This window comes from Cibotium barometz, chromosome 60 (genome assembly GCF_041138505.1).
Source record: "Cibotium barometz isolate CiBa-2024 chromosome 60, ASM4113850v1, whole genome shotgun sequence".
Lineage (NCBI taxonomy): Eukaryota > Viridiplantae > Streptophyta > Polypodiopsida > Cyatheales > Cibotiaceae > Cibotium > Cibotium barometz.
The window spans coordinates 20,851,001-20,923,089 of NC_141105.1; the positions used below are offsets into that span (position 1 = coordinate 20,851,001).

Sequence of the window (72,089 nt, forward strand, 5' to 3'; positions counted from 1 at the left end):
ATAGGTGGCCGTAGAGTCACTATCTTTATAGACGATGGGGCCAGCCATAACTTTTTGAACTATTCATTGGTCAAGGAGTTGAAATTAAAAGAGACCGCAAGTGATCATGAGTATACCGTTGGTTTGGCCAATGGTTATGATAAAAAGGTATGGTACCGTGGTCTTGGGAGTCCCTTTGATCATGCAGGACTATGAGGCCGTGCTTGACTTCGAGGTCATGCATTTGGCTAGAGCAGATGATTACTTAGCCAGGGAGTGGCTGTATAGCCTCGGTCCTAGCCTAGTTCAGAGTTATTTACACAACACATTACAGTTTGAGTCTGAAAATAATATTATCACCCTACAAGGAGACCGTAGTGTCCTCTTTTCACCACTTATATCATCGCTCGAGTTATGCCACGCGATCCGCAGTGGCCAGGTAGTAGCACAAGTATACGCTTGTTACCCTCTTGTAAATTCTGTTTCCATGCTAGCTGAAACTAAAAGTAATGTTTGCGTAGACAAACATGGAAAACAAAGCCTTGGAAGAGACCCATTGTTTTCTGAAAACCCTGTTTGGCATGCATGTGATGATGAAACAACAAAGTCCAAGGCAAAAGAGACTCTAAAAACAAAGTACGTAGATGCTTTGAAAAGTTTATTGCAGGAATTTCAAGATGTCTTTCCTACAGAGCTTCCAAATGGTTTACCACCATCAAGGAAAGTAGACCATGGCATCGAAGTTATGCCTCCATCCAAACCAATAAGCAAGCCTGCTTATAGGTTGAGCCACTCCGAGGCACAGGAGGTGGAAAAGCAGTTGACCGAATACTTAGAGAAAGGGTTTATTCGCCCTAGTTCGAGTCCTTGGGCATCACCGATTCTTCTGGTAAAGAAGAAAGACGATTCTATGTGCATGTGCATAGATTATCAGGCTCTTAATCAAGTCATGATTAAGAATAAGTACCCTATGCCATGTATGGACGAGTTGTTTGATCAACTCTATGGGTCGAAATATTTCTCTAAGATAGACCTGAGATCTGGGTATCATCAGGTTAGAATTAAGGTCGAGGATGTTGCGAAGACAGCATTCAGGACACGATTCGATCACTTTGAGTTTTTGGTTATGCCGTTTGGGCTAACCAATGCTCCAGTGACTTTTATGACGCTGATGGACAGTGTTTTACGTCCATACTTAGGAAAATTCGTAGTAGTTTTCCTAGATGATATTCTTGTGTACAGCAAAACGCGTAAAGAACACTTGGCACATTGCGATTAGTGTTCCAGATATTGCGACAACACAAGCTATTTGCGAAGGAGAGCAAATGTGAATTTTTTGAAAGAGAAATTCACTATTTGGGCCACATTATATCCGCCCATGGTACACGGATGGAACCTGAGAAAGTGGAGGCTATTCTCAAGTGGCTAGCCTCGAAAAATCTCGAAGAACTGCAGATTTTTCTTGGCATGTCGGGGTTTTACCAACAGTATGTAAAGGACTACGCGAAGATGGCAGTCCCGCTGACGGATCAATTGCGCACAAAAACAAAGAATATATGTTGGGAGAGAAACCAACAAAAGAAGCTTCGAAAAACTTAAGGTAGCCATAGCAGCTGCACCTGTTTTGACTATAGTTGACCCTATTGAGCCGTTTGTCTTGGAGACAGATGTTAGTGGTGAGGCCATTGGAGCCGTGCTTTTGCAAAGGGGATGCCTTGTTGCATTTGAGAGCAAGTAATTAGATAGGGCTCAGCGTAACTACTCGGCTTACGAGCGGGAGTTACTGGCCATCGTACATGCACTTAAAAAGTGGAGACACTATTTATATGCTGCCACTTTTGAAGTACGTACGGATCACGAAAGCCTGACATGGCTTTCGAGTCAAAACGAGTTGAAAGGTTGGAAAGCTCGGTGGGCAGAGCTCCTACAGGAGTTTGACCTTGAGATTCGCTACAAAAGGGGTAAATATAATGTTGTGGCGGATGCGCTTAGCCGCATGCCACAAATTAATGAGTTAAGCTTTACGGTTTTCAAGAATGAGTTCTTGGAATCACTCCGTGGCTTGTGTGAGCATGATCCTATCTTTACAGAGGTCTGGCGCGCTGTACGCGTACGCACTTTGTCACAGCCACGCCCACCTTCCTCGTCGGCACGTAATGCTAGTCTGGAGAGACTGGCCGTAGGTGCGGCGGGTAGCGAGGCGAGAGTTAGTCCGGAGAGGCTAGCCGAGTCTTCGGGGTATAGTTTTGAGCCAGAGAGCTCAGACGTAGGCCCTTCATCACCTTTATTTTCCGACACGGTTTCAAAGGATGATGCTAAACTTCGTCGGGGGGAGAAGTATGCTAACTACTCCATTGATGACGGGTACTTACTCTACAAGGGTAGGGTGTGTGTACCAACTATTGGTGACTTTTGAGCATGCATTCTTAGAGAAAGTCATGATAGTCCAAGTGCTGGTCATCCCGGGATACAAAAGACCTATGCACTAGTCAAACGACAATTTTATTGGCCTAGTTTGTTCAAGGACGTCTAGACTTATGTGCTGCAATGCAATAAGTGTTAGGTCAATAAGCATGAAAAGCTAAAGGTTGGGGGCTTGCTCCATCCTTTAAGCATTCCTCAAGAAAAATGGGAAAGCATTTCCATGGATTTCATCACCAGTTTACCCGCGACAAGTCGAGGAAATGACTTGGTCTAGGTGGTGGTGGATAGGTTAACCAAGATGGCAAAATTTATTGCCACCAAGAAAACGGAAACGCCAGAGTTGGCAAAACTCTTTATTGAACATCTCTACAAGCTATATGGTGTGCCCGCAGATATAGTGTCGGATGGAGATAGAAAGTTCAACAGTCATTTTTGGAGGGAAGTCTTCAAAAAGTTGGATACTACTCTGAGTATGAGTACGGCAGATCATCCGGAGTCTGATGGTCAAACTGAAAGAGTTAACCAAATTCTAGAGGATATGTTGCGTTCTTATGTTAGTAAGAAACAATCTAATTGGGAAAAGTACTTGCCCTTATTGGAGTTTGCCTATAACAGCTCCAAACACTCAGCGACGACTGGATTTACACCATTCATGTTAATGTATGGATTCCAACCGAGATCTCCCCGATGGCTGTAGGTCTAGAAAAGGAGAAGATTCAATCTGTCAAGGATTTCCTTGAAGATATGAATGATATGCTCAGAGCCGCACGTGAGAGCATTCGTAGCGCTCAGGATCGCGCTAAAACTTATGCGGATAAAGGACGAAGAAAGGTGACCTTTGCAGAAGGTGACTTTGTATTCCTCAAGGTTCCTGCGCAGTTAGAAACCATGAAAACGGGAAAGTGTGATAAACTTTCTCCGAGATATTGTGGTCCTTTTAAAATCCTTAAGAAGATTGGGGACGTAGCATATAACTTGAGTTACCGGATAGTTCTCAAGTCTATCCTGTCTTCCATGTTAGTAAACTGAAGAAATCAGTTCACGGGTTAGAGAACGTAGTTTCTCTAGATATTTTGGTGGAATTGATCACTCCACCAAAGATACCACATGAACCGGAAAGGATTCTTGGGTCTCGAGACAGACAAACCCGACATAAAGTGTACCAGGAGGTACTTGTTAAATGGACAGATAGGGATGAGGAGGTAGCTACCTGGGAACGCCATAGTGCAATTTCCAAAAGGTTTCCCCAGTTTGTTTTCGAGAACGAAAACTCTTCTTAAGGGGGGGTAATGTCACGTAGGCTGTAATGCCTGTGACCGACGGGCAGACCGGATGGCCATGTCCGGGGTTCAGTGGGAGAGGATGCCCTGGGCGGCCAGGCTAGTGTAGACGTTAGGCCACACACTATATAGCCTGGGGGATGAGGGGCAATCCTCATTCTTCCTCTATGGCTGGGTGGTGAGCCAGAGGTCGTCCCCTCTCGTGGTAACGCCCGTAGTGGCGTTACGGATATCTAACAATTGGTGTGAACTTCGGGTACACAAGATCTTAAAGAGCATTGCTAACTCATCAACGATTTGAAGTGTGGATGAGTCACCTTCATACCTTCGAAGTACACCCTCTCCACCTGCTAGCCTAGCTATCTATGACTCATTGTTACCATAAATGTTGGATCATCTAGAATTAACTGCAGTAAACCCATCTTTACTTGTTTCCTACTTTTGCACGATAAACTCAAGTGCTGTGCCCCCCATCTGTGTGCCTATTCTTGAGTCACCCATAAGAGCATGTAGAAGGTCCAAGGCTAACCTATTGATCCGTGCATCCAAGAGCGTATACTTAACATACTGCCAAAGTCTCTCAACTAGGTTTGTTGTGTCCACATTGCCAAAAAGACGACCAAATTTCGGCCACATTTCGGCCAAATGCTCGTCTTACTGATGTAACACATGATGTGGTTATGCGCTGAATACTCTTGGATGAGTTGCTCATACATACACTCAAACTCTACCTCAGTGTGGCAGTGTGCATAAGGTTTGACATTGATGTGTACATGTACATTATCATGCATATCCTTTGGAACCTACGAATAGAACAACATCTTAGTTTGCATACATATTCATTTGTCCTAATTTAAATTAATGTAAACCCAGTCTAAATGTACCAGTGGAAGCAAATGCTCCACTCATGCCTTTCTAGTGTGAAATTAGCAAACAAGGACCCTACACACAATCTGAAAATGAACGCCATTCCCATCTACAGCCCAATCATGAGGATTATTCTCAACAACATGCATGATTGCTAAAAACTCTGTGTGACACTTGTCAATGACCAGCATTGTAGGGCGAACTTCATTCAATCTCTCAAACACCACCGTTGGTGTGGTCTATAAGGCAATGCTTTCTTAGCTTATACCTGCATCATGGGTCCAAAGCATTAACCATATAGGCATGCCAATCCCATGCTGATTTGGTAGAACTTGTGGCATATAAAGGCATCCTAAACACATTTATCTTGAATGTACCAGTGGAAGCAAATGCTCCACTTATGCCTTTCTAGTGTGAAATCAGCAAACAAGGACCCTACACACAATCTGAAAATGAACGCCATTCCCATCTACAGCCCAACAATGAGGATTATTCTCAACAACATGCATGATTGCTAGTAGCTCCATGTGACACTTGACAATGACCAGCACTGTAGGGTGAACTTCATTCAATCTCTCAAACACCACCGTCAGTGTGGTCTGTAAGGCAATGCTTTCTTAGCTTATACCTGCATCATGGGTGCAAAGCATGAACCATATAGGCATGCCAATCCCATGCTGATTTGGTAGAACTTGTGGCATATAAAGGCATCCCAAACACATTTATCTTGAATGTGGAATCTATGGCCCAATAACTGTTCCTTGAGAAGTGCAGGGACATGTCCAACATCCAATCATCTTGGATAACAAGGATGAATGGTCTATCCCTCTCATCCAAAGCCTACGGGTTGTATGGTTGGCAGTATAACACCTTGTTTTATGCCCTCAATTGTAGAGCCTCCATTTACGTGGAGGTCCAATCGTCACCTGCGAGCTGGCCTACAAGAAGTGGTTGATGTTCCAAATTATCTATGCAATATGCCTCTCGATCTATCGGGGATGACCTCTTAATGTGAAATGCCTCCTTTGGTACACTCATCTTTGCGACATGATGACATGTCCCCACATCAAACAAGTTTTCCATGCAACTCGCAGGTCCACTGACAAGTTGTATAAGTCATTGTTGTGTGATCTTCACACATGTCCCTCTTGCCCCCCCCAGACTATGATGGCCACATCCTCCATGTCAAGTGGCAGATAGTGGACCACAACCTTAAAAGGACATCCACACTTCTTTGATGTGCACAATCTTAGATGGTCACCTCCCTTTCTCCCACTCCACCTCTACGATGGCATATATATTCCACAACCATCTTTGACCCGGATGTCGAGGAACGCTTGCTTAATCTTTGTGTAACAAGCCTGACCTTGTGCCGGATAGTTATATTCTCCAGCTCCCCATCAACATCAAACGTGTTCAGGAAATGTTGCTTAATAGCATTTACACGCTTGTCGCTCTTGACTTCACCGAGATGTAAAAGGGCAATGGTCTTGTTGCATGGCAGGGTAACAACTCTGATGTAAACCCGAGCAATGATTCTTCTGTAAATCAGGGCAAGCTACACACCCACATGCAGGGATGTCGTGTTTCTTTACATTAGTGCACCATGTTGACTTGATCTTAGCAATTGTTTCTTTAAGTCCAAGGTGTGCACGTGAGTGACATGCCATGATAATGCCCTTTCAGTCTTCTACGCATGCAATTCTCAAACTGTCCCTCAATGCAAGAAATCTTAGATCACCTTTCACTAACCACAATGCATAGATAATCTTTCGTTCTCACCCACCTCTTTAAATCCAAGAGGCCCCGTGTGTCATGGTTTTTGAGCATGTCTAAAGTCACTGAGAACCCATCCTCAATGCATGCTATCATTAAGGTGTAGGTTGCAACCCATGTCAAATGAAAAGAACCTTGGAGATGTAAAGGCGAATGGGTCAATTTCCTGAATGCAATTCTGACAAAAAGCCATTGCCATCAAAAAGATCCTCCATCTCCATGTTCTCACTAGAGACATCTTTGTCCTCACAGACTCACTGAAGGAGTCGTGCAAAGAGAAAAAGCTGTTATCAACTGTTGGGCGTTGATCAAGGAGGCAAAAATCAACATTTATTGAATCCCCAATACTTCCCAATAACAAATTATCTTCTATGGCTTCTTTGCGTGGAGTCTCATTCAAATCCCAGTCATAGTAGCCTGCTACATTTTCTGCCTTATCCTGATCGCTCATCATGAGCAAGCTTATCTGCCCGCTTGATTGATCAGTATGCTTACACATAGGTGAGCGTGTGCCCTTCTTTCAATCACTCCCCCTTCATACGAACCTGCCAACAGGATGCGCAAATCCTTGCACAGTCGCTAGCCCTTGACCGAGGTGGAGATATCCGATGTACTTGGATTTACGTTTGGGGCACGCATATGCAAGCAAAAATTACGTTTTTGGTTTGGGGTTGGCAACACCTGCAGCCTCTAGGAGAGACATTAATTTGTCCACCCTCGTGTGGGCTTTCAAAATAGCACCCATGAATATAGATTCCATTTCAAATTTTGCACACGCATCGCAACCCACCGCCATTAGCACGGTGGGCCCAACCCCACTTTTTGATGATGTTCGACTTTTTTTGACAAGCTCCCCATGCCCGGGCTTATAGAAAACGTAAAATTAGGCCAAAGTCACGTGTACGCACACGATTCTGTTTTTTTTCGTGCCCCACTTCCGCATAGTCAATCCTCTCATCTCGCAAGCATCAGAGAAGGAGTGGAGATAGTCCCGAGGGCTGCTTTGCACGCCTTTTGAGGCTTCCAAAATCAAATTCTACCCAAACCTCCTCCTCCCGTTCCCGAATCTCTAAATTCTTGCCACTTGACAGCTTTGTGAAACTCTTCCTTAAGATAATATAGAGATAGAGATATAGAGATGAGAGAAAGCATGAACCTGCCCAAGGTTAAGGTGAACCGGTTAGACACGATGCAGGGTAAATGTAAGGTAAACAATTAAGCCCAAAGAATTCCCTTAGATGGGCTCTGTCTGGACTCTCATAATGAAAAGGTTCCAGAGGGCCGGCACACACGCTGTGTGCCGGCCCCCCGGTGCACAGTGACCTGACGCTTTTCCGTGCTGTAAAAAAAACCACAAGCTTTTGAAAGGTGGACAGTGGGGCACGGGAGTGTCTAAGAAGCTATGCCGAGTCGACGCCTTTCTAAAACAAAGTGCATAGGGCCAGCATTGTGTTTTCGTGTGTGTGTGTGTGAGAGAGAGAGAGACTGTGGGAGTGTGTGTGTGTGTGTGAGAGAGAGAGAGAGAGAGAAGTGCGTAGGCCCAGCATTGTGTTTGTGTCTGTGAGAGAGTGAGAGAGTGAGACACGAGAACGTGGGTGTGTTTGTGAGAGATAATGTGTGTGTGTGTGAGAGAGAGAGAGACAGGGTCGGAGAGGGAGACGCGTTCGGATTGATTGTGAATTGAGAGGGAAGCGTTCGGATTGATTGTGAATTGAGAGGGAAGAAAAGGAGGCACATCATGATTGACAGTACCTTGCTTTTCGTGTCGCAACTAGGAATCGATGAGGGTTTGGGGCAGAATGTAGGCGATATAATTAACAGAGCTGAAGAAGTGTTGTAGGCTTCAAGGTAAAATGATTTTTAATTACGTTAGAGCGGGGCAGGCAAGGCTCTGTGCGAGGTGAAGGAAATGATGGAGGGGAAAGAAAAAGTACACACAGAAGACACAGAGGGAGAGGGGGGTTAGCACAGTGCTTGTGTGGGGGAAAGAAAAAAATATACACGGAGACACAGAAGGAGAGAGAGAGGGAGGCAGACAAAGAGAGAGGCTTTTCTTGGGAGCTTTGCAAGAAAAGAAATGTGCCACGTTTACTAAGGTATATAGCCTAGGTTGTCATATCAAGCTTTGAATAAGGGCGGTTTTCGTTTTCACAAAGCTTGCCTTCCAAGAAGAAAACACATCAAGAGCAGTTTCTAGCAGTAGGGTTTCCATAGCCGTGACAGCTTCTGCAAGCAGCTGGAGAAGCTTTTCTTGACATAGCTACGGTATGTACGTGGGTGATTTGTTAGCTTGCATGACTTGTAAAGAGTAAAAGGGCTTGGGATATAATCTGCAAGAAGAAGCTTGGAACAGTCTGTTCTTTGACGAGTCCCATTATCCATCTAGTGGCTTGTTAACAGCAACGGGACAACAAGAACATGACACCTTAACACCTGATGATGAGACGCCAAACAGAAAAAAAGCACACATAAGCATCACGCGTTCGCGTTTGCTGTCTTCTGATGCAATCTGGCACCCGTTTCCTGAGTCTCCTCTCTCTTCCAAAGGAACTGTTCTTGATTCTTGTTCGGCTTCAGTAACTACCCCAGGGCTATCATCGGCACTGCTATGGCGTAAAACCTTAGCGTCTTGGCAGACATTAGCTCACATTTAATGCTCAGAAACGCATGCTTTGATGACTGCGTAGTACGTGCCTAAGAAAAGCCTGCAGAGAGAGCCTCCTGCGGCCTGCCCACTGCCACAGTGCCCACCTATGCCTTCCCCCTTTCATTTGCTTTCCCTCTCGCATTTACCCCCCCTCTCTCTCTCTGTCTGTGTTTCTTCACCTGACACTTCGCCCCGGCGAAGCTACTCTCAAGATTTCCAACACCTTTCCCTTCTATCCTCACGATATCTCCTAATCCCACTGATCTTAAGTGTAATCCGGCACTAATTCGCTTGTTCGACGACACCAACTACGCTATCCGATACTCAATTGGCCACTTTTCCTCGCAACGAGCTCAATGACTGTTAATCAATCACGGGCCTTCTCTACCGAAAATGCAACTTCCGATCTCCTGCCCAAGGTAATTTGCACTAACCCTCGTCCCTACTTCTCTAATTCTAAACTATTTGAGTGCTTAAGTGTGATAGATGCCCTTTTGTCGCGTCAACACCATCGTTTCTGGTGGTCTAATTTGAGTATTTGTTAAATGCCCACCAGTAATGGTTCAATTTTGTTTTAGTCTCGCCCTAATGGTTCAATTTTGTTTTAGCCCGCCCCTCATTCAGTGAGGATAGACACGCCCTTGATACTTCTTGCTCCATGTAACCTTAATCTTAACAGTCTCAACAATTCAATGCTCTTTCTTTGAGTAAATCTCAGAGTATTGCAGGGGAGCCTTACATCGGCTGCCGTATGCCGACTCTGTTTATCATAGTAAGCCCATAAACCATATCAGTTGAAAGTACATCCACACCTGCAATCTATGAGCCAGAACTTTGGCATTGAAACCCTGAAATGCCATGTTTATGCAGCAGGCTGAGAAAGGCTTGCTGTGGTTCTATCCACTGATACATTCTGGTTTTTTAAGAGGAAGGGGGGCTGGGGAGGGGTCGGGGCATGTGTGTGCGCGCGCGGAGAGGCTTGAGGACCCAAGTGCACACCCAAGTGCACACTCCTACAGACACAGGGGCACCGCTGGATATGCTCTACTCAATAAAAACACATGGAACATACAAAGAGCAGATTTAAGGGGGAAAAAGTGGCCTTTCACATCTGGTTTTAAGCAAGGCCTGATCTATTACCTCTGGGATACCTACTCACTTGGCAATTGTATGGTGCTCCCATGTTAGAAGTCTTGTGAGAACTCGACTCAACTGCGAATGTCCTATTGAGAAGAGTATTAAAGGATTAAAAAGTGGTTTTTGCCTTTGACTAAACAAAACCACTTTTATGAAAAGGATTAAGGGATTGAAAAGTGGTTTTTTTTTAGTTTTAAGTGAACCAAAGTATTTTTTCACTTTTCTTTGTCTTTTGGTTATTATCTAATGGTCACAAAAACTTTTACTATTTAACCTTTATCTTTACCTTTAACCTTTGGTTTTATTTTCTTCAATCCTTTTCATTTTTTTCCACAAATTGACTTAGCTCGTGCTCTTATACCATTGACACAGGATCCCCATTTAAAAATTTATAAAAAATAAATATTTCAAATAAAATAAATATTAAACTATTCAACTTAAACTATTGCAATAAATTAAACCTAAATCAAGCTTTAAAAAATAACACATGAAAAATACTTAACTCTTGTATGGCACAAACATTGGGTGCCACTTGTGTGGCCTATCCCCCAGTAGCCTTACCTTCTATGAGAGCATGTTGCTCAAAGTTGAGGGTAGTTCAGGGTTTTGTAGATTGTCACGTGTGTAGGTAACTCGTGCAGAGCCTTCCTCGTCTGACAGAGGACAGAGTCGCATGTGTGGCTGGAGCATCCTTATGGTTGGTGTTACCACAGCTTAATCAGGACTATTGCACTATGTTAGATATGTACCATTACGAAAGTCAGAAATCATCAAATTGAGTCAGCTGAAGTGCCAGTCGTGGCATTTTGTTGTGATTTCAAACAGCCAGAAGCATAATTCATGACCTCAGCTATGTCGAGCAGACAAAACACTGGCATAAATAGCAGAACTAGGAAGATGCCAATTGAAGATTCAGCATGAAATGGTATAACTTTCTGTTGTATCATTACCCAACAAGCTCACAGAGTTCTCTTCCGCTTCAGATGTCTGTTTATCCTACCCAAGTAGATTGTTTGGTACCTGGTGGGGTATTGATTTGCGTCTGGAAGGTGTCTAGCTAATTGATGTCCATCCAAATGATCACCTTGAGCCTGTGTTTCTAAGGTAGAAGTTTAGGGTGCTATACTGCAAAGGTTGTAGTCTAGTCACATATATGCCTCTACCTAATAGTATTGTACTACTTTCTGTTTCATCAATTCCCAGGTGTATTTATGAAGCCTGTGCAACTCCTTGGGAGATGGTTGGGTGGGACAAACCAGATCATGTGAATGTGTGTATAAAAGTTTGGAAAAATTGCATCAACCACTAATGGTGATCGCGGATTTAGCTAAGACCTAATGGATCTTGCATCTGGTACCAGTGGAATTTTGTGCTGGAACACTGTTGTGTCAACTCCCTTTAATTCAGTGTGTTCCCAGGTTATATGAGACCAAAAGGTAGTACCATGTATCTATGATGAGTACTGAACAAAGGAAAACTGTATGAAACTAGCTACATAACGATGACAAAGTTTGGTCATACAGTGATACCACCTCCTCCAGAATAAAATGCAAAGCAGCCATAGCATCTCCCCTCTGTGATGGGAGCTCGCTACGTCGTCGAAGGATATCTTGGATCTGCAGCTGCTGGGTGGAGGGTTGCCGCCTTTGAGACCTAGGGCGTCTGGCTCTCAGAAGGGATCATGCATGCTCACTATTGACACCCCGTGTATGTGGGGCCAAAAGGCGGCAAATCTAGCTATCATATGGATCTGCACCTCTGGAGTGTGGAAAGCATTTATATTTTCAGCATCTTGATCTTGTTTATTCTTTTTTTTTTTCTAGATCAAGTCCCTTAAAGGGTGGTTTGGTGGAGAGAGAGAGAGAGAGATTTGCAATACAGACATGTCACTATTTGGAAAAGTGCATCAACAACTAGAGGTGCTGCTCCAAACTGTGCAAGAATGTTGGGATGCAGCACGGATGATATACTTTTGATCACGTGTGAAAACATCATCACTTGCAATCTCTAGATTAATTAAGTCCCTTAGAGGATGGAGAGAGAGAGAGAGAGAGAGAGAGAGAGAGAGAGATTTGCAATACAGACATGTCACTATTTGGAAAAGTGCATCAACAACTAGAGGTGCTGCTCCAAACTGTGCAAGAATGTTGGGATGCGGCACGGATGATATACTTTGGATCACGTGTGAAAACATCATCACTTGCAATCTCTAGATTAATTAAGTCCCTTAGAGGATGGAGAGAGAGAGAGAGAGAGAGAGAGAGAGAGAGAGAGAGAGAGAGAGATGTAAGACAGATAGTCACGGTCTGGAAAAGTGCATCAAACAACTAGAGTTGCTGCTCCAAACTGTGCAAGAAGGATGGGATGTGGCACAGATGGTATACTTTGGACTTGCACCCTCTCCAGTCATTTCCCAATGGTTTGCTCCCTAAAAGTGGCCCCATACATCACTGCAGGTGTCCCTACTGTATCAAAAGCCACCTCAGAGTGGTGGGCTCCTGGAAATTAGCTTGGAAACACTGTCTCTCCAAGCAAGCTAGAGCGGCATACACACACGGTGAAGTGTGGGCGACAAGTGAAAGTGAAAGCAACATCCAGGTATATGAAGGAGGTAACAGTCTCTACATGATCCCCTGCATATGTGATGCTGCTTGGATGCTCCCTCCTCAGCCAGTACCAATCTCAGGGTAGAAATAGGATTAGGCCTCTGTGATGGGAGCATGTCATGTCGACGGAGAACCTCCCTGAGCTGTCTATGTGTGGTGGAGGGTCCTGATGCTCTGAGTGGGGGGCATTTGGCTCATAGAATGGATTGGATCCCCTGCATATGTGATGCTGCTTGGATGTTCCCTCCTCAGCCAGTACCAATCTCAGGGTAGAAATAGGATTAGGCCTCTGTGATGGGAGCATGTCATGTCGACGGAGAACCTCCCTGAGCTGTCTATGTGTGGTGGAGGGTCCTGATGCTCTGAGTGGGGGGCATCTAGCTCATAGAATGGATTGAGCTGTCTCGCTACTAAGAACTTCTCTGGGGCGCGGATGCGTGGTGGACTCTGATGTGGATGCATGTACCACAAAGGAATCTGTGATGGCTCTCAGGGTATCACCCATGAAGAGGATCTCCTTGGATGTTCAGACACGAGTGATGAATCCTACAAAGTCGCCGACGATACGGGAGCACATCAACAAGTTGCAGGCTCTTCGGCAGGAGGTTCTCCAGGCAGGGAAAGAGAGATCGTCAGAGGATATGGCCATCACGTTGTTGTCCCATTTTCCCTCTCAGTTCTCAGCATTTTACTCCTCTTTGATCACCAATGGCAGGCTCCACACCATCACATGGGAGGCGCTTGTGCCAATTGTCTTGGACCAGGAAGAGCGATTTATGAATCCTCCACCACAGGGTGGAGCATCTTAGGCCTTGACTGGCCAACGATCGAAAGGCCGTAACAACAAGAAGGGCAAAGGGAAGTCTTTGTCGGAGAAGAAGCCCGATTGAGACTGTGAGAAACTGAAGGCCGAACGGACTTGTAACGATTGTGGCGAGAAAGGCTACTATTGGAGGAAGTGTCCCAAACGGAATAACGGGAAGAGTGCTGATTCTTCAGCTTCAGCTGCAAAGACTCCAACCTTTGTGCACTTGGAGATTTTGGGCACAGATGCTTCATCTTCTTCAAGCAAGGAGACAGTTGGCTTCAGCGCTAGGGATACTCGGGAGTGGATTCTTGATAGTGGTGTTTCCAGGCACATGACTCCTTCTCGTGAGTTTTTACAGGATCTTAAACGGCAATCAGGTCGTATTTTCATTGGCTACAATTCCACCATACCGATTTATAGTGAGGGCAGGATGGAGATCATTCCCGATGGCAGAGAGGGGAAGCATTCCTCTCGTGTTCTTTACGTCCCTGCACTTGGTTTTCATTTGTTGTCAGTGCATGAGGTTTGCAAGACTGGCTTTTGGGTGGAGTTTGAGGAGCATTCTGTTGCTCTAAGGGACAGAGAAACATGCCAGGTTGTTTGGGAAGGCGGAGTGGAGAACGTTATATATAAACTCTCAGCACTCTCCTCTCTTATAAGCTCTCAGATTGGTGACTTGTGGTACTTTCGGTTTGGCCACTTGAATGTGGATGTGCTGCGGCGAGCTTTCCGAGACCAGATGGTGGTTGGCAACTTGGCTTGCCAGATGTTGGCAGCAAGCAGGGACGCTGCAGTTCTTGCATTCATGGTAAGCAGCACAGGAAATCTTTTCCGAAGCACACTGACTTGTGTGGACCTTGCAGACGCCATGCTTCGAAACCTGTGGAGTTGGTACACACTGACTTGTGTGGACCTTGCAGACGCCATGCTTGGGAGGTTCTTTGTATTTTATGTTGCTTGTTGATGATTGTAGAAGATTCACTTGGGTTTATTTCCTTTCCCAGAAGGACCAAGCTTTTGGGACAAAGAGTCCACTTCCGTCAAGGAAGTCCTTGCACAGGGTACATGGAGGAAAGCCATGCAGGTGGAACTGGATGCCATAGAGAAGAATAAAACTTGGGAGTTGGTTCCGAGGCCGTCGAAACGGTCAGTCATTGGTGTCAAGTGGGTCTTTAAGACCAAGTATACGTCAGATGGGTCTTTAGGACCAAGTATACGTCAGATGGGTCGGTGGACAAACACAAAGCCATACTTGTGGCTAAGGGTTATGCTCAGCGGCCTGGCATCGACTATGAGGCTATCTTTGCACCAACAGCGAGGATGACCACGATTCGGACCATTCTTGCCCTTGCTTCTTTTCAACGGTGGCCCGTATATCAGATGGATGTGAAATCCAAGTTCCTTAATAGTGACTTGCAGGAGGAGGTGTATGTTGAGCAGCCTCTAGGCTTTGAGGTTCCAGGATCAAAGGGGATGGTTTACAAGTTGTGGAAGGCCTTGGATGGTCTTAAGCAGGCTCCCAGGGCTTGGAATCAAAAGATTGACTCCTTATTTCTACGGACTGGATTTCAGAGATCAGTTGCAGATCCCAACTTGTATCTCTTTGGGGAACGCGGCATGGTCACGTTGATCATCCTTTATGTGGATGACCTCATTCTCATTGGCGGTCATGTGGAGCACATTGCAATGACGAAGGCTGCCTTGTCAAAGGAGTTTGAGATGACCGATTTAGGCTTACTCCACTTCTTCTTGGGATTGGAATTTGCCAGACCTAGAGGGGGTTCTTTGTCTCTCAGCAGCGTTATGTCCATGAGTTGCTTGAGGCCTTTGGGATGGAGAACTGCAAGCCTATCACGTCACCGATGGACCCGAACACGAAGCTTACAGTGAATGATCCTTGTGAGCCAGTTGATGCCTCTGTATCGAAAGCTGGTTGGTTCATTGATCTGGTTTTGCTGAACACCAGATTGGGCTTGAGCTTTCCAGTGGGACTGTTCAGCTTGTTTATGCAGATGCTGTTGAAGTCTCATTGGGATGCAAGATTGTGGATCTTGCGGTATTCGCAGGGTACGAAGGATCTTGGACTCTTCTACGACACTGGAGGTGAAACGAAGGACTGAGTCCGACTCCAAGGTTGGAGTGACTCAGGCTACAGTTTTACCCTCGGCTCAGGAGCTGTTTCATGGAGCAGCAAGAGGCAGCCAACTATTGGCTTATCGTCTATAGAAGCAGAGTACTGGGCTGCTTGTGGTGCTGCTTGCGAGGTTGTGTGGCTGTGGAGGTTGCTTGGCGAGATTGGGTTTCCACAGAAGGAGCCCACGGTCATCTAGTGCGATAACCAGAGTTGCATCGCTATTGCTCGGAACTTGGTCTTCCATGCCGCAGGCACCTGGCTGACTGTCTTAGAGCAGGTCGTGAGCACATGCTGCTGTCGGCCTGTTTTAGACTGGCTGACCAGCAGCCTGGGGCCATATAAAATGACCCCTTGCCCCCCACACTTCCCAGTTGTATATCCGGGATTTTCTTGAGTGTATATAGCAGAGTTAACACAGCTTCTCTCTCTCTGTTTCATCTGCGTTTTGCTCTCTACAGCAGTTGTCTTCATTTCCGCTGTGCATTCTGACAGGTAATGCTCCTCTGTCTCTATCTCCCTGATCATGCGTAGCATTATTATCCTCTCCTCTTGGGGATGACCTTAGCTCTTAGTGAATCAATCTGGAGGTGGTAGGAGGACACCTTTAACTGAACAATGGCAATCCTTATAGCATGGAACATGTGTCTGTAAAGAGAAACCCATCCTTTGTAACTCCCGAAAAGTGATCTCCATCGAATTGGAGCTTCGTGGGAGCTTTGGGGGTGTGATCCATGTCCGACTTGTGTGGAGTCAGGTCAAGTCTAGTCAGATGATGCTGTTGATCTCAGCAGACATCTAAGAAAGGACTATACTTAAAAGGGGGAAGATGATCCATGTGGACGCCATGCCTATTGAACCATGTAGTAACCTGCAAATACCGAGATCTGCTTTGCCCATCTTGTGCCAGCTGCATGGAGGACTCAAATGCTGTTGGTCTCTGTGTAAAGTATACAAGTGAGAGATGTACATGATAGTCTGAAATAGGGCATCAAGTGCCGACGCTGTCGCTCCAAACTCAGCCAATATTATCTCATATGGTACCGAAGGCTTACTCCTCATCATGTGGGAAGACATTCACACTTGCACTCTCTCTATCCTCCTCCAATCCTAGTGAGCACGGAAACACCCTCTCTCCAAACGTGCTGCGGCATATCCCGTTGCTAGGTCAGGTGGGCCCGGGCAGCTGGCCGCATAGTAAAGATAGGGCTAGAGAAGGTAACCCCCAAATACATGTACGAAGTAACTATCTCGATTGCCTTATCTGTGTGAGGAGTGTCTGGACACAGCCTGGTGTGAGGTGATCTTGGTTTTACCAAGATTCATAGGAAGATCTCTCTCATCACAAAATGTCTGCAGTGCATGAAGGTGTGTCCGTAGCCTCTCTGATCACTTTGAGATGAGGACTATGTCATTGGCATATAGAAGGATAGGCACCACTGTCCTGGCTAGCTGTGAACATGTGCCCCCCAACCATTCAATAAAATAAGAAATCTCATCAATGTAGAGACCAAAAACTTTAGAAGAGATCGGGCAGCCCTGTTTGACTGCGATAATTCTGCAAGCTTCATTTGACATACCCCTGGGTGCCTGGATCAGAGCAATAATACTCATACAATGCCATCACCCCCCACACCATCTCTGACAAGAATTGGAGCTCGTGTAGGAAAGAAAAATGTCAAGATCTTGGTATTGAGTCAAAGGCCTTGCGGAAATCCACAAAGCAGCAATAGATCCTCTGCCTCTGCACCCATGCTGCCTCAATGACCGCCGTTGAGGGTAAGATATGGTCTAGGTTCAAATAATTCCTCTTGAATCCTGGTTACCTGTGGCCCTTTGTCTGTGCCCCTCTACCCATGAGCTAAACTGAGGCTCCAGTACTGCAGCCTATATCTTGGCCAATGTGTGACCGATCATAATGGTTCTGTAGTTGTTTGGGACGTAATCCAATGGCTGAGACCACTTCATTATCCACCAAACCAATCAGTGATTAAGTCCAATGGATACGCCGAAAAACATAGGATCAGTGCCCCCCATTGATCTGCTTGGGCACCCTAAGAAGAAGAATGTACTTGCTGGATGTGTCAAGCTGCTATGCTACTGATGATCTCCCATTGTGAGCTAGTGTGTGACTTTGGAGTCCAGGGCTGTATCAAAACTGCCGCCTACAGTCGCCTCACAGATATGCGCATGTGAGTGAGACTCAATGCAAGGCCTCGTCCATCATCCTCGACAAGTAAGACCTCGCCTGCCTCTGCAACCCAAGCTACCGTCCCGCATGTGATGGTGCGGGTGGTGCTCGGATCAAGGTGGACAGGCAGAGGATGCGCTGCCATACCTCCTGTGCCTGGGGGCAGTCCCACAAACAATGTCTGGCTCTCCTCAGGGCTGCTGCAATGGCAACAGCTTGCTGATCTGCCAGTGATTGCCAGCATTGTTGACGAATTAAATATCCACGATGCACCCTTGCTCACAGAGGAGGGTGGCTTATAGGAGGTTTTGGATCTGGCCACGGGCTAGTCTGCTGCTGAGGTTGTGGCCTTCAGAGAGGCCATGGAGCAGGAAAGGCGCTGGAGGCCTGCATCAGAGAATAAGCAGTTGAGTGCGGCCTGGGTTGGGGTAGATAGGGCGGCTGCCTTGGAGTCCTCCAAGGGGGAAAGGACAGAAGGTGCTCGCACCTACCTTTGAAGCACAAACGTGGTGCTAGGGCCATATGCACTCTCGCTACTCATGAATGAAGATGGTGTGGTGTTTTTTACATTCATTTAAGAGGATCTACAAAATCGGTTGCATGCAAAATCTGATGCATGTTTTCGTTCACTTTTGTGAATGCAAAGGGCTATCTGTGAATGTGGGGGAAACAGAGGCCATGATAGCAAGAATTTATCATTACTGAGAGCTGGAGACAAAAGTGAGCCCCCTCCCACCCTGCATATCCTTCTTCCTGCCTCTTTGCTGTGCCCGCCTTCCCTTCTCCTGCTCGCTTTGCTGCTCCCCGTCTCCCTCCCTGTTCGTGTTTGACACCATGACCCCCTTCCAGCCTGCACCTGTTGTACAGACTCCCGCCTGTCTTTTCCAGCACCGTGCTGCCCACCATTCCTTGCACAGTAACAGCCACCACCACCCCCCCCCCCCCCCCCCCCGTCCCCCTCCTGCTTTTTCCTCTACGGGGGTACATTGTGCTGCCTCTCCCGCCCGGTCAACCTTCACTCCATCTTCCTACCGAATCCAATCCCCCCCCTCCCCCTTTTCTTCTGTTTCTTGCATTATGTCCCCCTGTTTTTTCCTATCCGTTTCCCTTTCCCTAACAGCCCCCCTCTTCCTGGTGATTCCCCTCTTGTTTCACACTGGTGTTGAAGAGTTTGCCATGGCAGCAACTCAGTTCTGGCACATATGAAGTGTGTCTGCTGCCTTCCATTAGCAAGTATTTTCAGCCCCTTAAATATTTAAATTTAAAAAACCATCAAGCATAAGCCCAAGTTCTGGTCCATGCAGAATCCACTTGAATGAACATGGCATATGTTGGCTGAGAAATCACCCACAATGTCTTTTTGTTCCATACGCCTCCTAACAAAATTTTCTTGTTTTGGTTACGAGTGTGTGGGCATGCTTCTGTTTTTTTGTGGTTCAAACTGTCTAGTTTTCTATGAGTGGTGAAACCGTCATGGTCGTCGGTCACAGATTTTCTGCCCCAGCTTGTAAATTGCAACGGAAAAACCTGCATTTATTTAATCGATTGTGAGCTGTCCATTCTGATGGTTGCTGATGTGTCGGGCATTGAACTGCTGTCCATTTTGCCTTGTAACGTGTCTTACAACGACTGGTCACTGCTCCCAACACATTCTGCCCCTGCTGATGTGTCATACATTTAGTGGGCTTGCTCATGATTCTGCCTACTGATGTGTTGACTTTCCACTGGGCGCTGCTCCCTTCAACCATGACGGACAGAATGGTCATGGAAATGACCGTTCTGCATAACAGGGCTCCCGGCTAGTGCCGGTTGCCCTGACCTGCAGAATGGTCATCCCCATGACCGTTGTGTACTCCATAAATTCTATAGGCCTCTTGCTTCTGTGTGTGTTGGTATGTCCTTCAATGCTTTCCTAATATTCTTGCATTCTTGATCAAACCACAAATTGCATGGAAAAGGAGCATTCAATTGAACTTGACATCTTTTAGTTGCAAATACTTTCCTGTCGTAGTACAAAGCACTTGTCCTCCGAAGGCTCTTGTTAGATGCATTCTGAAGAAAAGAGCTTCATGCATAATCTGTTACTTTCTTTCGAGAATTTGAAAGCTTGGTATTCCCTTGTTGGAGATGTTTTGTTCCTCTTTTTATGAATTCACATTGTAGGAGCTGTGGATACATAGTGGTCTATGATCTAAATCTAATGTGAGAGGGTCAATGCTACATGAAACATTGTGTGACAAACAGCTCTCATGAGTGGAAGAGTAGTCTACACTCTCTTTCCCACTAATGTTGCTATGCATGTGTGTTCTCCTGTGGCTTCAATGTTTCTATGTTTCAAGTCTACAAATTCAAGCTTCAAAGTCAAATGTTGTGATTTTTCTCTTGGTCATCTATATGTGTAAGCTTTATATAGTTTAAAAAGTTTATGCATACTTTGATTTTTTGAAGCTAAATTTTTTGAAACCGAGGCTTGTGTTTGGATCTTTGTTCTATGAATCAACAAGTGCTTTGATAACTGATCGGCAGTTGTGTTTTCCCCCCACAGGCAGGTCTTCACAGGTTGAATCAACTTGTAATTGTGGACTTGTGTTTGGCTCCTAGCAAGGTATGCCCATGCCAGTGCAATGAAGAAGATTGTCCATATGCAAATTTTCCCATTTTGTATGCAGAAAAGTTGTGTTTGTCAATGTAAAGTTTCTACGAGTGGTCTGTAATGTTGTCTACATACAACCTGAGTAATCTTCTGCACAGCCACTTGGATTTGAGATCTTGCACGCATGGGTCTTCTGTTGACAAGGATGGTTGCTCCTTTCTCTAGGTCGTGGGTGAATGCCTTACATTGATTTTGAATGCTAACATGGATGCAACCATAGTCCTAACATTGATTTGAATCCAAAGCTCTCTCTTCTTGCCCATTCTTTTTGCCAATGATGGCAGTCTAAAAGACTCTTCTAAGTAGGTAACCATCTGCTTGAATAATATACAGCCAATCTTGATGCCAAGGATTGCAGTTCATCCTACTGAAGAACCCTAGTATGCCTTGCTAATGTGAGCATCCACATCTGTTTTACAGTATCCCTTGCTTAGGTGAGTATGTACAATTGTCTCATCCCAAGTATCCCTTGGGGCCCTAGAACAAGCACACCTTTGTATACATATGAATTGTTATGTCTGGTAGGAGGTTTACAAAGGATGTTTGTGATTGTTATTATGGAGATTCCACTGCAAAGATGATAACCGAACTACATCTACAAGTTTTAAGCTTGGGATTGCTGCATGCTTGATCTGCCACCATCCTGTACTAGCTGCTGTTTTGGGGCCATGAAGAAACAGGTAGTAAGTGGTCTATTGTAAATAAGAGAATGCCTACGTTGAAGCCACCTTCTTTACTGGTCTGTCAATATAGATGCCTTGGATAAAGTTGTTACACAAGCATAAGTGATGGGGCATGTAATTCACATGAAGTGGAATTGAGCCTTTGAATCTGCTTCTTCTACCTACATAGGTGTTTCATTTCAGTGATCAGTCTTTCTTGCATATGCAGGATATTCTTGTTGGGAAAGCATTCAAGAAGGAAAGCCTTGCGTGGAAACTGCTAATGCTGTTCATTGTTGGATTGTGTGGGCTTTCCATGTGCTTTATACACGTGGGTCAAAAAAGCTTGCTTTTGAAAGCAGGTTGCCACACCCAAAAAACAGTTCCAAGCATCCAGTGTCCTCAAACTTCAAGGAACTCAACAGAAGGTTTCATACTCCATTATCCTCGGCCCAACAGTTTTGAAAGGTGATCTAAAGTTTTCCATATTAATTCCGTTCTGCTAATGTCTGCTAGTCTGTATTGACTTTTTTTTCTTTCTTTTGGACAAATATGACAGAAAAGAATGTGCTTGTACACCTGTACACTACTTCGTGATCTTATCCATGCAAAGATCAGGAAGTGGATGGTTTGAAACCCTTCTTAATAACCATCCCAACATCAGCTCTCACGGAGAAATTTTTGCTGGGAAAGGGAGGCATGAAAATTTATCGGTAATTTCAAGGAGACTTAATGAGGTCTACAACTTAGACTACAGGAGCAGTGCTGTTAAGAATGGATGCACATCTGCTGTGGGTTTTAAATGGATGCTTAATCAGGTTTTTCTTCCTTCCTTACAAGCCTTTTCAAATTGTGATAAAATCCTCGACTTCATGCACGTGTTTCTTTCTCCTGTAAAAAGTTTTCACCTAGTCAAGTTGGTTTTATTTTACTGTGATGTGTGTGTGTGTGTGTGTGTGTGTGAGGGGGAGAGAGAGAGAGAGAGAGAGAGAGAGTTGTATTAACGTCTTCAAAAGACCCGAAGGGTCTGTGAGACCTAAAATCTGCTAGTAACGTGGAGAGCCGCCCAAGAGCACCACCAGCAGTGTGGAAGAGGACGGATGGAAGGCCTAGCCTGGCCGAATGGTCTCCCCACCCCCAAATCCCGGTTATCCACTATAAGTGGGGGATGAGGGAGACCACGGGGTGGAATGCCCCTTATAGAAGGGCCATGAAGACTCGAACCCACAATGTGGGATAATGGCTTCCACATGGCAGCGTAGGAGAGGCAGGCGATGAAATCCAACGAGCAACAACCCCCCAGAATGAGATGCCCGAATGATGCCGAGCAACAGCGCCCGAACGATGCCGAGCAGGAGCCCAAGAGCTGAACAGGTTCTGATACCGTATCAGAAACACGGAGAGCCACCCAGGAGCATCACTAGTAGTGTGGAAGAGGACGGATGGAAGGCCTAGCTTGGCCAAATGGTCTCCCCACCCCCAAATCCTGGTTATCCACTATAAGTGGGGGATGAGGGAGACCACGGGGCGGAATGCCCCTTATAGAAGGGCCGTGAAGATCGGAACCCACAATGTGGGATAATGGCTGCCACATGGCAGCGTAGGAGAGGCAGGCGGCAAAATCCAATGCCAACAAAATCAATATCATAGCTCCATGAAAATATTGATCGCTTCCTATCCTATGAACATGTGCTAATGAGAAGGGTAGTACATGTAACCATGTGGCTAACACAAGGTGCTGGTATACAGTGGGGTGGGAGGAATGCATACCTCATCCAATAATAGTTCTAAATGAGAGAGAGAGAGAGAGAGAGAGAGAGAGAGAGAGAGAGAGAGAGAGTCCCAATGGGTCTATGAGACCAAAAGTAGTACAAAGGTTTCATGTGATACTGAGCCATGTAAAAGACCAAAAGAAATTGTAAGAATCATATAAAAGGATAGACTAACGGTATATGTATCACATCATTATCATGAGGAGGGCTAGAGCTGCATAGCCTCTAGTCAATCTGGATTGGGTTGTGAGGGCAAAAGGACGAAGGATCAGATGTACGAGAGATCAGAGCAAAACCACATAGCATGAAATATGTGAGTGAGTCTATATATAATGGTGAGTGAACATATGTACAAGAGCTCTCTGATGTGAGGTGACTCAGAGTAGAAAGACCAGTGCAGAAGCAGAGATGATGTCTGTCACCAATTGGCCGACCATTTGGTCCATCTCCAGTTTTTGCGTCTCGTTCACTTGAGGCCAGGCCGGTGTCTCATGTGAAGAGGCCAGTATTTTGCTGACATGGACGGGAGCCAGACTGGTGCCACCCGTGTATGACCTGGACTGTGTTCGACCCATGGGATTGTCACGCCATGGAAGAGCCAGTATTCGTGCCGTGTTTTGCCTATGGGACTGTCACACCATAGGGAGACTCGTGCCTGGAACTGTGTCTTACCTATGGGACCGTCACTCCATAGGAAGACCAGGTTTTTATGTTTTACGTCGTGCCAGTTTTGTGCCGACAAATATTTTGTACTTGTTCCATGAACGGGAGATATGTCCATGTTACTATTTGCACATGCACACATGATTTGCATGTTTGAAACTGTTTTCGCATGACATGTATTTTTGTGTTTGCCTGCTTGACGTGTTACTTACTGAGCGGGGACGCCTGCCAGTGAGTCGTGAAGTCTGCTCTGTCTTCTGACGAGTTTTGGTGCATGTGAACAGGTGGTAAGTATATTGCACATGTTGTTTTAATGTTTCATATTTCTAACCCTTTTGATTTATAAGGTCTTTTGTTCACACACACTTAAATGTGGGCACCACTTTGGGCACCCACTTATTAGGGGCCAAGGTGGGGAGCCCCACTTAAGTGAGTGTGGGGGTGGGCATGGTTACCTACCACATCCCTTTGGAACTGGCCACCCACATGCAAGCGTGGGGGGGGCCAGCCAAATCAAAGTGTTAAACTCCCTCTCCAAACCTTAATAAAAGAAAACGGCGACCACCTTGGAGATTCACGAGTTTTTGGCGCCTCCAACACCCTGCACTCCAACGCTTGCTGACGGAGGAGTAAAATCAAAAGACGGCTGTGCTCTGCCGGCGCAAGCTCTTGATTGGCGCTTCCTTCTCCACCGTTGCTGGCGACTCCACAGGCTATAGGTGGCTGCCCAGGCTACTGTATATCCTCCCTCAACGGGCTGTACTCTCTGCCTCTGGCGGCTGCTCCTACAGGCGGCTGTCCACCATCTACAGGCGACTGCTGTGCTGAAGTCGGCTGCTCTTCTCGAACCAGCAAGCCACGTTGAATCCACTGCTGGCTGCGCATGCTTTTCTGCTGGCGGCTGTTTATGCTGCTGCTGGCTGCGCCTGCTCTTCTACAGGCGGCTGTAGCTCCAGCCAGCGCAGACTGCAGGCGACATCTATCCTCCGGCTGCACCTCAGCACCCTCTGCAGGCGGCTGTAATTCCTGCTGCTGTGGGCTGCGCCAGTTGTGGGCTGCCCACCACACAAGCAAGCAGCTGCGTAGAATGCAGCCTGGTACCATAACTCCTACAGGCGCTGCCTCTTCTGTTTATTCCAGGCGCCTCCATCCTCTTTCAACAAGATGGCTATGTACTGTATGTCCTCTCCAACAGTGTGCTAAAGGCCGGTGGTTGCAAGCTGTCATCTCTTCTCCACTGTAGCTTGGCAACCATACAGGCTATGTGTCACCTTCATACAGCAGCTACCTCTCTCGACATGCTGTGCCTTGGTGTTTCTCTCAAGTAACTGCACACATGGGTATTGGACTTCCTCAGCCATCCACAAGTAAGTAAATTTCAGATTTAAGTAAAGCATTTTTGTGTTAAATCTGATAAGGGATTCCCGACTCCCTATACGGCCAACACCCGTTCGGTGCCGGGTAGTCCAAGCTTTATTGGAGAACCTCGGTCCAAAGGTGCTGAGATCGGGAGAGCCAGGCGTTAGTACGAGAGCGCCTGTTTGTGCGTGGTCTCGAAACACCAGTGAGGCGCTCTCCGCGGAGTCCAGTGAAAGCACAGGACCGTAGAGACTGGACCACGCTAGTGGTCGTTCTGCTTCGAGTGTCTACTCCGAACGTCGACTTCGAACATATTTGTTTGGTATTGTTTTCATATGTACATGGACATCATCTGGTTCTTGGAACCCATGGAGCATTGTATTTATTAAATACTCCCAATAAATATATCATATATTGAGGGGGGGGGTCGGCCCGTTCTGGCCCCAATGCTGGTGTCCATCTTTCCATTTCATTTTCATTTCAATTTCAAGTTGAATTAAGTTGTCCATTTCAAATTGTGGTTTTAAAGTTGTGCTACTAAGCGTGTGGGTGTCCAACGGAGTCTTCCCACTTGACGGGATCGGTTTCATTGGTATCAGAGCATCTTCCTAGTGGGGAAACGAACCTGTGTACTGGACATCCTGCTTTTAGCACACTTTAAACACAATGGACAGCCAAGGCAACCCTTTGGAAGTGCCAAATTCGAGGGGTCCATCTTGTGCTTCTCGTGGGTTTGATGCCCTGCAAGGAAGACACAAGCCCCTTGAAAGGGTTAATGATAGTGAATCAAAGGGTCAACTGTCTCCAGGAAAGACAGTTATGCTTGAACAAGAGCTTGATGCTATGAGGGCTGAAATGGAACATATGAGAAAACTTTTGCAGGCTCAAGAGCAAGAGTTAAAGTTTTTGCATGAAGATCTCCATGTGCAAAGTGCTATTGAAGCCAGGAAGGCTGATGCAATGGTAGATGTAACTTTCGAGTCCATGGCACGGGAAGTGGGCAAGAAACCAAGGGAGTTGGCACTTGCTTACCTTCTCCGCAAAGGTGATATCAAAGAGGGGGATGACGGAGAGCTGAAATTCAGAAATCCACCTCGTTTGAAGCATGGAGATCCCGCATCTCAAAGGCTGAAATCTTTTATGCAAAAGGAAGAGGTGACAGTCACCTCTCGTCATGCATCTTCTCCACAAGGCACTAAGCATGACAGATATATGTATGCCAGTGCTCATGGAGGGCATGAAAGTCACATACATGCAAGACATGTATCTTATGGTAAGGGTGACAGGACTGCTTCCAGAAAAATTTTGCCTTCTGAGTTGTCTCATGGAGAGACATTGCCATATGCAGGTAAGTCACATGCATCTGAGTTTCAAGTTCGTGGAGCACATGCCACCGTGCCTCATGAAACTTCTATGACGGCCCATGGAGCCCATGCAGATAGGGCTGCCCCGTTGGATAAGGGGAAAAGAAAAAGAGAGGACCATGAGCCTCATGCCAGGAAGCTCAAGCAATTCAAAGCAGGTGACAAATCTGTTAAGTTTGATGTCTTTCATGGTGAACATGATGCTTCTAAGGTGTTAGCATTTGTGGCACAGTTTGACATTGCTTTTAGCGATGAGGACTTTACTGAAAAGTCAAAAGTACGCCATGCTAGCATGTTTTTGAAAGGGACTGCTGCTCATTGGTGGATCACTGAAAAGATCACCAAGGATCCCATCAGCACCTGGAAGGAATTCAAGGATAGATTTTATGCTCAGTTCTTGCCACCCAATGCAGAGCAAACTCTCACTCAAAAGTGGGACAGGTTGGAGCAAAGAGATAATGAAAGCGTGCAACAGTATGTTAACAAGTTCTGGAAAGTGTTGCTGGAAGTGACTCCCTTTATGCAAATCACTGAGGATGAAAGAAAAAGGAAGTTTCGCTCTGGACTGCAACCAGTATATAGATCGGGCATTGAATTGCACCCGAAACATACTTTGCAACAACTCACAGCTTCTGCTCTTGCTACGGAGCAATTGGCGCTCAAGATTAAGCAGGATCAAGGAGGTTCAAAGAGGAAGGACAAGGCTGTCCCAAATCTGCACAAGGGTGGACAGCCACCTAAAAAGAACTTCCGGGAGTCCTACAAGGGTGGTAAAGCTGAAAATAACACCTCTAAAGATCAGGGCCCAAGGAAGAACAAATTCAGCTTAACCCCGGAGCAAAGAGAGCAATATGCCAAGGATGGAAAATGCTTTTCTTGTGGTAGCAAAGACCACATGTTTCGACAATGCCCAGATCGCAAACCAAAGCACGAGGACAAGTAGACCAAGGCTAATGTACATGCAGTTCCTGATGTGCAAGGAAATACAGGTCATGATGCAAAAGAGCGAATGGTTTGCAAGGCTTGGGGGCAAATCAAGGATCAGCCTGCCTTATTCATGTTTGATGACTGTGCAACTGACAACTTCATCTCTATGTAAACGGCAACTGCTTTGGGTATTGAGGTTGAGAACATGGGACCTCAGATTGAAGCCGAAGCTGCATTTATTGGTAAAGAGGTGCAGGTTACCCCATTGATAGGGAAGTTGCGCATCCATATCCAGGGCTACCTTGATAATGAGCATTTCCTAGTTGCTCCACTGAATGGATGTGATGTATTGTTGGGTAAGCCGTGGCACCATAGGCTTGAGCCCCGCAAAGACTACAAGTCTAATATGATTTCTTTTATGCATAAAGGCCGCATGCATTTTATTGATGCTGGCAAAGAAGGGGATTCCATCCCACTTGTATCACACATCCAAATTAATAAAGCAATGAAAAAGAGTCTTTCTGCGTACTTGGTTTTTGTTCGTGATAGCCTTGTACCAAATCATCAAAAATGTGGATGCTATGTCTAATGATAGGCTGAATTTTCTAAATGCATTCAACGACTGTTTTGCTGACTCGTTGCCAGGTGAATTACCTCCCCAAAGGCCCGAAGATCACCGCATAGATCTTGTGCCAGGTAGTTCTCCTCCTAACAAACCCGCATACCGAGTGAGTGCTGGCACAACAAGAAGAAATCATGAAGCAGGTGAACGAGCTTTTAGAGAAAGGTTTGGTTCAACCCAGTTCCTCACCTTACTGCTCTCCTGTGCTTCTTGTTCAAAAGAAGGACGGATCATTCCGTATGTGTGTGGACTATAGAGCATTAAACAAGCTTACCATCAAGAACAGATTCCCAATTCCGCGTATTGATGATATTTTGGATAAGCTTGATGGTTCGGCCTGCTTTAGCAGACTTGATTTGAAGAGTGGTTATCACCAGATACGAGTGGTGCCACAAGATGTCCATAAGACTGCATTCAGGACAGCCTTCGGAGTATATGAATTTTTGGTAATGCCTTTTGGTCTCACCAATGCTCCTGCTACTTTTAATCGTATGATGGATAGGATACTCCGACCCCATCGCAAGTTCACAGGAGTCTTCTTTGATGATATCTTGGTTTTCTCCAAGAATGAACAGGAACACAGAACTCATTTGGTCACAGTGCTCGAAGAGTTGCGGAAGCATAAACTTTTCATCAATGCCAAGAAAAGTGAGTTTTTCCTTTCAGAGATTCATTATTTGGGTCATATTGTATCCAAGCATGGAGTTACAATGGATCCTGCAAAGATAGAGACCATTCGTAATTGGTCCGAATTGCAAAACGTACATCAAGTACGTAGTTTTCTGGGATTATGTTCGTACTACAGGTGTTTCATAAGGCATTTTGCTATGATTGCCACTCCTTTACATGATCTCACGAAGAAGAAAACTGCTTTCAAATGGACTTCAAAGGAACAGGATGCTTTCTTGCAGCTCAAGCATGCTATCATATGTGGACCCGTTTTGATTGTTCCTGACTTGCACAAGTCATTCGTAGTTGAATGTGACGCTTGTGGTGATTGCATAGGAGTTGTCCTAAATCAAGAAGGGCATGCAGTTGCATACGAGAGCCGTTGTTTGCATGATACTGAGCTTCATATGGATATCTATGAGAAAGAGCTCTTGGCTGTAATTCACGCCTTAAAGATTTGGAAACATTATCTTCTTGGGGCTGAATTTGTAGTCAAGACAGATCATCAAAGCTTGAGATACTTTCTATCTCAAACAAAGCTTTCGGAGAAGCAGATGAGAATGGCAAACTTTCTTTCCATGTTTCATTTTCAGATTGTGCATACTCCAGGAAAGAAAAATGTGGTGGCCGATGCACTATCCAGGAGGCCTTATGTCGCTGCAGTCTCAGTGGCCTCTCATGGAGACTTATCTGCTATGAGAGATTTGTATCATTTGGATGCTGATTTTTGCCATATATGGACTGATTTGATGGCTGGTCATTCACATGCCTCTTATGTTATCAACGAGGGTTATCTTATGAAGGATAATTGCCTATGTGTGGTGAAGGATTTGCGTCCAAAGGTTATGGACGAATGTCATGCTCCACCTTATGCTGGTCATAGAGGTATTATGCCTACTACTCGCATGATTCAGAGGTATTTCTTTTGGCCGAGCATACGTAAAGACATTGAGGCTTATATGCGTGCATGTATTACTTGCCAAAAAGGTAAAATTTGACAGGCAAAAACCTCCAGGTTTGCTTCAGCCATTGCCTATTCCCTCGCAACCTTGGGAAAGCATTACTATGGATTTTATTATGGATCCCAGCATGGGAATGATGCAATTTGGACCATTGTGGACAGGTTTGGCAAGCAAACTCATTTCTTGCCCGTCAAGAAAACCATATGGTACAGCTTTTTCTTGCAAATATTTTCAAGCATCATGGTATGCCTAAATCCATTGTTGGGGATAGAGATCCCAGGACTACCAGTCTCTTTTGGAGGGCTTTATTTGATAATATGGGTACTAAACTTGAGTTTTCATCAGCTTATCATCCCCAAACGGATGGCCAAAGTGAAGCTGCAAATTCATCCGTGTTGGATTTGTTGAAATGTTATGTGGCAGATCAAAAGACTGCATGGGAGAAGTATCTTCCACTTGTTGAGTTTATCTACAACAATACGATCCATGCTTCCACAGGAAAGGCTCCGTTTGAGATTATCTATGGCAGAGTGGTATTGCCACCCATCCTTCGAACAAAGGATGAGATTTTTGCAGCTGATGAATATGTTCGTGACTTGGATGTTGCCTTTGGTCAGGTATGGACAGCCATAGCAAGATCTCAGGATAAGCATAAAATGGCTGCTGACAAGCATAGAAGGGACATGGAAGTCAAAGAAGGTGATTGGGTATTACTGAAATTTGAGAAGGCCAGGCTTCGGAAGAGGCCAGGACGAGAAGGATCATATCCTAAGCTTTCTCCTCGCTATTATGGACCTTTCAAGGTGATTCATAAGATCAATGAAGTGTCCTACAGGCTTGCTCTACCTCGTCATCGGAAGATTCACAATGCTTTTCATGTGAGTCTATTTCGGAAATATGTGGGGCCAGATTCTGATGAGCCTGTCACAGAAGATCCACCAGAGATTGAAGAGCTTGAGGAGATCCTCCAGCCAGAAAAGATTGTTTTCCAGAAGGAGAGAAAGCTACCTGCAGGAAAGCTTTCCAGGAGATACCTTGTGAAGTTCAAGAATTATTTGCCTATTGATGCCAAGTGGGTAAATGAAGATTATTTTGTTGATTACCCACAATTGTTGCAGGCATATCTTGAGGCTTTTCAGTTGAGGTCAACTCTTTAGAAGCCCGAGGGGATGTCACCAATTGGTCGACGATTTGGTCCATCTCCAGTTTTTGCGTCTCGTTCACTTGAGGCCAGGCCGGTGTCTCATGTGAAGAGGCCAGTATTTTGCTGACATGGACGGGAGCCAGACTGGTGCCACCCGTGTATGACCTGGACTGTGTTCGACCCATGGGATTGTCACGCCATGGAAGAGCCAGTATTCGTGCCGTGTTTTGCCTATGGGACTGTCACACCATAGGGAGACTCGTGCCTGGAACTGTGTCTTACCGATGGGACCGTCACTCCATAGGAAGACCAGGTTTTTATGTTTTACGTCGTGCCACTTTTGTGCCGACAAATATTTTGTACTTGTTCCATGAACGAGAGATATGTCCATGTTACTATTTGCACATGCACACATGATTTGCATGTTTGAAACTGTTTTCGCATGACATGTATTTTTGTGTTTGCCTGCTTGACGTGTTACTTACTGAGCGGGGACGCCTGCCAGTGAGTCGTGAAGTCTGCTCTGTCTTCTGACGAGTTTTGGTGCATGTGAACAGGTGGTAAGTATATTGCACATGTTGTTTTAATGTTTCATATTTCTAACCCTTTTGATTTATAAGGTCTTTTGTTCACACACACTTAAATGTGGGCACCACTTTGGACACCCACTTAGGGGCCAAGGTGGGGAGCCCCACTTAAGTGTGTGGGGGTGGGCATGGTTACCTACCACATCCCTTTGGAACTGGCCACCCACATGCAAGCGTGGGGGGGGGGGCCAGCCAAATCAAAGTGTTAAACTCCCTCTCCAAACCTTAATAAAAGAAAACGGCGACCACCTTGGAGATTCACGAGTTTTTGGCACCTCCAACACCCTGCGCTCCAACGCTTGCTGACGGAGGAGTAAAATCAAAAGGCGGCTGTGCTCTGCCGGCGCAAGCTCTTGATTGGCGCTTCCTTCTCCACCGCTGCTGGCGACTCCACAGGCTACAGGTGGCTGCGCAGGCTACTGTATATCCTCCTTCAACGGGCTGTACTCTCTGCCTCTGGCGGCTGCTCCTATAGGCGGCAGCTTACCTACAGGCGGCTGTCCACCATCTACAGGCGACTACTGTGCTGAAGTCGGCTGCTCTTCTCGAACCAACAAGCCACGTTGAATCCACTGCTGGCTGCGCATGCTTTTCTGCTGGCGGCTGTTTATGCTGCTGTTGGCTGCGCTCCTACTACTGTGGGCTGCGCCAGTTGTGGGCTGCCCACCACACAAGCAAGCAGCTGCGTAGACTGCAGCCTGGTACCATAACTCCTACAGGCGTTGCCTCTTCTGTTTATTCCAGGCGCCTCCATCCTCTTTCAACAAGATGGCTATGTACTGTATGTCCTCTCCAACAATGTGCTAAAGGCCGGTGGTTGCAAGCTGTCATCTCTTCTCCACTGTAGCTTGGCAACCATACAGGCTATGTGTCACCTTCATATAGCAGCTACCTCTCTCGACATGCTGTGCCTTGGTTTTTCTGTCAAGTAACTGCACACATGGGTATTGGACTTTCTCAGCCATCCACCACAAGTAAGTGAATTTCAGATTTAAGTCAAGCATTTTTGTGTTAAATCTGATAAGGGATTCCCGACTCCCTATACGGCCAACACCCGTTCGGTGCCGGGTAGTCCAAGCTTTATTGGAGAACCTCGGTCCAAAGGTGCTGAGATCGGGAGAGCCAGGCGTTAGTACGAGAGCGCCTGTTTGTGCGTGGTCTCGGAACACCAGTGAGGCGCTCTCCGCGGAGTCCAGTGAAAGCACAGGACTGTAGAGACTGGACCACGCTAGTGGTCGTTCTGCTTCGAGTGTCTACTCCGAACGTCGACTTCGAACATATTTGTTTGGTACTGTTTTCATATGTACATGGACATCATCTGGTTCTTGGAACCCATGGAGCATTGTATTTATTAAATACTCCCAATAAATATATCATATATTGAGGGGGGGGGGTGGTCGGCCCGTTCCGGCCCCAGTGCTGGTGTCCATCTTTCCATTTCATTTTCATTTCAATTTCAAGTTGAATTAAGTTGTCCATTTCAAATTGTGGTTTTAAAGTTGTGCTACTAAGCGTGTGGGTGTCCAACGGAGTCTTCCCACTTGACGGGATCGGTTTCAATGTCGGAGCTGAAGCACGGTTGATGACGAAGGCTCGCATCGATGTGAGGCAAAGCACTCCGAGAGGTAGTTGGTGTCGAAGGCTTGTGTCGGTGGAAGCAGAGGCACTCTGAGGTGGTAGTGGCAGCGGAAGATGAGGTGATGCAAGCTCTGGTGACAAGGGTGCTGTTGTACCTGAGCTGGTAGATGAAGAGCAGAGAGGGCTACTGTCCGGAGTGGTGGTGGTGCAAGCTCTGATGACAAGGGTGCTGCAAGACCTGAAGGGTGCAGGCTCTGATGACAAGGGTGCTGCGTACTTGAGGGGTGCAAGCTCTGGTGACAAGGGTGCTGCATACCTGAGGGGTGGTGAGGAGTAGAGAGGGCTGCCGTCCCGAGTGGTGCAAGCTCTGGTGACACGGGTGCTGCGTACTTGAGGTGGTAAGGAGCAGAGAGGGCTGCGGTCCCGAGTGGTGCAAGCTCTGGTGACATGGGTGTTGCGTACCTGAAGTGGTAAGGAACAGAGAGGGCTGCTGTCCCGAGTGGTGCAAGCTCTGGTGACACAGGTGCTGTGTATCTGAAGTGGTGTCGATGGTGAAGATAAGTAGAGAGTGGGCTGTCGTCCCGATGGTGTGATGTAGCAGAGAGTGGGCTGCTGTCGAGAGAATGGGCTGCTGTCCTGATGGTGAGAGCTGAGGAAAAACGCTGAAGTGCTCTATGTAGCAGAGGGGGCTGCTGTCCTATGAGCTGTGATAAAATGCTGATGATAAGCTGATGTAAGCGCTGACGTAAACGCTGATGATGTGCTGATGTAAGCACTGATGAATGCTGATGTAAAACGCTGATGATCCGGTGCCTGGATGCTATTGAGTCTTCCCAAGGTTAACCGTGGTCATGCTTCTCACAAAAGGTATGTAACACATCAGAGTGCTTCTGTATTCCCTCTGCTGAATCTGAAATGAGCACTATATCATATGCATACAGTAGGATGGGGGGGATCAAGGTGCCTGTTAGGGGGGAATCTGTGCCACCTAGTCTTATCAATGAAGTGAGAGATCTCATCAATGTAGAGCCTAAATAAGGTCGACGACATGGGCAGCCCTGTTTCACCCCAATCGTGCTTGAGATCTTAAGCCCTGACCCAGCCGGTAACTAACTCAGAGAGTGTTGTGATGCCCCATATCATTTCTGATGGTACACCCAAATAAGGGGGGGGACTCCTAGTCTATCAATGAAGTGAGAGATCTCAAGGTAGAACCTAAATAAGGTGGAGGACAGAGGGCAGCCTTGTTTCACCCCAACAATTGTGCTTTATATCTCCTGTGACATACCACGTGAAGCCCTGATCCGCCCCATATCATCTCTGATGGTACACTGAAATCCTGCAGATGCTTCAGAAGTCATGCCCAGGGGACAATTTGTGGAAGTCCACAAAGCAATGTGTGACCAATCATGATAGTCATGTAGTTGCTGGGATCTGATGGGTCCCTGGATTTGAGGATGGGCATGATGGTGTTGATGGACCAAGTGGGTAGGAAACGATGACATAAAGCTCTATTGAACATGTGTGCCAACAGAAGGGCAAAGGTGTCACATGCATCTGCAGTGTGCTCTGCCAATAATTGCTCATGATCCTGGGCTTGCCTGTTTCGGAGTTTGTGTTTGGCTGCAGTGACATCACAGACAATGAAGAGGGTCGATGAGTTGGGGCGAGGATTAGGTGGTGGGGAAAGGTGTGGTTGGTTGGTTGGGTACATCATATATGGGGCGAGGATGTGGGTGTACAGAGGTTCTCCATGTCTATTGCAAGTGGAGGGGCACTTCTGTGTCTTGGGAGGGTCTCTCGGATCTGAAGCTGACGAATGGGTCTAGGGTGTCTAGCTCGTTGCATGTGGATCGCTCTGTCTAGGGAGACGCCTAGGAGGCGGGGTGACACATGGCCTGGGCTGCTAGTGTGTGCTGCCTTGTCCATCGAGTAGGAGCATCCGGGTTAGAGCTCTCTCATGGTCGTCGGCAGGGGGCTCCATCCTAGGTCTGATAAAAGAATTTGGATGCAGGTAGTTTGGGAAATCAATGACTTGAGACAATGGGTCAAATCCTTGTTGGATATCAATGCTCCACTGTGATATTGTATTGCCCAGGCATCGGCTAGCTTATGTTTGTACTGCTCCCTCCCATTATGAGGAGTAGCCATGGTTGAGCAGCTAGGGCACCCAACATCCTTGTATTCTCATGGGAAGGTGGCCTAGGAGGCCAAATGGTCTAGAGATGGCTCGGATTAGATTTGGCCCAAAGCCAAATAGGCTACATATTACAATGGGTCAAATCCTTGTTGGATATCAATGCTCCACTGTGATATTGTATTGCCGAGGCATCGGCTAGCTCATGTTTGTACGGCTCCCTCCCATTATGAGGAGTAGCCGTGGTTGAGCAGCTAGGGCACCCAACATCCCTGTATTCTCATGGGAAGGTGGCCTAGGAGGCCAAATGGTCTAGAGATGGCTCGGATTAGATTTGGCGCAATGCCAAATAGGCTACATATTACAATGGACCGTTATCTCATAACGGTCCACATGTGGACTAGGTGGACTTTACTCTTGGACACCCTATCCTGACATTTGCGGGGTCTGAACGGGGCCCAAGATGAGCCCAGATGGCTTGGGAAGTGGGGAACTGTGTAGCAGTATCTAGTCTACACTGTGGACAGGGACACCAACTTGACTGCGGACCTACGCGGTAGGTGTGGGGCTTTGCTAAGTTCAGTAATACAATATTCTTCTCTATCTTTGTTATTGTGCAATTTATGTTTTAAAGTTTTGTGCTGTAGAAGATTCTACTTCTTGTGAGTGTTCGCTGGTATACACCGCATATTGTATCCTCTTACATAGTAACACCTATACAGATACAGAGCTAGTCCCTTTCTCCACGCAACTCATCAATCATCACTATGAGTTTACTCCCTAGCTTCTACTAGCATAAAACCTCCATCTTAGGAGTTCTAGATCAGCCATCAAAGCTTCCTTCACAGGAGCACACAGGTGTGGGGCTTTGCCAAGTTTAGTAATATAGTATGTAGACTCTTTTAGGGATGCAAAAAGTTAAGCTAGTCGAGCATTTGCCATGAATTTTTGACAGTCCGGATGTATTTGAAGCTTCCATGATGGGTAAGTAGCATCAGAAACCCGTTCCACAAGAGGCCAGTTTTAGGGCCACGGTTGCTCTTCAGCTCATACATGCCCCGGAGCTATATTGCTACAAATCTCCCATCTCTAGCAAGAATCTGACGACCAGTGACTTGTAGATGGAGCTTGGACTAGCATTGCAGAAATGCGAAGGTGAGAGACCTGAAGGGCTAGTCCCCCACCTCCCTCCTCATATAACTTGACAACTGCGACCTCAGTGGCCCAAGCAACTGTGCCCCACGTAACAATATGGGTGGGGGCTTGATCCATAGTGAAATGCGTAGGATCCTTTGCCAAACCTGCTGAGCCTTCGGGCCATCCCAAAGACAATGACGTTGAGACTTTTGGGGATGGCCGCATCTCGGACATTATGCTAGTCTCCCCCCAATGGCCAACCACGTGCCAACTGCCAAGCTCCTATATGCCAGTTGCCACATGAAAAGGGTGACCTTCCGCGGCCAAAAACTATCCCACAACCGCTTCCAAAAATCTGAGAGAAATTGCGGCAGGAGGCCTTGGGACCGCCGATGTCGTGTTGCTATTGTTGCGGGAGTGCCCTCTACCTCTGACATTTAAATCGTGCGGCCTAGCCGTGTAGTGTAAGCAAAGAAGAGGGTGCTAGGAATAGCCTCACTATCCTCTGGATCCTACCATGTCCACTCTCCCGGGTCCCACTGGAGACTTGTGAGAGGCTGGCCGCTAGCCCTCCCAAATCCATAACCACCAGAGTCTCTCTCTGGCCATCTGGGTCGATGGAGAGTCGATGTGCCACTCATGTGCATGAAAACCAATCACCCTCAGTCTCTACAAGGTACATCCCCTGAAGTCCTCTAAGGGAGTCTCTGCTCTCTCCAATCTCCCATGGAGCCCGATAGAAAAGGTGAGTAAGGCAGAGCTCTCGTCCACGCCATGTGTGAGGGCAAAAGGATGAAACGACCAGATGTACGAGAGATCAGAGCAAAACAACTCAGCATGAAATGGGTGAGTGAGTGTATATATGATGGTGAGTGAAAACATGTACAAGAGCCCTCTAATGTGAGAAGACTCTGAGTAGAAGACCAGTGTAGAGACGATGTTAGAACAGAAGCACGGTCGATGACGAAGGCTCGCGTCGATGTGAGGCAAAGGTACTCCGTGAGGTGGTCGGTGTCGAGGCTCGCGTCGGTGGATGCAGAGGCACTCCGAGGTGGTAGTGAGCAGTGGAAGGTGAAGTGATGATGTCGATGATGATGTAGACTCTGGTGACAAGGGTGTTGTGGTACCTGAATGGTGATGAAGAGCAGAGAAGGCTGCTGTCCCGAGTGGTGCAAGCTCTGGTGACGAGGGTGCTGCAATACCTGAGTGGTGGTGAGGAGCATAGAGGGCTGCTGTCCCGAGTGGTGGAAGTGGTGCAAGCTCTGGTGACAAGGGTGCTGCAATACATGAAAGAGGGTTGCCGTCCCGAGTGGTAAACTGTAGAAGAAAAATGATGATAAACTGTCCCAAGTGGTGTACTGATGATAAAACGTTGAGGTGCTGTACTGTGTAGCAGTGAGTGGGCTGTTGTCCCATGAACTGAAGATAAAAACGCTGATGTGCTCTATGTAGGAGAGAGGCTGCTGTCCCATGAACTGAAGATAAAAACGCTGAGGTGCTGAATGTAGCAGAGAGGGCTGCTGTCCCATAAGCTGAGGTAAAACGCTGGTATGCTCTACCGTAGCAGAGAGGGCTGCTGTCCCATGAACTGAAGTAAAACACTGATGATATGTAGTAGAGAGTGGGCTGCTGTCCCAAGGTATGCTGCTGAAGGAAAACGCTGCAGATATGCTGTCAACAAAGAAGATGTGCTGATGTAGGGTAGGCACCGGCAGTAGCAGCAGCAGCAGATAGATGATGTGGTACCGGATACGTCTATGAAGTGGTACAAAAGACAATGAAGAGGCAATGCTATATATAGTCAAGGGGGCTGCTGGTCGGCCAGTGAAAGGGCAGTCGGCCAGCAGCAAGACACACAAAAGATGGATAAAATCTAATAAATCCAAAATAATCCAGATAAATCCCCTTTTTAGGGCTGGACAAAATGCCATTTTCAGACACCCCCTCTCAGGCCAAAAAGGGGACCATGAGAGAAGATGATGGATGCCAGGGTCCCACATCGACACATTGGCAAAAGGAATGTATCCCCCTCCGGAAACAAAGTCTGATAAAGTCAGAGAGGGCGATCGTGATGGCAAAGGTGGTGAAGATGAGTGGATGTACATGGGTTGACCATCTCCCAAAGTAAGATCTTGAACGGGGCTCTCCTTTGAGTAAGAAGTCCCATTCCCTATGTGGTCCATATTAGAGTTTGGAGAATCAACTTCTGGTGAGAAAAATTGGTCCTCCGGGAGTGCGGGTAGACGATCCATGCTGTGCGCTCTTGAGGTCTTCAATCCCTTTGCTCACGATAGCTTTGATACCACGTGAGGGCAAAAGGACGAAAGGACCAGATGTACGAGAGATCAGAGCAAAACAACACATCATGAAGAGTGAGTGTATATATGATGGTGAGTGAAAACATGTACAAGAGCCCTCTGATGTGAGGAGACGCTGAGTAAAAGACTAGTGCAGAGACGATGTCGGAGCAGAAGCACAGTCAATGACGAAGGCTCGTGTCGATGTGAGGCAAAGGTGTTGGGTAGGAGGGAAGCTAGCCTGCACACACACACACACACACAACCTCAAGCACAGTGAAACGTGAGAGTGCTGGAAAAGATGTACTCCATAATGATATGAAATGAAAGTACAAGTGAGTACTAAAAGGCCTAGGGCAAAGTGCCCAACACACATAAGTGTGTTCACACGAGAAAAAACCTGTGTCCAGTCATAGGGAAAAAGTGCTCCTGAGTAAGCTGGGTTCACACTTGAACTAGCCGGGAGTGGACATGACCAACAAACCCCCCTCAAGTGAATGGTGTGAACGGGTAGCAGCAGGGTGATAAAACTGTGAATGCTGCCCTGCACTATGCTCCATAGTAAGAGTGAACTGCAGTGCCAATGGAAAAAGCAAGCACTATATGACGGGGAAAAGGAGAATCCCTAATGTCATAGTGCTAGTGCTAGAGCACAGTATTACATAAATGCATCACCAGAAATGCATGGCAAAGATCATGTGGACACCAACTGCATTAAATCAAGAGGCATCGCATAATACCCCCCCTGAAGGTAAGTACCAAATGCCAAGCTGAAGTGCATGTAATCCACATCAATGCTCTGTAACTGCACCAGTGATAAGCATAAGAAGAGGTAGCAGATATACGCATGTGTAAAGGCAACAGGATCCAGAAGTCATGCCTGTGAGACATGCAGTGTAAGCTGCATAAGTGATACTCATCAATGATGGAGGATCCGATGAGAAAAAAATCAGCAATGGTAGGGCTGGTAAAAGAAAAAATTCAGCAATGGTTGCTCCTTTTTGTGGGAATAGATCTGGCCTAAACCTAGCCCATCGAATCCTCCCAAGACAGAGGACAAGCCTGAAAAGAAAAAGCGCTGTAACTATTGCAGGAAAATAGGGCACACCATAGAGGAATGCAAGAAGCGTATTGAGAGTGAAAAAAAGAAGAAGCTGGCAGCTTCTTCCACAGGTGCAGAGCAGGCCAATTTGGCTACACGTGTCAGCCTTGACACTTACATCTTCATTGCCTGCAGAGATGTCTTCTGATGCCATTGCTTTTGATGACTATGCTTTTTAGTCTGTACTCCATGGTATGCATTGTTTGGTAGATGCATTTCAGGGGGGGAGTCTACTTGCCCACATGCAGTTGGTGATGCCTCATGGTCACTTATTAATGATGGGTTGTATGTCCATCATATCTTAACCTGCATCATCAACGTCGGTCTCTGTTCTGGTCATTAGTATCTTCACGCAACCCAGTGATATTACGTCTAGTCATCCAAAGTATGACAGGCGGGGAGGTGATGTGGCTTCAGATTGTTCAGGTTTTGAGGTGGACGGCGATGACATCTTCTTGGACTCAGAACTGAAGAAGGAAACCTCACCATACTAGTTGGATGCAGAAGGGAATCCCATCCAATATGTTGTTGAGCATAGCGAGCCTTTTCAAGGTAATTACAACACCGATTCGAGTAGTGAAATTGTTATATAGTCATTGCTGTTTTCCCTTGTAGCGGGATTGTTTCTACAGTGTTGACATTGTCACTTTCTCACATGTGATGTTTATTGGTCATGTCCACTCCCGGCTAGTTCAGGTGTGAACCTAGCTTACTCACGGGCACTCTTTCCCTGTGACTGGACACAGGTTTTTTCCCGTGTGAACACAATTATGTGTGTTGGGCACTTTGCCCTAGGCCTTTTAGTACTCACTTGTACTTTTATTTCATATCATTATTGAGTATATCTTTTCCAGCACTCTCACGTTTCTCTGTGCTTGAGGTTGTGTGTGTGTGTGTGTGTGTGTGTGCAGGCTAGCTTCCCTCCTACCCAACAAAAGGCACTCCGTGAGGTGGTCGGTGTCGAAGGCTCGCGTCGGTGGATGCAGAGGCACTCCGAGGTGGTAGTGAGCAGTGGAAGGTGAAGTGGTGATGATGTTGATGATGATGCAAACTCTGGTGACAAGGGTGTTGCGGTACCTGAATGGTGATGAAGAGTAGAGAGGGTTGTCGTCTTGAGTGGTGCAAGCTTTGGTGATGAGGGTGCTGCAATACCTGAGTGGTGGTGAGGAGCAGAGAGGGCTGCTTTCCCCAGTGGTGGAAGTGGTGCAAGCTCTAGTGACAAGGGTGCTGCAATTCCCGAGGGATGGAGAGGAGCAGAGAGGGCTGCCGTCCCGAGTGGTGTACTGATGATAAAACCATAGTAAAAACGATGATAAGAAAACGATGATAAACTGTAGCAGAGTGGGTTGCTGTCCCAAGTGGTGTACTGATGATAAAACCATAGTAACATGGAATGCCGTTCCATAGCCTTGGGAACAAGGGAACGCGTTCCATAATGTCTGTTGTTGCTGTTCCCATTCCGCAAATGTGCATCCTTGGCTAAAGGCATTTTGGGTCTAATTTTTGAGTAAATGAGATTTTTTGTATTTTTCTATGATCATATCATGTCATATGAGAGTGTTGTATGACCTTGCATCTAAAAAGCTTGGCAATATATGCCCTTGCATCTCCTTAGCTTGCAAATGGTAGCCATGTGGAGATGACGTGTCGTTCCCATTTTCTTTCTAGGTTCCTGTTCCTGTTCCAGAACAAACCTCCGCTCCATTTGTCTGTTCCCGTTCCATGTGACTAAGGATAAAACGATGAGGTGTTGTACTGTGTAGTAGAGAGTGGGCTGCTGTCCCATGAACTGAAGATAAAAACTCTGAGGTGCTATGAGGGCTGCTGTCCCATAAGCTGAGGTAAAACGCTGGTATCCTCTACTGTAGCAGAGAGGGCTGTTGTCCCATGAACAGAAGTAAAACACTGATGATATGTAGCAGGGAGTGGGCTGCTGTCCCAAGGTATGCTGTTGAAGGAAAACACTGCAGATATGCTGTCAACGAAGAAGATGTGCTGATGTAGGGCAGGTGCGGAGAGCAGCAGCAGCAGATAGATGATGTGGTACCGCATATGTCTATGAAGTGGTACAAAAGACTGAATGAAGGCTATATGTAGTCAAGGGGGCTGCAGGTCGGCCAGTGAAAGGGCAGTTGGCCAGCAGCAAGACACAAAAAAGATGGATAAAATCTAATAAATCCAGAATAATCAAGATAAATCTCCTTTTTAGGGCTGGACAAAATGCCATTTTCAGACACCATGAACTGCCAAGGGTATATCGTGCCTGGTGAACAATCCTAGCCACTGCGGGGGACGAAGGTCTGGTGTCAGTGCTAGCCACTTTGGGGGACGGCATCGAGGCTAAGTTTGTCCCTGCACTAGGATCCCAGTGAGGCTCCTCTCCTGGGTCTCAGGGGGCAGCTGTCTAAATGTGAGCCAATCTCCGAGTGACCTAGCAGGGTTTGTGCTCAAAGTTTCCCATGATACGTGCGGGCGAGCCTCGAGCATGTGACTGCTAGGCAGACATACCATGGGTTTCCATATCAAAGGCTATCGAAGACGCTCCTTGGCGACTACCGGAGCTAGCTGCTGAAGAGCCGGCTTGAGATGATTCCAAGCAGGCATGAGACTGGCTGCAAATCCGTCCTCGAATGCTGGGTTAAAGTCATATGCTTGCATCTCTATGAAGATCCATCTCATGCTCTGAGGCCAAGGGCCTCCTAGGACTGGGGTGCGTGCGGAGATCCTAGCAAGGAGGAAGTCCTTCTAAGGCGCTCACCACCTGGAAGAAGACCTCAAACAATCAATTTGCCCAGAAGGGCATGGCTCTAAATGGAGGGGCCGATGATGCCCAGGCGCCCTTTGCGCGGTGGTTGTATGATCACTCTCCAGGCCACCTTGGTCCGGACGGGCCTCCCGTTGTCGCTGCTAGCCCATAGAAAGTTGTGGATCAAACGTTGAACTTGACCAATATAGGCCCAGGAGAAAGACTAGCAGGAGGTGATGTACCACATGGTGGCGAGAAGAACTTGGAGACTAGTAGGAGGTGATGTACCACATGGTGGCGAGAAAAACTTGGTTCAGCACCACAACCAGGCTAGCTAAAGAAAGCTTGGTAGAGCTCCAGTATGACAGCTTCTTTCGAATGCTCAGAAGAAGAGGGGCTAGCTGTTGCTCGGGGGGAGATATCAATGCCAACTTGGCATCCTCGGTAACGAATTGGAGTGCCCCTCGTGTCACGTGCATGCCCGTGCCATAGCTAATCTTCAACATGAATAGCATAATCCCTAATTAAGATAATCAGTTAGGACAGCATTTAGGTCATCTACAGCAGTAGAATCATCATCATCACCATCATCATCATCATCATCTACAGCATTGGAGGGCATGGGAACCCTGTCGGCAGCTTGTAGACACCCAGTCGGCAGCCATCAGGTACCCAGGCAGCAGGCGGCTATGCAACAGGTTGAAGGTCAGCAAGTTTGGGCAGACAATGCAGCAAGTGCAGCATTTATCAAGCAAAAGTCATGAATATCAATGTCCAAAGCTGGCCGACAGAAGCATATGCTGGCTGGCCAGCATTCCAGTACAATATATAAGCATTAATGATTATTCAGTCAGAATTCATCATTCATTCATCCATCACTAGTAGTCAGTAGAAGATATGTAGAAGGGCCCGGGGGTCACCCCTATGGGGCAGACCAAGGGCCTAAGTCATGTACAAACATCAAAGCAACCTTTTTGTACCATATGAGAAAAAGAAAACCGTGACATCCAATCTCTCTCTTCTTCTCTCTCCTCTGTCTTAATCATGCTTATTTAGCATCAATGTTCTTAATCCGGACTGGGACATACGTACTGTGACAGGGCTCAGCTGCATGAAAGTTACGGGTGAATTGAGCTCAACTTGGTCGTAGCCACGTTCCAAGGGATGAATATCAGAGATCTTTCCAGGCCCGCCCAACAGGCTTGCCTGTAATAGGTCCCTAAGCTGTCCGCGTGCCATACGCCCACAATCTTCCATACCAGGGTGGAGCTGCCAAAGATGCGACTATCGAATTGAGGAGCTGTAGGTGCGCTTCTGAAAAAGATAAGGGATGGCGGCCTCAGTCGGGGACTTGCCGAAGGAGAAGAATGCCCGAAAGTTGAAAACGTGCCCCGGGGAAGCCCTGAAGGGAAGGAAGCGAGGGGGGTCACGAGTAGGAAGGTAAGGGGAAGGCTTGCGGAAGAGGAGAGGCTTGAGACGCCCAACCAGTGGTGGAGGCGGAAAGGGAGGGGCACCGTGAAGGAGGAGGAGGGAGAGACGGGGGCTAGAGGACGGGTAGGAGGCAGAAGGGGGAATCATGCAGGCGAGGAGGAAGGGGCGATGGCAGGTGGGAGAGGCACAGCACAAAGGGTACAGAGCAGAGCACAGGGTACGTCCTGCCGTTGGAATTTTTGCTTAAGACCCAAACTTGAAGAAAAATGTTCTTTTCTTCTCAACATACAGAACTTCTACAAAACCTTCCAATCTTTAGGCTTTCAACGACCCACAAAATTAAGCTCTACGACTTTTTCTTTGTTGCCAGCTTTCTGGTGGGTTTGCTTCCATGCTTCGGATAATATTAAACCTTGGTTGATTAGCTCATTGTTACATCAGTAATCGCTGCCCAGGGTTTCTGTGGTAGTGTCTACATGCAGTACTAGGGTTGTTCTCAACCTCAATTCCATGAAGATTGAGACTTACAAAACCTTTCTGAAGAACCTGTTGGCAACTACAGAACAGAGTTGTAGTGAACCAATCACAATTATGGGAATTTTAGGGGTTAGAAGGGTAAAGATTGTTCACAAAAGAGTAGGAACAAGGTAATATTGAACCAAGAAGGAAAAAAATAGGGGCTATTTTTCGTCAATTGGCTTTTTTTTGGGGGGGGGGGGGGGGGTTTTCTGTAAAAAAATGGCCTAGTATCTTAAAAAACATTTGTCCAAATTTTGGTTTGAAAGGTTTTAGAAAATATTCTTCCAATTTTAAACATTCGAGGACATTTTTTAAGAACATTCACTCTATTTTTTATAATTTTAGATTTATATAGGAAGAATAATTACCCACCCACATATACATACAGACATCTTATGTAACCCACTTACACCTTATGTAACCCACTTACACTTGTATATTCATGGAGACATCTTATTTTTTACCATGTATTGAACTAGTCAAACCATTTTGTGCCTTCTCCCATCTTATTTTTTACCATGTATTGACTAGTCAAACCATTTTGTGCCTTCTCCCATCTTATTTTTTACCATGTATTGAACTAGTCAAACCATTTTGTGCCTTCTCCTCCTACGTTGCTGCTGCTGCTTTTTCTTCTTCCTCCCCACCTCCACCCCCCACTACTGCAATGTAACCAATTTATTCTAGGCCATAACAGCCATGACTAGGGTGAGAAACATCATGTATACGTCTGAGTAGAGGCGCTCAGCATGGAATGCTTTAATGTCAGCCAGCTTGGTGTCTACAAGGTTGCTTATTTTAGTGCTCAGAGAAAAGTTTTCTTTTCTTTAAGGAACCTTTTCTCATTTTGGAAAATAAACGCTGTTAATTGGTTGCAGGGTGTTATGGAGTACCACAGGGAGATAGCTTTATATTTCAAAGAGAGAGGTGTTTCTGTCATTTTTCTACTGAGGTGGAACCTTTTGAGAAGGCTTGTCTCAATCCTGGCAAATGCCTATGACAGGGAGATGAAGCCATTGAATGGGACTCATAAGTCTCACGTGCATTCAAAACAAGAGGTATCATTCGTAACTTTTCATGGGAATTGGAAGAATGATGTGATCTGTTCTTATTCTCATGGTGGCTGCAGGCTGACACTTTGGCCACTTTCAAGCCAACCATCAACCATAAGGTCCTACCTGCGAGCTTGCGCCGCATTCTAAAAGTGACTCAAGATGCATTGGAGGTTTTCAACAGTTCACGGCATACTATTGTGTACTATGAAGATCTTGTGAAAAACAAGGAGGTATGTCTTTTAGCTATTATATGTACAGTGCAGGTCTACCTTGAGTTTTTTTTCTCTTAACACCAATAAGAGACCATTGTTCTATCTTCCTCAGAGGCTGGACCAAATCCAGGAGTTTTTGGGTGTCTCTCCAATCAGCCTTGAGAGCCAGCAAGTGAAGATCCACACACGATCTTTATCAGATCAAATTCAGAACTGGGATTTGGTCTACAAGACACTGAAGGGGACAGAGTTTGAAGACTTTTTGACACAAAATGAGTACATATAATGCAGTTCATGACCATGTTTATTGATGCTTACTCGAAAGCCTTGAGAATACATGCATGGGATGAGTCAAGAGTGTTTGACCTACCTGGTGATATTGTATTATGAGGTGTGGGCACTGTGATCGAGGTATTTGGCGTCTAATGCTCAAGGCGAATGGCTGTTGGATCTGTTCAAAGTGAGGGTCTGAACATGCCTTTGAGGGTATCAATTTGGATCATAATGGAGGCAGTCAGGTTCCTGCAGGAATGCCACGCAGGGAAGGTTTTTTTTTTTTTTTTCCCTGACATGTACAACTTGTAGTAGTTGGTCTCTGGCCATGATTGGTAAGGTCCCCTCCAGGCATTTTTTCAAGATTTTTTTGTGAATCACAAAAGAATCATGCTATCATTAGCACACTGCTCTTCTGAGACACAAATTGTAGCTCATAATGAAGTCATGTCTTGTGAGAGTATGTACTATCATATCTCAAGGCTATTTCAATGTCTCCCCAATCCCTCATGCTAGTGGTCAGCAGATTCCAGGTGCTTATGGTTTTCAATAAGATTGAGATTGACATGTTGAAAGACCGAGCCCGGTGCGGTTGGGAGCCCTTCTTGAGAGTTTTGTGTGATTGCTTTCTTTTGAAATGAATATATACTTTGAGGCTCTGAATATAAGATGATCTCTTTCTGTTAAAAAATAAGATTATATGAGAATCTTGTGACATAGTGTTGTCTTCTTTGAGCCCCATCCTTGGATTCCACTGATGCACTCCATCTTGATCTCTATCTCATTATTGCAATCTGTCTCAATCACTTGGAATGTTTGTAGTTGTTGATTCCGGAAGTGCATCTTATTGTCCCTATCTCTTATCTTTGCTCCACTTCTTGATTAAGCATGTACACAAGCTCGTGGACTCCCAAAGATCTCAAGACTCTTCTCTTTAATAGCTTTTTGGCAACTTTTCATCCCATGAAAACTTGAAGAGTTGCTATTCAAATTAAATAACCAAATCTATGACAAACATTTAGATTTCGTGCATTGGGCTAAGCTCAATGAGTAATAAGGTAAACAAAATAAACAACTCAAATTTACAGTGAATTCATCACTATGAAGTGTGTGGGTGCAAGTACCATTAATATACAGGCAAAGGCTTGATCTTTCTAGTGTGAACTAGAGGACTTTTCTTTTAACACACAATCTTTGCATAGACTTTTCTTTGATTGTCCAATCTTGCATCATCCATCTTGACATTATCGATTGTCACCTGCACATCCATGTGTTCACCTACATGTGCCACTAAGTGGATTTCCCAAGTAACCTTACCACATTTAAACATACAGTAACATCCATTACTAAGTGGATTGAGGAAGCATTCTTAAGTATATTCAACTTAAGTCCTACTAAGCTCTTGCAAGTAATTTCTTAACTTATGAAAGTATATGCATAATACTATTTGGATTGAAGACAAGAGAAGAGATATGAGCAAAGGATGAAACATGTAAATTTCAAACTTTTACATGACACAAGGAAGAACATTCCTCTCTTTGTATATGTTGTCCATCAATGGTTGAAGTAAATTTTTAGCAAAAAGATGTTTAAGTTTTTGATTAAGAAAACAAGAACAAGAAAATTATAAGAATAAAGATCAATTATGGTAAGCAGGAAAAATCTCAAGAAGTAAGAAGAGAGAAGACAAGCTCATAAACTGAAAGCAAAGAGAGAGAGAGAGAGAGAGAGAGAGAGAGAGAGAGAGAGGTTAACAAGACATAGACACCATATCTTTCAGAAAGGATAGTCCAGAATTTTATGAAAACTAGTGTACAAGGTAGACACTAAGTATTTGGAACTTGAGCCAACCACAAATTTTGCCTTCAACATCCACAAATGTGATAGGAATCAAAAGTAATCCATTGTAAGATCAAAGCAAGAATTCACATCACAAGAAACATAACCCAATGGTTTTGGTCAATTTTTTTGAGCGTAAAGGAAGAACCTATGCTTGTGAACCCATGTATAAAAAGTGTGGCTATAATTTGCCAATTGGACTGGATTGGGTAAAACATGAAACTTTGATTGATCCAGAAATTGATTTTACAATTTAAAGATCCATGCTAGAAAATATCAAATCCAAATTGATTCAATCTATTATAGTGACCCTACTTATGGTATGGTTGACCTTACGGTTAGCAACAGGTCTAAAGCAATTTAACTCATGCCTCTCAAGTGACAAAAAAGAAAAGAACCTAGAATGTGGTTAGGTCTCTTGACTCAAGTAGCAATATAATTGAGACAAACACCTATGTATCCTAATCATGGACTTAACATGATGAGTTAGGATACATGGAAAAATCCATAGGTTTAACAAGTGGTAGAACTAATATGTGAATATATTCCATTTATTGGTGATACTAGACTTTCATGCATCAATTATTTTTAACAACTTGTATGTGTTAGAATTAATCTTGTGGAGTGTAGAATGCATGTTCTTAATAAGATAGTGGAACTTCAAGAGGAAATGATACTGAGATAAACTTGATGTACCATTTATTGGCTCAAGGAAATAATACAACGTGGATTCATTTCCAAGGAGTGATTATACCACCTCTTTGTGCAGGAGGAGGAGCTTATAAACAAACCTAATCTCAAAAAGTTCTTTTTAGGAAGAGATATCCTCATCGTCTCATAGATACCCCACTTATCCAAGACCTAGCCTTATCAAGCTTTACCTAATCATCAAAGCTCTTCATGCCCAAATCCAACAAAAGATTTCTAGTACTTGAGGAGCTTCTAAATAAACCTAATCTCACAAAGTTCTTTTTAGAAAGGATATCCTCATTGTCATAGATGCCCGACTTATCCAAGACCCAACCTCATCAAGCTTTACCTAATCATCAAAGCTCTTCATGCCCAAATTCATCAAAAGACCTACAGTACTTAAGGATCCCTACAACAAAAGTCATAAGAAGATTTCTAGCACTCGAACTTCGAGGAGTCATTTAACAACAAGGACCTCTTGGTACCAAATCTTCTATAATTGTATGTTCAAAAATTGTCATCAACAACCTTCTCTTTCATGAAATCTATGCAACTGAAAATTAGGGCCCTTGCCGTGAAACCTCTACCATCAAGACCTTTTAGTAACAACACATGAATTATTCAATCCAACCTCGGTAAGTGAGGATATTCTTTTGCAACTCAAGAAAATTTTACAATGATGCATGCCTAAGCGAATCAAGGCAATACTAAGCTACATTAATGGTCATTTTAAAGTTTAAACTCCCAAAAAGCCATCACCATCAATGAAGAAGTATTCCAAGAATAAGAATCATCTAGAAAATCAACCAACACTTTAATGTTGGATGGTGTGAAAGAAACTGCTTGAAGCTCAATGATATTATGAGGGCAACACATGTTTATGGTTTCCTAAATGTCAAAGAGCTATTCCATCAGTTAATTTGATTTAACATGAGACCATTTGTAAAGTAACTTTGGTAATATATCTTCTCTTACAAAAAGAGAGAGAGAGATTATGGAAGGAAAACAATGGGAGGTAGTAAGAAGGAAGTGTGAACAACTACCCTAGTAAGAACCAAGTGTTATTATAAAAATTGAAGGATAAAATTTGGTTAACATACTAATGAAAAAAATTGGTGACTACTCCCAGCAAGATGAGTCTAATGCAACCTTACCAGCAGTTGTGTGAAAATGTTGAAAAGCTATAGCTATCCTAGATGGAGTTTCTAGTGTTGGAGTTGTAACTGTTGGAATTAGGGTTGCAGGAATGCACACACAACTTCAAGAAGATGAGGAAGCTTGAGCACAACACAGTAGTGTATTATGAGTGCCAAAAATGAAAGATAACAAGCCCTAGAAGATAATGGGCGTATATACAATGCACGGGGGAAAAAACCTCCTAGTGAGGGAAAAAGTGCCCCGGCGGTCCTAAGTGTGTTCACACACATCACTACTATAATATGGTAACAAATCCCCCCTGGAGTGATGCGGTGAACAAGAGCTAGCACTCATGTATAGGGAAGTGTCTAGCTATGTGGACGAATCCACAAAAGGGAGTAAGCCCAAAGCTTTGCGAAAAGCTTCGAACTTTTCACGAGGCAGAGCCTTTGTGAAAAGGTCTGCAAGGTTATCCTGTGTTGGCACATAAGCCAAACTGATCTCTCCTGCAGAGAGTCTCTCCCTGACATAATGGTAGTGCACCTCAATGTGCTTCGTACGAGCATGGAACACTGGGTTCCGCGCAACTGCCAATGCGCTCTGACTGTCAGCGAAGATGGTGGTGGCGGATGGCTGCCCAACACCCAAATCAGCCATAAGGCGTCTGAGCCACACACACTCAACCGTAGCTGTGAAAGCTGCCCTGTACTCAGCTTCACAACTAGAAGTGGCCACAGTAGGCTGCTTCTTGCTCAACCATGATATGCATGAGCTTCCAAGCATGAAGCAAAAACCACTCGTGGACACGCGTGTGTCATAACAACCAGCCCAGTCAGAATCTGAAAAAACATGTAAATCTGGCGGCAATGATCCCCCCTTGGGATAAAACAACCCAAGATGCCGAGTACCACTCAAATAGCGAAAGATACGCTTCACTGCCTGCCAATGCTTAATGCCTGGGCTATGCATAAATCTGCTCACCTGTGAGACTGCAAACTGAATGTCTGGCCTCGTAATGCATACATAAATGAGGCAACCAACAGCTGTCTGATAGAGTGTGACATCAAAGTGATCTCCAGCATCATGAAGACTCAACTTCAAACCTGTCTCCATTGGAGTAGCAATAGGCTTGCAGTCTTCAAGGCCAAATCTCCGCAACAATGTTTCAATATACTTTGTCTGACACAAAGCAATACCTCCATCACATTGCTTAAATTGTATCCCCAAATAATGATGCAAATGCCCCAAATCTGACATCTCAAAAGAGGCATTCAAATCAGCCTTAAAATCAGCAATATGACTCTCATTTGGTCTTGTGAGCAGCATGTCATCGACATAGAGAGCAATGATTAGATGTACACCATCCACACGTTTAACATACAAAGTGCTTTCTGTTGGACTATTCTGAAACCCATGTGCAGTCAAATATGCATGTATTTTTTCATACCAAGCTCGTGGAGCTTGCTTTAAACCATATAAAGCCTTTTTTAACCTGCACACTTTGTTTTCCTGCCCTCTTTGAACAAAACCACGAGGCTGCGATACATACACCTCCTCATGTAAATCTCCATTTAAGAACGCAGTCTTTATGTCCAGCTGATGTACATTCCAACCATTATGAGCTGCTAATGCACAGATGCTACGAACAGTGGTCATACGACATGTGGGAGCAAAAGTCTCATCAAAATCAATGCCCTTCTCTTGAGCATAACCTTTTGCAACAAGCCTAGCCTTATGGCGATCCACTGTGCCATCAGGCTTACGCTTCAATTTGTATACCCACTTAGTGCCAATGGCCTTCTTGCCAGGGGGCAAGTCACATAAAGACCATGTACCATTCTTCATAATAGCATCGTATTCTGCTTGCATAGCAGCCATCCAATTTTCTGAACTTTGTGCCTCATCAAATGAAACAGGCTCACTTTCATCGCACATACTAGAAACAGCCAATGCATAACAATCTGACGCATAAGAGGCACCATGAGAGCCAGAACGAGTGCGACTAGACAAAGGGGCATCCAACTTGCTGTCACGCAAAGTCTGCACCAGCCATCTAGGCATATTCCTAGAGCCCTCAATCTCTTGTCTCTCATCCTCAAGTGCATCATGCACATCTGCATCAGATATAGGCTGATCTGTGCCATCATTTAAAACCTGCATAGGCTGAAAAACTGCCTCATGAGGTATTGCACTTGACTGTGCACCACTGAAAAGAGGCAACAATGTATCATAGACATCACGTGAGCTGATATCTGTCTCCTTAGTACATGAAACCAAGGGCTGAACTGCATCTTCCACAAATACAACATCACGGCTAACCAAAATGCACTTTGTCTGTGGATGATACAAACGATAGCCTTTGCTCTCAGCACTATATCCAACAAAAATACATTTGACAGCTTTGTCATCCAATTTTCTGCGATGTTGCACAGGCACTAATGCATATGCCAGGCAACCAAAAACACGTAAATGGCCAACAGATGGCTTGCGGCTATGCCAAGCCTCATATGGAGTGACAACCTGTAATGCTTTGGTGGGACACCTGTTTAGTACATAAGTGGCACACATGACAGCCTCAAGCCAAAAACCATGTGGTAGACTTTGACTCTTAACCATACATCTTGCCATTTCCATGAGAGACCTGTTTTTTCTCTCAGCCACACCATTTTGCTGTGGTGTATACGGCACTGTACATTGGTGTTTTATCCCACGCTCAGCCAGAAATGCATTAAATTCTGAAGACATATACTCCCCCCCTCGATCTGAACGGAGGGTGCCCATCTTACTTTCTGACACATTTTCAGCCATAACCAAAAACTGTTTGAAGCACAAAAACACTTCGGACTTTGCCTTCAAAGGATATACCCATGCATGCCTGGTAAAATCATCAATGAAAGTCACGAAGTAAAGGTAGTTTCCAAATGATGGAGTTTGCATGGGACCACAAACATCACTGTGAACAAGCTGCAATCTGCGTTCAGCTCTCACTGATCCATCTTTGGGAAAGGAAGCACGCTGCATTTTACCCAATATGCAGCCCTCACAAACATGCTTGACAGGTGCCTCAAGCTTAGGCAAAGAAGACACCATTTCAGATTTCTGCAGGCGCAGCAAACTTGCAAAATTCAGATGACCAAAACGTGCATGCCACAGTTTTGCATTTGAAATAGCCTGCGTATCCATAATAGCACATGCTGAATCCTCTACACATTTGCCATCCATATTGAGCTTATACAGCCCTCGACATAGTGAACCAGATGCTACAATGATGTCACCACAAGAGAGATCATGAACAGTACATCTGTCATCCACAAATTTTACAACCAAACCTGTTTTGGCAAATGCGGAGACTGACAGCAGATTCTTTTTGATCCCTGGCACATACAATGCATCAAAAAGTGTAAAGGTGTTGCCATTTGCAACATTCAGCACAATCTGTCCAACTCCTTCAACGGGATAAGAGGAGTTATTGGCACAAGTGACAGTATTCCCTGTGGGAGCAGACTCAAGGAAAGTGAATAAACTGCGCTGCGAGGTGATATGCTTAGTGGCACCACTGTCAAAGTACCATACATCTGAATCTACTGCAGACATACATGTGTCATGCAAAGATGGGTCATAACTGCACTGCGCATTGAATGCCCATTCTGTATCTTGAACAACATTAGCAGATTCATTGTTAGAAGGAGAGGCATCTGCAACAGCCATACCAGCCTCTTTCTTCTTAGCCTCTTTCGCAGCCAGCTTAGGACACGCTTTGATGACATGATCATTTCCCTTACAGTACTTGCAAAATGTCTTCTGTTTGTCACCCTTCTTCTCATCTTTGTCTTCCTTCTTTGGTTGCGCAGCATTTGCAGATTTCTGCTTACTAGAAGAAAAGCCAGCTTTACCTTTCCCGCTTCTCTGACTAGCAACGAAAGCTTGATCTGCGACACGCATAATATTCCTGTTTTGCCTTGACTGGTCTTCTTGCAGCAAAACAGAAACTAACTCCTCAAATGATAAGGCATTGGGATTGCCTTTCATCATCAAGCGAAGAGTGGAAGCAAAACCCTGATAAGAATCTGGTAGACCATTCAAAACAGTCTGCACAAGTGAACTGTCTGACAGGATTTCATCTGCAGAAATGAGCTGCTCTTTGAAATCCTTGATCTTTGTCAAAAAGCTATCCATAGAATCACCTTCGTTCATATGCTCACTCTCCAACTGTTTTCGGAGATAAGCAACACGAGCCTCATTTCTTGCCTGATACAATGTGGCAAGTACATCCCAAGCATCCTTAGAAGTCCTGCAGGAGCGAATATGTGGGATAATGGTACGTTTGACAGACAGCGCAATCAAGGCATGAGCCTGCGCATCTCTACCATCCCAACGAATCTGCTCTGCTGAAAGTGGTGGTTCTCGAACAGCTGCTACAGCACTTGTGCCCGCACCATCATCAACAGTACCTGTTTCTGATGTGTTTGCAGCATTCCCAGCCACAATAGGACGTGCATCAATACCCTGCACAATGTTCCATAACCCCTTTGCTACCAATACATGTCGCATCATATATGCCCACAATGGATAGTTGGTGCCATCCAACTTATCCTCAGCAGCCAACATGCGGAATACATCATTGTTGTCAGCCATGGCCAATGACTGTACTACTAGATGTAAATGCTGTCTGTAAGAGGTAAACCTGTATAAAATCGACCTGTGCTATGTAGCACAGCCCAAAACAGACGAATGGGCACCTGTCCTGCAGATTTTAATCTTGACAGAAAATCTGCACAGTAGGACGATTTTGCCTGCGCAGTACTTGGAATGCAAAAACGGAGGGCGAAATGACTTCAGATGAAAATTCTGAAACGAACATGCCCTACGGGCTATCCCACGGCATATACTAACCTGCAGACGCTCGTGAAACCTCGTTGCAATCGGAGGAGATGAAGCGGCAGGTGCCGGTGATGCTGCCCGGGAGGAGGAAGCCTGCTCTGATACCAATTGTTGGAATTAGGGTTGCAGGAATGCACACACAACTTGAGCACAACACAGTAGTGTATTATGAGTGCCAAAAATGAAAGATAACAAGCCCTAGAAGATAATGGGCGTATATACAATGCACGGGGGAAAAAACCTCCTAGTGAGGGAAAAAGTGCCCCGGCGGTCCTAAGTGTGTTCACACACATCACTACTATAATATGGTAACAGTAACTAGAATTTGCTAGGAGAAATGGAGTAAACCAAGTTTGGAATGTAACAAAACTCTCATACATATTATTTTTAATGATTAATACATGAGTTTATTATGACTTTTAAAAGATGTATTTATAGTCACTTAGCATAGTATTGTGTAGTGGACTAGTGACTAGTTCATTAGAGACGATATACAATTTTTAGTGTACAAAACTATGTAAAAATAGTTTTAGGGACTGCATAACTTTTTATGTGATCACAATTTTAAGATGATGTCAAAAAAAAGTTACAGATTTTCTTATTATCTACAAATATTCGTGAGATGGAGGAGTGTGGCTAACCCCACCTTGATTACCTAGATTTGAAGATGTAATGGTTGCAGGTAGGCAACTATTGAATATTTAACATTTTAAACTATAATTAAATAATTTTTGAACAGATTTGGAAGGTTATTTTAAGTAAGAAAAGATAAAAACAAAAAACAAAATATTAAGACAAATGTGCAGATAATCTACTATACAAAAACATCGAGATAAGAAAGTTCTCTTAGATTCTACAATAGATATGCGATTTAGTGTGATATTTAGTCATATTATCATTGGAACCATTGTTGGGTGCGATTGTAGCATCTTATTGAAAGGAGATAATTCTCTTATAAAGTATGGGAGAGATTAGAATTAGCAAGGAATATGACATGCATACAAAATGTGCAAGTCAACCATATAACATTGAGATATGCATTGTCAAGCTTTAGTGGGGCACTTATTCAGCACATAGGTAGCATAAAGAACTGCTTTCATCCAAAACTTGTGTGGAAGTTGTTGACTTTTAACCATGCATGTAACCATCTCCCATGAGAGTCATGTTTCTTCTCTCAGCAACACTATTTTGTATAAGGAGCTATGCATTGATGCTTGAAAATGAGAAAATATCTTTGACTTTGCTTTCATTGGGTAAGACCAACCGGATTTGCTATAATCATCAAACAAAGATCACAAAGTAAAGGTTTCCTCCCGAAGACAGAGTTCACATCGGACAAAACACATCTCTATGTATGAATTGCAATTTGCCGTTAGGTCTATTTGTAGGATTCTTTGAGAAACGTTGGCCGAAGAGTTTATCAAACATATCTGGGTGGAAAATGTTGGCGGGAAAGTTTGCCAAACATATTTGGGAGGGAAATGTTGGTGGGAGAGTTTGTGAAACATATCTGGGTGGGGAATCAAGTTGAAGTAGGGCCTATAGCATCCCATGTTTTTGTAAAAGCATTAATTCACCAATCGATCTATGGCCTAAAATAGCATGCCACAACTGGCCATCTTTCATTGTAATTGAAGTGACTGCCAGACAAGCATCATCACACTTGTCATGCATATCCAATTTGTACAAACCATGCCTGAGAGTTCCAGTAAGCATAATTTGCATGTCCTATTCTCTATCACGGATAATGCGTTTATCGTCTACACAAACTGAACATTAAGACCCCTTCCATTGTAGAGTGGGCAGCACTGAAAGAAGAGACTTCTTTATACCTGGACCAAAAAGTATATGTTGAAGAGACAAATATCCTCACCACTAGCAATAGCAAAAGGATAGTAAGGCAAATCTCACCATAATCCCCATAGACATTTGATCATGGAGATGTTTGATCCGCCCCATGATAAATGTTTCAGTAGCTTATCCTTCAACAAACTTCTCAATGTGGTGACTATGGCAAGTTGATTGTCCAGGTTCTGAATCCTGTTTTGATTTTGGGTCTTATACTGATTCCTCAATATGGCCCAAGTCTTTGATGCCTTAGCTGTGTGTTAAATCAAAGTAAGAACATAATCACTTACGCTAGTGACGATGGCACAAAGTGCATCGACTTCTCACATTTTACATGCGAGAAGAAGTGAAGTATCTAGTGGAAGTGTGTTTGCACTATTGTTGGGGTCGATGGTACTTCCCACCGCTGGTTTTATATCCGTTCTCCTAGAACAGTTTCTAGAAGCTCGTAAGAATCTAGAATGGCATTGATTTTGAATTTCCAGAGAGTGTAGTTTGTCCCATCAAGCTTGCCTTTTATATGAAGGTTGGTGGATGAATGCAAAGGATTGGTGCAATAGAAGCCACCATCACTCCTAGTATTCTATGCAAAGAAAGACTAAATTGTTCACCTAAATGAACATTCATCTTGCATGAGGGGAGAAGGAGAGAAGAGAAGATGCAAGGGTTGGTTCAAGAGCATGCACTTAGCCAAACCTATGAGGGTTAACTCCTTGGTGTGAAGCTTCTAGGGCTCACTCCACCACCACTTGTGTCACCCAAGTGGAGCTTCCATGTGCTAGGTAGAGAGGAAGAAGCTATGGAAAGCTCAACCTCTACCTCAATGCCTTTATGTGTGCAAGGAGGGAGGGAGACAGAGAGAGATAGACACACAAATAATCAAGCAAGCAAGCATGCATAGAGACACGAGCTCCACATAAGAGAGAAGGAGAAGACTCAAATGTGATAATGGGATTGTTCCCTTTCATATTTCTTCAAGTCATTTATATATAAGAGATCACTTTTTACAATGGATGGCTGTCCATTTGACAATTGGGGACCCAAAACTAGTTATCTAGCTCTATGTACACTTAGGCTTTCTAGCTCATGATCGTTATTATACATGTCGTAAGGTCAGTCATTCCATATCTTTTTATATGAAGCTCTTAGTGGAGTTTTACATAAAAATGTGTTACATGAAGTGAAACCGTGCTTTTGATAAAAAATAGTAGGAGTAATGCTAACCACCATCTTAACTTCGTATTCCATCCTTGGAATCAGCAAATGAAGATCATTGGCGGTAGTAGAGGGAGTAGGTGCAGACAAAAGCCTACCGCAATTTGGGTATTGGGGGGAGCGATGGAAAGCTTTGTAGCTTGTCCAGAACACTGTCTCCATCATATCTTTGAAAGTTTAGAGTTGCTAGGATGGCATCCGCTGAATGCACTTGTAATACCTAAAGAGTTGCTTGAGGGTGGGGTCCTTGTTGATGTCGAATTTGAGGCCTTGGTCTTCTTCATCATAGTGATGCCATGTAGGGAATTTTGCCAATAGGGTGATGATGAGGTTGAAGAAAAGGATAGTGGTGATGATGGCGGGATCAAGGACGTGCTCGTATTTGGTGTTGAAGGTTGTCATCCAAGCCTCATGATTTCTTCTATTTAAGGATTGCCGGAAGGGGGGGACTAAACCATGGGAGGTTGAACTATATCTTTGGGTTCTGGTGCTTTTCTTGGAGGAACAGGTTCCATGCCCAACCAGTGTCGATGGATTGGGAGGTATGTTGGTGTGGATATGCCATGGGGCTTTGTAGTACTTGATCTAGATATGAGGCTTCCGAAGGAAGGGGCGTCGCCATACAGGTTTTTCGCCCATGAGGTCAAAAGTAATTGGCCTTGCGTCTGGGTTGGGCCGCATGTATCCCCATTGCTACCTGTGCTAGTAGTGCTTCTTCTAGGCATCCTGCTTGACATCGATGTAGAGTCATAAGACATTGATGTCCATACGATCGATGACTTTGGTAAGGTTCTCTTGCTAGATTTAGAAACCAAGCAAGATTTAGGTGGCTTGTTCGAACTCCGTGGGGTTGCTCCAATTTATTGAGGGGATTGAGTGGGGGATCCACCTCTTCCTAATCCTATTGTGGCCGGGAGGGAATTTCTCCTTCCTCCAGGGGAATAATGATAGGGATTTGGCAAGGTGGGGGTTCTTGATGGGGAGGGGTTGTTGAGGTAGAGGATTTGGTGCCAAGCAAGGTGGGCGGGCAAGTCGACGAAGAGGGTTTGTGATGAGGGAGTGGTGACAGGCCCAACCCAATATAAAGAGGGGGTGAGGGTGCCATCAGAGAAGGGGGGTGAGTATAAGTGAGGAGGGTTGGCATATGGTGGAGAAAAGAGGGGGAGGGTGGTCGGTGTCACCATCCGATCAAGATCCGACACTTCAATGGGTTCCGGACCACCTAGTCAGCTCTTGAAGAGTAATGACTATCTCTACTATGCCCAATGCAATAAGTTAACACCAAGAGTTGAGCTTCCGGTCTACCCTTGCATACGGGAGTTAACTAAGATTATGCATGAGTTAATTTCCCATTCATTCATGCCTCCTAATGGCGATTAACACAAAGATGGACATTCATGAAACATGGAGAAGGACAAGAGAAATGGAGCTATGCAACATAGAGTAGTAACAAGAGAGATGGCCAACCCTGAAGGCATTCTCCTTTTAACTTTAGTTCACACTCAGACGCATACACCATTCTAGCATCTCTAGATACTTGAGAGAGTTTCCCTTTTTCTCCTTACATCCATACGGGTACCACCCATTTCCAAGAAACTGTTACACACTTGTTACAGAACAACAAGACCCGACTCATGATGATGAGTTTATTACCATGGTGGTGGTCAAGTGGGCTTATCGATCACCCAACACCTGGCAATCAATCACGGTGTGGATGCTGCATCAGGCGAAGACCACTGCTTGTGGTATCAAAAATTTTTGAATTCAAATTGTGTCTTTGTCTCCAAAATGTATGTTCCAGACCACTCATGGTCGGTCCCACCCTGCTTCCTCCAGGTCGGGATAAGCTATAACGCCCCTGAAGACAAACTGAATGGTCCTTTGTTGGCTGCATCTTGGCTCATACGCTCTCCTCTGATTGCTAATTGAAGTATTTCCTAGCTGAGTCATTTCTTTGTAAAGAGAATGTGGGGGAGAGGGAGAGCTTCAAACCCTAGCAAGCAAACACACACACACAAGAGAGAGCAAGACACAAGAGAGAGATGGATAGCTGAATTTTCTGCTATCTTCTTCTTCTGTACTCAACCAACATAACATACAAGGGTCGGTCCATAATGTGAACCCGACTAAATGAGATGGTGCTATAACTATGCCAATCTCTAGTAATCGAAAATGTTTGTCACATAGCCTGTCATCCCATTGGCCGCATATCACCCATAATCTCACCAACCATGCTAGTGGTGTGGATGCGAAAGCTATCACCCAGGTAGGTCATCAATGTCTGTCCATATAGCACTAGTTGAGCTGCTCGATATCTCAACACTCCCCCTCGAGCTCAACTCCACACACTGCACTCCAAGTAAGCTCCTAAACCTGTGGAGCTTCTCTGTGCCCAATGCCTTCATGAAGATGTCAACCACCTGATCCTCTATGCTGACATATACGAGATCTACATCTCTTGTTGCTAGAACCTTCTCCCTCCACAAAGTGATAATGCACCTCAATGTGCTTCATTCTAGCATGATATATTGGGTTACTGGCCAACTGTATGCTGTTCATGTTGTCACAATATATGACAACTGCCCTATCCATGGGCTTTCCCATGTTAGCAACAACAAGTAGCTTCTGAAACCAAGCTACCTCACAAGCTGCCATAGCAGCACCCCTGTACTCTGCTTCTGTACTTGACAAGGCAACTGTTGGCTGCTTCTTACTGCTCCAACTCAAATCAACACTCCCAAATGAGAACATGAAACCATTGGCAGATCTCATGTCTGCAATACTACCAGCCCAATCAGCATCTATGTACCCATGCAACTGTATCTTTGTACCAGCCTCATAGAAAAGTCCATAATCAACTATGGACTTTATGTACCTGAGGATCCGTCTAGCCGCATCCAAGTGTGGCTTCCTAGGGGCCTGCATAAACTGACTCACAAGTCCAATAGCATAGCTCAAGTCTGGCCTTGTAATGGTCATGTAGATCAAACTACCCACTATGCGTCTGTATGTAGCGGGGTCCTCCAAAAGCTCACATGTATCTGCACAAAGCTTTGTGTTCCACTTCAATGGCACTGAAATAGACTTACAGCCTGTCATATCATACTTGGACAACATGTCCAAGCCGCCATACTGCCTTTGCAATAGAAAAATGCCATGAGGTGATCTCACCACCTCATGAGAAAAATGCCATGAGGTGATCTCACCACCTTTATGCCCAAGAAATACCGCAGCTCACCCAAATCCTTCATCTCAAACTTCTGCTTCAAAAGCATCCTGACATCATGTATGTCTGCATCACTATCACCACCAGTGATAATCAAGTCATGCACATAGATGACTAATAGCATGATCCCTCTATCTGCTTTTTCACATATAGTGAAAAATATGCATTGGATATCTGAAATCCAATGGTAACAAGATACTCCTCGATCTTGTTTGCCCATGCTCTGGGTGCTTGCTTCAAGCCATACAAGGCTTTACATAACATGCACACAAAATCTAGATGTGCATCACTCTCATAACCTGGTGGCTGCATCATGTACACTTCTTCTTGCAAATCACCATGCAAGAAAGCATTTGTTACATCAATGTAAAGACCAACCCTGCGCTGTAGCCATAGCAATGACAGCTCTCACGGTTGCCATTCTTGCAATCGGGTTGAATGTCTCCTCATAGTCTATGCCATAAGTCTGCGCATAGCCCTTGGCAACCAATCTTGCCTTGTACCTGCTCACTGAACCATCAACATTGAACTTGACTTTATACACCCACTTACATCCAATTGCCTTCTTTACCTTAGGCAAAGGCACTAATCCCATGTTGCATTTTCATCCAATGCTGCCATCTCCTCATCCATGGCATCTTCCCATTTCTTATTTCTAATTGCCTGCTCAAAGTAAGTGGGCTCAACCTCCTATATTGCTTTTACCATGTTAGCCTAATGATGGGTTGTATATCCATCATATCTCAACCTATCAACACGATAACCCTCGTAGACCTGTGTACACCTGGATCACAACTAGGTGTCCTCAAAACATATCTCAACCTATCAACAGGGTAACCCTCGTAGACTTGCGTACACCTGCGTGCACTTGGATCACAACCGTGTCCTCAAAACAACCTTGGTTCTCCTTACACCAAGAGTAACCACAAATGAAATGCCAAGCTCCTCATCAAGGCTCTGCTCAGAGCCACTAGACTCACCATCCACATATAAGTGACCTACTAACAGATCAGGCACAAAAGGTTGATCTACCTTTTCCTTCCCTTTCCATGATACATGTGTACCTACATTATTTCTCAACCTGCCTGACCATAGGCTAACATTGGATCCATTGCTCGAGGACTCCCCATGTCCACTCAGCACCTGTGAGATTGCTACTCTACATGTGGTGCAACATCAGCACTTCTTACATCTGCATCTTCTGTTGCCTTCACTACTGGTGTATACGAACTACTCATCTCATTGAAGATAACATCTCTGCATACTCGCATCTCATGAGTGGTAGGGTTATAGCATCTATAACCTTTTTGCTCCATAGCATACCCAATGAAGATGCATTTCTTTGCCTTTGGATCCAACTTTGTTCTCACTTCATCAGGAACATGTACATATGTAATACACTCAAACACTTTCAAGTGAGACACATCCAGTCTTATGCCTGTAAACTTCTGTTTAGGAGTCATACCATGAACAGCTGCAGTGAGTGTCTTGTTCATAATGTACACAGCAATTGCTACTGCTTTTGCCCAAAAGTAATGTGGCATATTCTTTTTAGCCCTCAAGGCACGTGCCACTTCTACAATGTGCCTGCAACACCATTCTGGTTGCGGAGTGTACTTGCACGTAAAAAACTGCCTCTTGATTCGCTGCTTTCTCAAGAAATCGTTAAACTCATTGGAGAAATATTCTCCCCCATTATTTGATCTTAGGCATTTTATTTCCATGACTTTTTCCTTCTCGACCAAGGCTTTAAATCTCTGAAAGTAAGCAAAGACCTCACTTTGCTCCTTCATGAAATAAACCCACACTTTCCTAATGTGGTCTCATCAATGAATGTAACATAGTACCTATAACCTGCAATTGTTGCAGTCTTGGTCGGTCCCCCTACATCTGAATGTATGACATCCAATGGCCTTGCACTCATTGACATGCTTTTCATGTGGGAAAGCATGTTTGCCATGCTTACCAAGTTGGCATGCTTCACATACCTTATGCATACTGTCAACCTTAAACTTTGGCAAACCTTGGCAAACCTGCAACAATATTTTGGGCCTGCATAGACTTCAATCGCACTATACATTCACATCACCAATACGCTTGTGCCATATGTCAATATCTACAATGACACTTGTTCCATGTGCAAACATGGCTGCCTTTATCTCAGGCATGTTACATCCAAAGTAAACATCCCGCCATTTTTGTTACCCTTTGCAACTAAGTGACACTTATTTTTGAAGTCTTCCACAAAACATCCTTGAGAATTAAACCTCACTTGCAGACCCTGCTCAACCATCTGTTCAACAGAAAAACCAAGTTCTTTGTAATATTCGAAACATGAAGTACATCAGCCAAGTACTTCATTTTTCCATCCTGCATAGACAATGCCGCTTTACCAACATGCATAATGGGATGCGGAGTATCATCACCTATTTCTACATAACTTGGTTTTTCCATTTTTTGCATATCTCTAAACCACTCAACATGACTGGTCATGTGGTTAAAGACGCTAGAATCCACATACCATATATCTTGAGATCCCGACACATCCCATGTTATGGAACTAAGCATTGTTGGAATTAGGGTTGCAGGAATGCACACACAACTTCAAGAAGATGAGGAAGCTTGAGCACAACACAGTAGTGTATTATGAGTGCCAAAAATGAAAGATAACCAACCCTAAAAGATAATGGGCGTATATACAATGCACGGGGGAAAAAACCTCCTAGTGAGGGAAAAAGTGCCCCGACGGTCCTAAGTGTGTTCACACACATCACTACTATAATATGGTAACAAATCCCCCCTGGAGTGATGCGGTGAACAAGAGCTAGCACTCATGTATAGGGAAGTGTCTAGCTATGTGGACGAATCCACAAAAGGGAGTAAGCCCAAAGCTTTGCGAAAAGCTTCGAACTTTTCACGAGGCAGAGCCTTTGTGAAAAGGTCTGCAAGGTTATCCTGTGTTGGCACATAAGCCAAACTGATCTCTCCTGCAGAGAGTCTCTCCCTGACATAATGGTAGTGCACCTCAATGTGCTTCGTACGAGCATGGAACACTGGGTTCCGTGCAACTGCCAATGCGCTCTGACTGTCAGTGAAGATGGTGGTGGCAGATGGCTGCCCAACACCCAAATCAGCCATAAGGCGTCTGAGCCACACACACTCAACCGTAGCTGTGAAAGCTGCCCTGTACTCAGCTTCACAACTAGAAGTGGCCACAGTAGGCTGCTTCTTGCTCAACCATGATATGCATGAGCTTCCAAGCATGAAGCAAAAACCACTCGTGGACACGCGTGTGTCATAACAACCAGCCCAGTCAGAATCTGAAAAAACATGTAAATCTGGCGGCAATGATCCCCCCTTGGGATAAAACAACCCAAGATGCCGAGTACCACTCAAATAGCGAAAGATACGCTTCACTGCCTGCCAATGCTTAATGCCTGGGCTATGCATAAATCTGCTCACCTGTGAGACTGCAAACTGAATGTCTGGCCTCGTAATGCATACATAAATGAGGCAACCAACACCTGTCTGATAGAGTGTGACATCAAAGTGATCTCCAGGATCATGAAGACTCAACTTCAAACCTGTCTCCATTGGAGTAGCAATAGGCTTGCAGTCTTCAAGGCCAAATCTCCGCAACAATGTTTCAATATACTTTGTCTGACACAAAGCAATACCTCCATCACACTGCTTAAATTGTATCCCCAAATAATGATGCAAATGCCCCAAATCTGACATCTCAAAAGAGGCATTCAAATCAGCCTTAAAATCAGCAATATGACTCTCATTTGGTCCTGTGAGCAGCATGTCATCGACATAGAGAGCAATGATTAGATGTACACCATCCACACGTTTAACATACAAAGTGCTTTCTGTTGGACTATTCTGAAACCCATGTGCAGTCAAATATGCATGTATTTTTTCATACCAAGCTCGTGGAGCTTGCTTTAAACCATATAAAGCCTTTTTTAACCTGCACACTTTGTTTTCCTGCCCTCTTTGAACAAAACCACGAGGCTGCGATACATACACCTCCTCATGCAAATCTCCATTTAAGAACGCAGTCTTTATGTCCAGCTGATGTACATTCCAACCATTATGAGCTGCTAATGCACAGATGCTACGAACAGTGGTCATACGACATGTGGGAGCAAAAGTCTCATCAAAATCAATGCCCTTCTCTTGAGCATAACCTTTTGCAACAAGCCTAGCCTTATGGCGATCCACTGTGCCATCAGGCTTACGCTTCAATTTGTATACCCACTTAGTGCCAATGGCCTTCTTGCCAGGGGGCAAGTCACATAAAGACCATGTACCATTCTTCATAATAGCATCGTATTCTGCTTGCATAGCAGCCATCCAATTTTCTGAACTTTGTGCCTCATCAAATGAAACAGGCTCACTTTCATCGCACATACTAGAAACAGCCAATGCATAACAATCTGACGCATAAGAGGCACCATGAGAGCCAGAACGAGTGCGACTAGACAAAGGGGCATCCAACTTGCTGTCACGCAAAGTCTGCACCAGCCATCTAGGCATATTCCTAGAGCCCTCAATCTCTTGTCTCTCATCCTCAAGTGCATCATGCACATCTGCATCAGATATAGGCTGATCTGTGCCATCATTTAAAACCTGCATAGGCTGAAAAACTGCCTCATGAGGTATTGCACTTGACTGTGCACCACTGAAAAGAGGCAACAATGTATCATAGACATCACGTGAGCTGATATCTGTCTCCTTAGTACATGAAACCAAGGGCTGAACTGCATCTTCCACAAATACAACATCACGGCTAACCAAAATGCGCTTTGTCTGTGGATGATACAAACGATAGCCTTTGCTCTCAGCACTATATCCAACAAAAATACATTTGACAGCTTTGTCATCCAATTTTCTGCGATGTTGCACAGGCACTAATGCATATGCCAGGCAACCAAAAACACGTAAATGGCCAACAGATGGCTTGCGGCTATGCCAAGCCTCATATGGAGTGACAACCTGTAATGCTTTGGTGGGACACCTGTTTAGTACATAAGTGGCACACATGACAGCCTCAAGCCAAAAACCATGTGGTAGACTTTGACTCTTAACCATACATCTTGCCATTTCCATGAGAGACCTGTTTTTTCTCTCAGCCACACCATTTTGCTGTGGTGTATACGGCACTGTACATTGGTGTTTTATCCCACGCTCAGCCAGAAATGCATTAAATTCTGAAGACATATACTCCCCCCCTCGATCTGAACGGAGGGTGCCCATCTTACTTTCTGACACATTTTCAGCCATAACCAAAAACTCTTTGAAGCACAAAAACACTTCGGACTTTGCCTTCAAAGGATATACCCATGCATGCCTGGTAAAATCATCAATGAAAGTCACGAAGTAAAGGTAGTTTCCAAATGATGGAGTTTGCATGGGACCACAAACATCACTGTGAACAAGCTGCAATCTGCGTTCAGCTCTCACTGATCCATCTTTGGGAAAGGAAGCACGCTGCATTTTACCCAATATGCAGCCCTCACAAACATGCTTGACAGGTGCCTCAAGCTTAGGCAAAGAAGACACCATTTCAGATTTCTGCAGGCGCAGCAAACTTGCAAAATTCAGATGACCAAAACGTGCATGCCACAGTTTTGCATCTGAAATAGCCTGCGTATCCATAATAGCACATGCTGAATCCTCTACACATTTGCCATCCATATTGAGCTTATACAGCCCTCGACATAGTGAACCAGATGCTACAATGATGTCACCACAAGAGAGATCATGAACAGTACATCTGTCATCCACAAATTTTACAACCAAACCTGTTTTGGCAAATGCGGAGACTGACAGCAGATTCTTTTTGATCCCTGGCACATACAATGCATCAAAAAGTGTAAAGGTGTTGCAATTTGCAACATTCAGCACAATCTGTCCAACTCCTTTAACGGGATAAGAGGAGTTATTGGCACAAATGACAGTATTCCCTGTGGGAGCAGACTCAAGGAAAGTGAATAAACTGCGCTGCGAGGTGATATGCTTAGTGGCACCACTGTCAAAGTACCATACATCTGAATCTACTGCAGACATACATGTGTCATGCAAAGATGGGTCATAACTGCACTGCGCATTGAATGCCCATTCTGTATCTAGCACAACATTAGCAGATTCATTGTTAGAAGGAGAGGCATCTGCAACAACAGCCATACCAGCCTCTTTCTTCTTAGCCTCTTTCGCAGCCAGCTTAGGACACGCTTTGATGACATGATCATTTCCCTTACAGTACTTGCAAAATGTCTTCTGTTTGTCACCCTTCTTCTCATCTTTGTCTTCCTTCTTTGGTTGCGCAGCATTTGCAGATTTCTGCTTACTAGAAGAAAAGCCAGCTTTACCTTTCCCGCTTCTCTGACTAGCAACGAAAGCTTGATTTGCGACACGCATAATATTCCTGTTTTGCCTTGACTGGTCTTCTTGCAGCAAAACAGAAACTAACTCCTCAAATGATAAGGCATTGGGATTGCCTTTCATCATCAAGCGAAGAGTGGAAGCAAAAACCTGATAAGAATCTGGTAGACCATTCAAAATAGTCTGCACAAGTGAACTGTCTGGCAGGATTTCATCTGCAGAAATGAGCTGCTCTTTGAAATCCTTGATCTTTGTCAAAAAGCTATCCATAGAATCACCTTCGTTCATATGCTCACTCTCCAACTGTTTTCGGAGATAAGCAACACGAGCCTCATTTCTTGCCTGATACAATGTGGCAAGTACATCCCAAGCATCCTTAGAAGTCCTGCAGGAGCGAATATGTGGGATAATGGTACGTTTGACAGACAGCGCAATCAAGGCATGAGCCTGCGCATCTCTACCATCCCAACGAATCTGCTCTGCTGAAAGTGGTGGTTCTCGAACAGCTGCTACAGCACTTGTGCCTGCACCATCATCAACAGTACCTGTTTCTGATGTGTTTGCAGCATTCCCAGCCACAATAGGACGTGCATCAATACTCTGCACAATATTCCATAACCCCTTTGCTACCAATACATGTCGCATCATATATGCCCACAATGGATAGTTGGTGCCATCCAACTTATCCTCAGCAGCCAACATGCGGAATACATCATTGTTGTCAGCCATGGCCAATGACTGTACTACTAGATGTAAATGCTGTCTGCAAGAGGTAAACCTGTATAAAATCGACCTGTGCTATATAGCACAGCCCAAAACAGACGAATGGGCACCTGTCCTGCAGATTTTAATCTTTACAGAAAATCTGCACAGTAGGACGATTTTGCCTGCGCAGTACTTGCAATGCAAAAACGGAGGGCGAAATGACTTCAGATGAAAATTCTGAAACGAACTAGCCCTTCAGGCTCTCCCACGGCATATACTAACCTGCAAACGCTCGTGAAACCTCGTCGCAATCGGAGGAGATGAAGCGGCAGGTGCCGGTGATGCTGCCCGGGAGGAGGAAGCCTGCTCTGATACCAATTGTTGGAATTAGGGTTGCAGGAATGCACACACAACTTCAAGAAGATGAGGAAGCTTGAGCACAACACAGTAGTGTATTATGAGTGCCAAAAATGAAAGATAACCAACCCTAAAAGATAATGGGCGTATATACAATGCACGGGGGAAAAAACCTCCTAGTGAGGGAAAAAGTGCCCCGGCGGTCCTAAGTGTGTTCACACACATCACTACTATAATATGGTAACAAGCATGTGCTACATCACAAACAGTTGCTCACTTTTGTCACCACCTCCGTGTTTGCTAGATGATGCATAGTTGCCTTGTTGCAACAATATTTCTCCAATGAGTTCAGCGATTTCCTGAGAAAGCAGGGAATCAAGAGGCAATTTTCGTGTAGGTACACTCCGCAACACAAAATGGTGTTGCAGGAACATTACAGAAGTGGCACGTGCCTTGAGGACTGAAAAGAATATGCCACATTACTTTTGGGCAAAAGCAGTAGCAACTGCTGTGTACATTATGAACAGGACACTCACTGTAGCAGCAGCTGTTCATGGTATGACTCCTGAAACAGAAGTTTATAGGCATAAGACCGGATGTGTCTCACTTGAAAGTGTTTGGGTGTATTGCATATGTACATGTTCCTGATGAAGTGAGAACAAAGTTGGATCCAAAGGCAAAGAAATGCATCTTCATTAGTTATGCTATGGAGCAAAAAGGCTATAGATGCTATAACCCTACCACTCGTGAGATGCGAGTAAGTAAAGGTGTTATCTTTGATGAGATGAGTAGTCCGTATGCACTAGTAGTGAAGGCAACATAAGATGCAGATGTAAGAAGTGCTGATGTTGCACCACATGTAGAGTAGCAGTTACAAGTGCTGAGTGGACCTGGGAGTCCTCGAGCAATGGATCCAATGTTAGCCCATGGTCAGCAGCGGCAGCAGGCAGGTTGAGAAATGATGTAGGTACACATGTATCATGGAAAGGGAAGGAAAAGGTAGATCAACCTTTTGTGCCTGATCTGTCACAGTAGGTCACTCATATGTGGATGGTGACTCTAGTGGCTCTGAGCAGAGCCTTGATGAGGAGCTTGGCATTCCATTTGTGGTTACTCCTAGTGTAAGGAGAACCAGGGCTGTTTTGAGGACACCTGGCAGTGATCCAGGTGTACGCAGGTCTATGAGGGTTAGATACCCTGTTGATAGGTTGAGATATGATGGATATATAGCCTATCATTATGCTAACATGGTAGAAGCAATATAGGAGGTTGAGCCCACTTGCTTTGAGCAGGCAATTAGAAATAAGAAATGGGAAGATGCCATGGATGAGGAGATGGCAGCATTGGATGTAAATGTAACATGGGATTTAGTGTCTTTGTCTAAGGAAGAGAAGGCAATTGGATGTAAGTGGGTGTAAAAAGTCAAGCTCAATGCTGATGGTTCAGTGAGCAGGTACAAGGCAAGACTTATGGCATAGACTATGAGGAGACACTTAACCCGATTGCAAGGATGGCAACCGTGAGAGCTATCATTGTTGCTATGACTGCAGCGCAGGGTTGGTCTTTACATCAAATGGATGTAACAAATGCTTTCTTGCATGGTGATTTGCAAGAAGAAGTCGGTAAAGCTTCAGCTTTGGAATCTAATCACGATTCAATAATCCACCCCCAAAGTGTGATATTTAAAAAAAGCATCTTGAAAAAAAGGATTTATGTCTTTGATGGAGTATTTAGTCTTCTTAATCCTAATGTCCTATTATGTCTTTTATTATTTTTGTGGTGTAAGTATTTATTTCCATGCAAGCCTCAAGGCTTAATGAAAGGGTTCGAGAAATATTTTTGCCTCACCATATATGGATCCTCCTCATCATCATGAGTAGAGGTGGCACCTTAAAGTTTGAGGTAGCTAAAACCTCTTTACTTTAAATTCAAGTGGCCAAATTCTTCTTACTTAAACTTTAGGTAGCCAAATCTTTATGAGAGAAACATAAATGAGTTGCCAAATCTTTTATTGTAAAACAAGAATCATTCACAATTTAAAAAACAATCTTAATTTGAACTTATGCTAATATCAAAACTAATAAATGTAGAACAACAATAATTTGAACTTGTGTTACTATCAAAACTAATGAATGTAAAACAACTACATGTACAACCAACAAAAGTTAATGAATACTACATATCATAGACCAAGTTCAGTCGAAGACCCCTGTTCAATGCTATTTGAATGTTGTAGACCCATCTTTTTTATCCTTCCCATGATAATTGTACAACATAACTTTCAACATCATTAGTAGAAAAGAGTAGCAATCTTCTTTTTTTTGATGTCTTAAAATTTCTCCTATTACAAAGAGAGAACATAAACACCGCATAATAAAAGACTTGGAGAGAGGAAAACTAACATGCAACTTAACATGTAATGGATTTGTTGCATGAATCCCAAAAGAAACCTTGGAGATAAATAATTTGAATTTATTGACTCACTTGCATATTTACCAGCATACGTATGCATATACTACACCAAAGTTGCACTGTGCTATTCTGCGGCCCCTTAAATATACATGCATACCAGATACAAGGGTTGGATCTTGTCTTCAAATACTTGTATTACGCATAGTTGGCCTATTAATCATGGTAGTTTATAATTACTATGGAGATGGGGAAAGTACTAGAATTTGAAGGTTGCAAGACCCTTCCAAGGGGGTCTAACTCTTCACATAATGGGTCAATTTAGCTCACATGCCTTCTTATAAAAAACATCAAAGTTAAAAGTCCCCTTCACGATGGAAGTATGAGGAGTTCTTAAAATTATCGAAAGAAGGGTGATACATACATTTTTCCTTTTATCAAAAATAAAAAAACATATATATGTATATATGTACACACACACACACACACACACACACACACACACACATACTCCATTTGTGCCCATATGACATGTGTAATGGCACAAATTGCATGATAGCCTACTTTACTACTACGGTTCTTTACTTTCGCAACTCTTTCACATTGGACCTATGGGTTGTTGTGACTCTACAGTGCCTCTGTGCACGAATATTCATCAACCCTACAAGGGATGGTGGTGGGCAGTTAAGTTTTTGTAGCACCTCTATTGCCTATGGGTTGCTTTGCGACTCTACCGCGCCTCTGTACATGATTGTTCATCATAATCTTACAAGGGACGGTGGTGGGTAGTAGCGTTCTTGGGCACTTGCTACTATGATGAAGATGGAAGACTCCTCCGCTCTGCCTCAGTCACCCATATATTGGAATGGAGGTGGGTTCTTTAACTCACTTTGCCTGTCTGCCTTCTTATTGAGCATTACATGATGTCTCTCACCCTTGCCTCTATAGGGGGTCCTTCTGCCCTGGTACACAAGTACTTAAGAAAATAGTATTTTTTCTTACGTGTAGTAAGTTGGGATTTTGCAAGTAATTAAACCAATCTATGGAACTATATTCATGGGCATCATTATGTGTTTTAACTCTAAATATTACTAGATCAAAGCTTTGTTTTAATTGTTCTGCATGGTAAGTATTTGAGAAAAATGAAAGAGTATTGCTTTGAACTATGAATACACATGGGTTCATTATGGCCATGATCATCACTCTGTTTAGACGACATCTGCTTATACTAAAGATACACTATAGATGGTAATGAGTTGCCCACCCCAGGGTACACAACAGATTTACAACTATCCTCTGAATCTCTACTGATATAGTATGACACCTTACCCTCCTCAACTTGAATCAGCTGATCCTTTAAAATGTCTTCTTAGTCAGATATGACTCTGAACAACCCTGATCTTTAACCCTATCTCCTCATCTGACCTTCTTTGACAACATGCTGAACTAAACTGATCCCAGTTGACTCTCAATAGCTGACCACTACCTGACTGTAATCTGATTCAACTAACTACTACTGACCTCTGCCATATTCTTATCCTCTAGACCCTTAAATTTTCCTCCAGTACCAGCAATCTTCAATCCTCAAATCTCTAGCCTAGGACCCTATTGAATATGTTATTTGTCCTCTATTGACTCTTATTTGCTGACTAAACTGATTCAGTTGACTCAGCTG

At 44.7% G+C, this 72,089-nt stretch overlaps 1 protein-coding gene across 2 annotated transcripts; it reads left to right on the plus strand.

The window, feature by feature from the left end:
• Positions 1 to 8,485: 8,485 nt before the first annotated feature.
• Positions 8,486 to 46,292, plus strand: LOC147605105 (uncharacterized). Of its 2 annotated transcripts, none has more exons than XM_086794087.1 (7): positions 8,486 to 9,392; positions 20,392 to 20,451; positions 21,391 to 21,629; positions 21,721 to 21,979; positions 45,056 to 45,235; positions 45,307 to 45,462; positions 45,557 to 46,292. In XM_086794087.1, exons 1-7 carry the CDS (start codon positions 9,330 to 9,332, stop codon positions 45,728 to 45,730), a joined length of 1,131 nt encoding a protein of 376 aa, XP_086650213.1. In that variant the 5' UTR covers positions 8,486 to 9,329; the 3' UTR covers positions 45,731 to 46,292. The 2 variants fall into 2 exon arrangements, with proteins under 2 accessions (XP_086650213.1, XP_086650214.1); XM_086794088.1 differs by lacking the exon at positions 8,486 to 9,392 and adding an exon at positions 10,879 to 11,035.
• The last annotated feature ends 25,797 nt before the right edge of the window (positions 46,293 to 72,089 follow it).

What these genes read in the sequence shown, in the direction of transcription:
- LOC147605105 (XM_086794087.1), top strand. Translation starts at nt 9,330, where the DNA reads ATGACTGTTAATCAATCACGGGCCTTCTCTACCGAAAATGCAACTTCC. An exon ending in CTTCCGATCTCCTGCCCAAG is followed by an intron (nt 9,393 to 20,391) that starts GTAATTTGCACT and finishes TTCCCCCCACAG; the next exon opens with GCAGGTCTTCACAGGTTGAA. An exon ending in ACGTGCATTCAAAACAAGAG is followed by an intron (nt 45,236 to 45,306) that starts GTATCATTCGTA and finishes TGGTGGCTGCAG; the next exon opens with GCTGACACTTTGGCCACTTT.